Genomic DNA, 72,089 nt, shown 5'->3' on the forward strand with positions numbered 1-72,089 from the left:
TCTGTAAATCACTCAATCTATTACCATGTGTCCAAATTTCTTTGAAGAATTTTTTAAGTAGCTCTGACTTTTATTTCTTCTTTCAATGAACACATTTATGTAAGAGACTAAACTATTAATATTTTGAGAATTAATAAAATGCCAAGAGAGAGTTGGACATGTGTCCTTACAGAGATTGTCGCATTAGACTGATCTAACATGAATTGAAGAGCATGCGGATCATGTCAGGAGTAAGAATTCATGCACTCTATTAGAGAGTGGGAACCATACATGAGAAGGCTTCTGTCTATTTTAAAATTAAGCAAATAACATGAAAATCAGATGCAAAATAAAACCCAGATTAACATATAATCACATTAGCAGACTAATTGAGTCAGGAGCTCAGCACTTTGGGTAATACGGTTGCACCCTTCAAAGGGAGAATAAGACAAAGTCCAAATTGTTTATCCATCCTTCTATTTCAATGCAGAGCAGAGGGTCCTGGCACCAGATGTGGCCAGGGTCCCATCCGGGCAGTTAGCACAGTATCACTTACTCTAGGGGACCTATAAGAGGGGATTAAGGGTCATAGACTGAGCATGGAAGCCTCCTAAGGCCTGAGAGATTAGCATCTAATGCAGTCAGCTTTTCAGAAAATTGGGCTTAGATGAGGATTCACCTCCTTTATTTATCTTTGTTTCTCAAAAGCCTTAAGAGTGAGGGTTTTTTTTTTCTTTCCTTTATTTTTCACTCATTTTTTTTTTTTTTCTATCTTGAGAAGCTCTGGTGGGGACAGGGACATTGGATGCACAGGTATTTGGCAGCTCTGAAATAAAACTTATTTGCCTTATATCCACATTTCTTCTGTTCCTTCTGGGCTATTGTTCTTTCTGCTCAGTTTCCTTTTATCCATCCTCTCCTCCGAGATGACTAACCCCAAATATTTTAATTAGAACCAGTTTCTTTATCCCTGTTAGGCTGTGAAAGAACATGACAAAATAAGTTCTACATTTTGGCCACCTCAATTTCTTTGGAGCAGTTGTTACCATTGCTACTTTTGCTTTCAGTCATTCAAAGATATCTATATAGTGCTTACTATACGTACAATAGATCAAACACTTATATGCTCTGCTGCCTAAATCATTTCAATATATTGGAGAACACTAGAATAAAATAGACTAGAACTTAATGCAATCATATACTAGATTGACTGTAAGTCATCCAGTTTAATTCCTTCAAATTTACTGATGAATAAGGTGAATTTATGAGATATTTAGCAAAGTGTTCATGATCCCAGATCTAGTTATTGGATGACAAAGGCATATCCAGAATTATTCACTCCTGTAATTGTACTTCCTACATATAATTATTTCATTTTTAAGTTTCCCTTTTCTATTTTTAACATTTCACGAAGTTACAATACTTTTAACTTACCTGCACAAAATGAGTTTCACCTGAATATGGAATATTTTGTCCCCATTTGTTATCTTTCCAAATTTGCATATGTATTATCTAAGGGGGTCAGAAACATGTGTGAAATATTCATATTTCCAACCTTTTTCTATGAGGTAAAGAAAAAGTACAATAGAAGAAAAAATAACAAATTTCTTAGTAAATCTGTAAGTTAATGAGATGCATAGGAGTTCCTAGAAAAAATTTTAGAGTTAGACAGGGTTCAGAGAACATTTATATTTACTTCTTGTGTGGCATTGGGCAAACCCCTTAACTGGACTTCAGTTTTCCTCATATGTAAATTGTGAGGTGTGACTCTGTTAGGATGATTTTGAAAATAAAGAGTATTATAAATGTAAAATGGCTGGCACATGGAAAGCATCAACCAAATAGCAGTCTGTAAACAAATTTATTGATTAAGCTATCTTGTATTTTGTGGACCGGGCATAGAGGTAAAGGGAATTGAAATGAAGTAGGACACAACGCAAATTGTGCTCCAAAGACATCTATAAGCTCAAAAAATGGTCAAAATGCAAAATTCAAGTTCACAAGCGGAATTCCAATTTCCGGTTCTGTATGTAAGGAGTTTGGAAGTGGACAGTCTGACCTGTCAAGTAAAAAGCTGGACAGACTGAAAAATTAACAACTCTTCTTAGATTCATAAGAGAGAGAAGGACACAAGGCAAACCACTGTCCCCAAGATTGGACAAACAGACAGGCTAATGAAGGTCATCACGGTTTACTAGAGCAGAGACTCATGAGAGAAGCCACCCTAGGAACCAGTGCCTGTCAGGGAAGCCTGAACAGCAATTGACAAATGACTGGAGGCTTAGTGTGGACCACTCTGAGAGTTAAAAACTCCAGGGAAGGGGAACCCAATCATAAGGGAGCCACACATATCTGTAACATTTATTTCTAGATGCTCAACCAGATTCTCATAGTAAACATCGGAGAAAAATCCCCTTGTATTTCTGGCAGTGGAAGGGAAAGGAATAATTTTGAAACACTTCAGAACACCCTGTTCTTCTCAAGGGCTGTCCTCTGAAGAAATGAGTTCACCAAGAGCCTAACTGGCCTGGGGATGGGACACACCCCACTCCAGCCTTGCTCTAGCTCTTGTGTCCCGTCTAGGAGGGGAAGGAAAACTGAGAAACTCTTGTGAAGTTCACAGTCCAGATGCATAGACTCATTAAAAGACTGACACCTAATTTCAAAACTATAGAACTCTTCCCCTCTCCCCACACCTCACCACCACGTTACTAAAGGCCTGTTTACAGGAGTTCCTTTAATCCAGTATCTCATGTCTGCCTATCAGGAAAATAATCGCAAGGAATATACCAAAAGGTACAGAACACAATTTGAAGAGACAGAGCAAATAGCAGAACCAGATATAATGTGGATGTTGGAATGATTAAGTTCATAGTCACAGTCCCTTTGAAAAGTGTCACCAAAATCTTCTTAGGAGGGATCACTTGGTAAGTTATATAAATGTCTAACCACTATGCTGTACACCTGAAACTATTATAATACTGAATGTCAACTGTAATTGAAAGGTTAAAAAAGTGTCATCAGGATCTAGTCTTAGAATAAAAAGCAAATGTTGCTGCTTGATCCTTCGAGGAGTTTTATGGAGAGACATGTATTATATAACTGTAAAATATGTGCTATATGCTCAGATGAAAGTATTCACTCAAAACTGCATGGCAGAGAGAGAGGACATTTGTATAAAGGGAAGACAGATGTTTAAACTGTACCTTAAGGGCTAAAAGTAGAGCGAGGCATCCCAGACAATGCGAATGGCAAGGCAAAAGACAAGCTTGAAAGTAACGGGTGTCCTGGGGATAAGGAATATTCTAAGGGATCAGTGTAATATTGGTGGCATATACAGAGGGGGCTGGTTAAGGATGAGGTCAGATAAACAATGAGTAAGTACTGTAGTGCCAATCTAAGGTGCTTGGACTTGATCTTGCTGGCAGTAAGGAGTTACTGGTGTTTTTACATACAGAAGTGACAAGATCCAATGTCAGTGGCTGCTATTGTGCCTCAGGAAATAGCCTGTTTCTGTGAAGGTGATCTTAACAAGCCAGTATAAACTATACTGGAGGAGTTTTTGTCCAGTCTTTAAAAGATAAATATTTTCTCTGAACTGGGTTCAGGGTGACTTAGGTTACTCAGGGCCTCTCTGATGAATGGGGAGAGGGTGGGAGGCAGGGGTGGCTCATCTGTGTTCTGTCTCCAGAACTGGACTCCTTTCCTGTTCCTTCCCAGGCCCATGAGAAACTTTTCAAGGTGCCAGTCTTGATTCATACCCCATCTGTCACGATCTCAGTTGTAGTCCCAATTCTCATTAGAGTGGTGGGCAGCCCCTTGCAGGGCCACCCCCACCTCCCTCTCACCCAGCCTCCACACCCAAACAATCGGACTGAGTCCAGTTGATTGTTTCCTATGGAAATCAGTCATGTGGAGCCCCAGGGGGAACAGTTCTGCTCTCTTGTATTCATTTTCATCCAGTGAGGACTGGTATTGGGGAGGGCACTTTCTAGCCCTTCACATATGCCTGACAGAGAATGAGACAGGAAAACAGAATGGAGACCGGGAGGGACAGAGAGTCGTTTAGGGTGAAAAAAGGGTAAGAGAGTAGCAACAGAATTGCTTGCCTACGTCCCAGACAGTTCTGTTTGCCAACTTCAGATTTCTAGGGTGCTAAGAACTGAGAGGCAACTTCATATCCAACTGGCCTAAATATTAGATTGTTAATATATAAGGATATGAGTATGAAAGTAGGATAAAGAGAAACTACATTTGTTTTACTATGACATCAAGAACGCCACAAGCAAATAGAACATCATGTAATTTTGCAGCTCACTTGTTTATCTTTGTTCTGCTGGACAAATTTTTTTTTTTTTTTTCATTAAGTTGGTTAGTTACCCAGTGATGTTCGAAGAGCCAGAATGGTAGTGTTGTGCAGATAAAACTCCTTCAGGTTTGACAACTGGTTTTTTAAGACTGTCTGTTTATTTACTTCCAGCACTCCCATATTACTTTCATACTAAATGAAAATTACTTTCTAATTAACCATCTCTCTTTCTTCGCACCCACCTGTCTCTCTCCCTCCTTCTCCCCTCTCTCCCCCTCATCTGTATCTACACCTATCTCCTGAACACTTTGTTATTCTTTCAAAATTTTGCTAGATGTACCTTGTCCATAGTTTTACTTTCTACCACCCCATCCCAAGTTTTTGCAAAGAAAACAAACACAAATTACGATGTAACTATTGTCTTTTTAATCCAAAATTGATGTATTTACTAGGGGGGAATGTGATAATATGAAATCAGGGATATTTCTGTCAATCTGAGGCATCTGTGTAAATTTGAGACTGAGATAGGCCCAAGGCCCAGGTGTTCTCCCCAAGGGGCAATAGGCCTGGATAATGGGGGCTGGGAGTTGGATCAGAGAAGTGAGTGAATGGATAGACCCAGACAGCTGAGGTTTTTATTTGATTTTCATTATTTGATTTGATTTGAGACATTTGATTCTTAGACACAGAATAACTGTCTCTTTTTTTGGTCTGCTTAGTGTTTACTTTTTGACAGCATCTTATTAGAACACTTCCTTTTTAAAAAAGAAATTGTAGGGGATTCCCCAATTCTTACTGAGTTAAGTAGTGATATTGATGATAGTCTTACATTCAAAGCCTCCACAAAACAGTCTTAATCTACCATTCTAATTATTTATCCAAATACTTCCTGATAATGAACTTTATATGCTTGCCAAACCACACATTTGTTTTTCCATTAATGCAGACTCTGCTTTTGGACTTTCTTAGCACAGTGCTTTTACTCCTCTGCATCACTCTGTCCCCACACTCTGGTCATCTTTTTTCTTTCCTTTACAAACCTATCTCAAGTGTGCCTTATTTCTTTTCTTAAAAATTGAATTTATTGGGGTAATGGTTAATAAAATTATATAAGTTTCAGGTGTACAGTTCTATAATACATCACCTGTATATTGCATTTTGTGTTCACCACCCCAAGTCAAGTCTCCTTCCATCACCATTTATCCCCTCTATACCCTTTTCTATCACCCTCTATCCCCCTTTTCCTCTGGTAATCACCATGCTGTTGGCTGCACCTATGAGGTTTTTTTTTTTTAAGTATGTTTTATTGATTATGTTGTTACAGTAGTCCCAATTTTTTCCCTCTTTGCTTCCCTCTGCCCACTACCCTTCTTCCCTCCAGCAATCCCACCTCCCTTAGTTCATGTCCATGTGTTGCGCATATAAGTTCTTTGGCTTCACCTTTTCCTATATTATTCTTAACTTCTCCCTGTCTATTTTGTACCAACCAATTATGCTTCTTAGTCCCTGAACCATTTCCCCATTTCTCTCCCTTCCCCCTCCCAGCTGATAACCCTCCGAATGATTCCCATACCTATGATTCTGTTCCTATTCTGGTTTGCTTAGTTGGATTTTGGTTTTATTTTTTAGATTCAGTTGTTGATAGTTGTGAGTTTGTTGTCAATTTAGTGTTCATACTTTTGATATTCTTTTTCTTAAATAAGTCCCTTTAACATTTCATATAATAATAGCTTGGTGATGATGAACTCCTTTAGCTTTATCTTGTCTGGGAAGCACTTTATCTGCCCTTCCATTCTAAATGATAGCTTTGCTGGATAGAGCGATCTTGCTTGTAAGTCCTTGCTTTTCATCACTTTGAAAACTTCTTGCCAGTCCCTTCTTGACTACAAAGTTTCTTTTGAGAAATCAGCTGAGAGTCTTATAGGCACCCCTTTGTAGGTAACTCTTCTTTTCTCTTGCTGCTTTTAAGATTCTCTCTTTATCTTTCATCTTTGGCATTTTAATGATGATGTGTTTGGTGTGGTCCTCTTTGGGTCTAGCTTGTTTGGGACTCTGTGTGCTTCCTGGACTTGTATGTCTATTTCCTTCACCAAATTTGGGAAGTTTTCTTTCATTATTTTTTCACATAAGCCTTCAATTTCTTGCTCTTCCTCTTCTTTTTCTGGTACCCCTATGATTCAGATGTTGGAACATTTAAAGTTGTCCCAGAGGTTCCTAAGCCTCTCCTCATTTTTTCAATTATTGTTTCCTCATTCTGTACTGGTTGACTGTTTAATTCTTCCATATGTTCCAAATAATTGGTTTGAACACCGGTCTCCTTCCCTTCACCATTGGTTTTGTGTGGATTATCCTTCGTTTCATTTAGCTTAGCCTTCACTTCTTCCCTTATGCATCTGCCATACTCAAGCATATCTATCAAGCCTGTGAGCATCTTTATCACCAGTGTTTTAAACTCTGCCTCTATTAGATTGGCTATCTCCTCATCTGTTAGGTTGGCTATCTCCTCGTCTGTGAAGTTGGCTACCTCCTTGTCATTTAGTTCTCCTGCTGGAACCTTGATCCATTTCCTCTTTTGGGCCATACTTCTATGTCTCCTCATCTTGACAGGCTCCTGTGTTTGTTTGCCTCTGTGTCTTAGGTAGAGCTGTCACTCCAGTTACGTTGTAAGGGGTGGAGCCTTAGGTATTCATCAGTAGAGGGTGACCCTCTTCACCACGCTATGACACTGTATGTAGGGGAGGGGTCTGAGAGGGAACAGTGCTGCCTGCTCAGCACTCGAAACTTTTCCAGGCACTTCTCCCATTTCCGTATGGGACTGGTGCCTCTCTAGCTGTTGTCCTGGCCGTGTTCCCAGAGTGGGTGGATCTGCGAACGTTGTAGAACTGTGGGGGCCCTTTAAACAAGCAGACTGTACTGAGAGATGGGCAGTTTGAACAGTCAGAAGCAATGAGGTTTGATTTTCCCCAGAGCTGCAGTGGTCTTGTCTGGGGCTGGGAACAGTCCTCAGGTGTCCCTCCTGACTTTTTAAAACATGTGACTGTGTTTTCCACTGGCCTGCCACTGCCACCATTGCCACATCTGCCCCCTCCAACACACCACGTCCTCTCTGCCCTGGCTCCGCCCCTCCTACCTGTCTGGATGAGTATTTCTTCTTTATATTTTTGTTTGTTGGACTTTCATGCAGCTCTCTTTTCTGGAACCTCTGGTTGTCTCTAGTTTTGAGGTAGTTGTATTCCTTCTTAGTTGTGGAGGGAGATGCAGCATGTCTGTCTATGCCTCCATCTTGGTCTGAAGTCTGAGTTTTTTTTCTTAATCACTCCACCCTTTTCACCCAGTCCCACAACTCCCCTCCTCTCTTACAGTTGTCAGTCTGCTCTCTATCTATGAATCTGTTGCTATTTTGCTTGTTAGGTTATTTTGTTCCTTGGATTTCACATATGAGTGAAATCATATGGTATTTGTCTTCCTCTGACTGGCTTATTTCACTTAGCATTATGTTTTCCAGGCCTATCAATGCTGCCGCAAAGGGTAAGAGTTCCTTCTTTTTTATTGTTGAGTAGTATTCCACTGTGTAAATGTACCAGAGCTTTCTTATCTACTCATCTATTGATGAACACTTGGGCTGCTTCCATATCTTGACAACTGTAAATAACACTGCAATGAAAATAAGGGTGCATATATTCTTTTGAATTTGTGTTTTGGGTTTCTTCAGATATGTTCCCAGAAGAAGAATTGCTGGGTCATAAGGCTGCTCCATTTTTAATTTTTTGAGGTAATTCTATACTGCTTTTCACAGTGGCTGCACCAATCTGCTTTCCCACCAACAATTTACAAGGGTTCCTTTTTATCAACACTTGTAGACAATATCAAATTCAATGGATAAAAATTATAGGCATTTCCCTTAAGATCAGGAACAAGACAGGGATGTCTGCTTTTACCACTCTTATTTAACACAGTACTGGGAATCCTAGCCATAGCAATCAGACAAGAAGGAGAAATGAAAGGCATCCAAATTGCTTAGGAAGAAGTAAAACTCATTAAATTTAAAAAGTTGGAAATATTACAATACCAGATATCAAACTACAATACAAAGCCATAGTAATCAAAACATTATGATACACACATAAAAACATTTAGATCAATGGAACAGAATAGAGATCCCAGAAATAAACCCACACCTTTATGGTCAATTACTATTTGTCAAAGGAGGCAAAAACACACAATGAGATAAAGACAGTCTGTTCAATAAATGGTTTTGGGAAAACTGGACAGATACATGAAAAGAAGTGAAACTAGATCACCAACTTACACTGTACACAAGCATACACTCAAAAATAGGTTAAGAACTTAAATATTAGACTTGAAACCATAAAAATTCTATAAGAAAACATAGGCAGTAAAATCTCAGACTTTGCTTGTAGCAGTATTTTTTCAGATATATTTTCTCAGGCAAGGGAAACAAAAGAAAAAATAAATAAATGGGACTATATCAAAGTAAGAAGTTTTTTCATAGCAAAGGAAACCATTAAAAAATGAAAAGACAACCCACTTAATGGGAGAACATATTTGTCAATGATACATCTGATAAGGGGTTAATATCCAAAATTTATGAAGAACTTACACAACTCAACAGCAAAAAAAAAGAAAAGAAAAAAAATCCAATTAAAAAATGGGCAAGGGACCTGAATAGACACTTCTCCAAAGAGGACATACAGATGGCCAACAGACATGAAAAGATGCTCAATGTCACTAATCATCAGAGAAATGCAAATTAAAACCACAATGAGATTATCACCTCACACTTCTCAGAGTGGCTATCATGAATAAATCAGCAAACAACAAGTGTTGGTGTGCCTTATTTCTTGAAGTCAGCCAGATGGGATTTGCCTCCATTGTGTGAGTCTTCATGACAGACTTACCTCATTGGTGTTATTTTGAGCTTTTTATATCAACTTTTTAAAAACCACTTTTATTATTTTCCTAATTGTTGTCCAGACCCTCATTAGAGCAGTGGGTGGCTTCCTCTTATTCTTACCCCACCCCCATCCCCCAGATCTCTATGCATACCTGAAAAATATATCATATCATCTCTCCTTCAATTATGAGGAGAGGTAATAAATTTTCTATGTTTTTAAATATTATATATACATACAGTGTAAATATAGTGTGGAATTCAATACCTTTCATCTTCCAATCTTGGATCTTAATTTATTCATATGTAAAGTTAAAGGGATTTGATTCAATTATCTTTAAAATGTATTGATTGATTGGTAAATGTTACAGATTCTACATCCTTTCTAAGTCCTTCATTAAGGGCATAGTTTATGGTTCTTGGAGGGCAGGAACTAGCCTTTAAAAAGAGTGTCCTACTCAGAATCTGTCCCATAAATATTTGTTTATTTGAATTATAAACAAACGTCTAGAGTATTCTTTACTTTGTGAAGTTCAAATCAAGCCTCTTCCCTCTGCGGAAATCCTGCTGTGACTGCAGCTTGCAGTCCCAGGGCCTGGGTCACAGCTTGCTGGGAGCTCGGCTTTCCAGAGAGGGCTGTGGATGCGGGGAGGGTGACAGATGGCCCAGCAGCAGCGAAAGTTCAAGGAAGGAGTCACCGAGGGGAATCTGAGAAGGGCGTGTGTCAGTCCTTCCTAAGAGGCAGAAGAAAAGACCCAAGGGGGCTATAAATACCTGAGATTGTTTTATAGACAGGTTTTTGTGAATTTGTGCTAAGGCAATGAATGCAAAATGAAAAGCTTCTTCTTTGGGCAAAGACTCATTTTCCACTCTTCCCACCATTCTCAGGAGCCTCTGCACAGGTCACTCTGTCCCTGCTGCCTCTTTTTGTAACTTCAGACAGGGCTCTTTTCTGAGCCAGCTGGTTCTGGGAAAGGGTCAACACTTCTCTCAGACCCAGGGCAAAGGCCCTAACCTGCCATCTGAGCTCTGAGCCAAGAGTTCTAGAATGTTGAACATTACAGGTGAGAAGGATGCAAAAGGGTCCCTGAGATTTGAACACTAGAGAGTCCAAGGTCCTGAAGTGGCAGAACTGACCAGGGTGTGGACAGGAAAGGGATCTTCTATTATTTTGTTTCCAAGTCTACCTCTGGGCAAGTGATTAAATCTCAGGCTTAATCCCCTGCTGTTGAGTCTGTTCACCCAGGTGCAGTACCGGGACTAGCCCCTCCCCATGGGCCCATTAACTCGGGAAATCCTCAGCCTTCCCAGCCTGTTATACCAGCAAGGTCAGGATGAGCGTGGCTGTCCACCTAGAGGCTGTGGAGGAGATCAGCAGCTCGGAAGGCCTGTGTTCCTCAATCACCTTCTCTGCAAGATGTTGGGGAGAAACAGGAAGAAGTGTCATCCTCCCTAGTCTGAATCCAACAGTTGATAACATTTTTCATTTAGGCCAGTTCTTCTAAGCACCAATCACATCACTTTTGTAAAAAGCTAATCCTATTAATTTTATTCAGCACACTAGACATTGGTTTTAGCATCTTCCTCCGAGAGAGAGAGTGATAAAGTTTGTGATTGTGTGGTCAAAGAATCAGATTTGAGTGTGGCTTGGTGCAAGTCACTTAATTTGTTGAATATCCATTTCCACATTGGTAAAATGAAGATGATATTTTCTGCCTTACATAGTGGTTATAATTAGTGCTCAGTGTTTTCCAGTTTATGAAAGTGTTTTACAAAAGTTACAATTTATATCATATATAATGCTATGGTAGATGATCAAGAGAGATTATTAATATGAAAATGTAGATTATACTGATAGGAGGATTCATATAATTAAGGATCTTAATCTTAACATAATTCTGAGGGAGATTTAAGGTGGTTCTACCCACTTCTTAGTTGGGGAGTTTGAGGCACAGAATAAGAAATAACCCCAGAACAAGTCAGGGTCAAAATGAAATTAGGCAATGTTTCCTTCACTTTAACCTCCAGAACTTTCCTTTAGATCACACTCTTTTTCAATTATTCTAATATGTACTCATTTATCAAATGATAGGATAGCACTTATTTCTTGAACACACCTGAGCCCAAAGTGAGCTTTCAATTATCCTTTGGCCTCAGAGAAGTTGAGATGGTTTGTTCTCCCACCCCGTAACAGCCCCTCCATCAAGGGTGTTTTGTGGCTTTTAAAAGACAAACTATTCTAAATCCTAAGGGAGGTGAGGGGGGAAAGAAACATTGCACATTAAGGTGTTCTGGTCACTGAGATAATTGTGGGGTGATTTACATTTTTCGTTACAATTTAAAACCCAACAACAATTCTAAGAGAGACTGTAATAAGAGAAACTGAATTACATTACAATGGGAAAGACACGGAAGAATTTTCTGACATGAACTGTCAAATTTTGGAAGAAGTGCTGAGTGGTGCTCATGCAATTTCCTTCCCAACCATATTAGGTCCTTAAGGGCAAATGAAACATACTTAGTAATGATTACTGCTAAATATTTTATATATCTAATTAAAACTCATAACAACTGTCTGGGATAATTATAATCATCTGCATTTTATGAGTCAACTGACTCACAGAGAGATTTCAAGCAAAAAATGCTGCTTTAGGTCACACATCTGGTTCAGTGGAATAGGTAGGGATGTGAAGACAGACAGCCTGGCTCCAAGGTCTTGTCTTTATCATTATCCTATGCTGACGTGCTTTACTGTATCCACACGCCATAATACACACCCAGACCTTTGCTGTCCAGTGCAGGAGTCACTAGTCACATGCAGATATTTAATTTTGAATTAATTAAAGTGAGAAAAGATTAAAAATTTAGTTCCAATCTTACTGGTTTCCCCCGTGCAGGACTCTTTCTGCTTTCAGAACTGTTAGTCCTGCATCCTGGGAAAGCCCTAAGGACCAGGCAAACCAGGAAGGTTTGTCACCTGACGGTGCTTAGCTTGAAGGAGAATTTGATTATAAAGTCAACCTGAAGGTTTATCTAGTTCTTTAGCCTAATGTTATTTTAATATGAGTGACATCCATTCATGTTATAGTTAAAGTAAACCAACAAGGTTCAGCCCCAAATCGAATAAGCCAATTGATATCAGAATCTGTTCCCTTTCGCTATGGGGAGGTTAGAAAAAGGGAAGGTGATGAAGGGAGATGGGTAGATGAGGGAGAGCTGGGACTCCAGAAAGAGGAGAAGGACCTCTGCGTCCCCCAAAAACTTTGTGTGCCATTTGGTTTACATATCTTGTTCTATAGGACTGTTTCTTCTTAAATATAACAATCGTCTAGAGGCATGGGGTAGAGAAAGGACATGCTGAAGGTTTTTTATACTGTTAGGGAGTATACCCTGAGAGCTACAAGACAAGATTCTGATCCCAGTTTGGTCACTAACTGTCGCTTTGAATACATGCTTTAATTTTTCAGAAATTCAGTTTCCTTTTTGGGAGATAAAGGGAAAGATGTGCTAAACTGATACTAAAGTTTTTTCTAAATCTAAAAGTTATAATTTAATGAGAACATCTGACTCAATGTTTTCTTCCTGACCTTTGACAAGTTCACGTATGGTGATGTGCTGCCACCTTGTGGTATTTTGGGTGGTCTGTATGCACTAGTTTGGAAATGGATTTCTTTATTTTAATGTTATTTTCTCCGAAAGGAATATAGATACTTGTTTAACATTTGAAAACTTTAGGCTCTAATACTCTATACTTGAGCTTGTTTCTACTAAATGATTATGTAAGTGATTACACACGACATATATATATATGAACTTTAAAAACAATAATTATGAAGATTAACCCATTTCATGAATTTAGGGGATTTGAAATCAGTTATTTCTTAAACACGGGGATACAGACTATTTATATAACATACATAAGCCAACTTTTTCCTGACTAGTTTTTAGAAAATACATTGTTCCGTACCACTCACATACATTCCATTATAAAGTTTTTCTAAGCAAAACGCCTTATTGCTAGCAAACTCTCAACCAATAGTTATTGCATGAACAATAAAAAACAGAATTAACAAGTATTAATTGCTTTTTATGTGTTGGGCACTTATCTAGATGTAAAACAAATATTGTTTTAGAAATATAGCTATTAAACTATAGATCAAAGTCCTTTAGAAATATATTTAGAATATATTTATTCATATCATTTTTATTTCATCTCTTTCTTCTTCAAAGTCTCATAAAGTTGAAGTAGGGCTCTGGGGAAGACAGAACAGTGTAGCTGCCCTTTCAAGCCTGGGTCTTGGTTATTGGGGCCCCATTCAAAGGAAAAAATACTTTAGATGTTTTGCTCTGTATAAAGTCACTGTGTCTTAAAAAGTCCTCAATCTTGAGCAAAGTTGGCTGCTTCCCGTTAGTAGCAATTGACTGATTTGTGTGGGGGAGGTTTTTGAGTTTGGAAGGGCTGCTGGCCACTTAATTGTTCAATCAAATATGGTAAAATTACTCATCTAAACTATAATACAAAAAAAGAGAAATGGCTGATGTCACTTTATTCTGACTGATACTGTATGTGGGGTAGGAGCTAGAGAGAGAGGGGAAAATGTAAAGATTTTATGGAGCAGTGAGTCAAGACAGAGTAAGCCTGTGTTTATTAGTTTTTGCCAAGACAACCTCTTATTATCTGTATTTTAATTCTTAAAGCAACTAAAATACTTCAACATTACGGAAAATACTAAAAATGGCATAATCTATAGACACTATGAACTACCTCAATTTAGAAGATTTAACATTTTTCATATTAACTCCAGAGCTCTCTCTTTTAAAATTTGGTCAATAAAATGATACTTAGATCACTAAAATTTTACATTTGTCATTTCACGCTCTCTTTAATGAATAGATTTTTACTTTTGTTATTTATGTTTAGATCCATAGATAATACATAATATGTTTAGTATGATTAACAGCTTGTAATTATATTCTTTTCATCATTCAGCATTATGTTTGCAAGATGTACACATCTTAATATAATGAGGTCTGTCTGGAAAAAGTCCAGCCATTGTTAATATAATGAGAATGGTTTGTGCAACATCGGTGTAACCTGGCTGCGAAGGAGAGTGGACTGGAATGCACATGTGTGAGCAATGACAGTTTCACTGTACTAGTCTGTGGGGGTGGTAGACGCCATTGAGTGAGCACATGTACTGTGTGGCTGTCACATTCAAAGTGACTGAGTGGAGCAATGAATCTGCACCAAATTTTGCGTTAAGCCTGAACATTTCCCTGTGAAAACTATTCAGATGATTCAGAAGGCTTCTGGGGATGATGCAATGAGTGCAGCACAAATAAAGGTGTGGGGCACAAATGGTCAAAAATGTTTGAGAATCTGTTGAACTGATCCACCTTCTGGAAGGCCTGCAATAAGCAGGACACCTGAGCATGTTGAATGTGTACAGGCTATACAATCAACAAAGATTGGTGACTGACAGTGTGAGAACTGGAAGCTGATCTGGGGATTCCAAAAACTACTGTGTCCAAGATTTTGACCCTGAATCTTGGCATGAAACATGTTGTGGCAAAATTTGTTCCACAGCTTCTACCAGGGCAGAAGGAACATCGTGCTGCAGTTGCTAATGGCTTGATTCAAACTGCTACCAATGACACTGGGAGAACTGTATGAGGTTCCAAGGTGCCTACTTTGAAGGGGACTGAGGCATCACTGTCCTATGTACAATGTTTCTTGTGTCTGGTATCTCCTTCATTAAGCGTCTCTATTTTTTATATTACATAGCTGGATACCTTCTGGATATCTTCATACATAGCCCTGACCAGCGTGGCTCAGTGGGTTGGAAGTTGTCCCACAAAGCAAAACATCACTACGCACATGACGGTGTTGCAGGCCAGGTCCCTGGTTGGGGACATGTGAAAGGCAACCTATAGATGTTTCTTCTACACATGGATGTTTCTCTCCTTCTCTTCAAAAATAAATAAATAAAATTCTAAAAAAATATATTACACACATAAAAGTACACAAATTATAAGCATACAGCATAATAACATTATTCCAAGTTGGAAGGTGAGAGAGAGCAGAGTTTGCTATCCTAAAATATGCCTTTTGGGATATTCATTATTTTAAGCTGGTTACCTTTAAGAAATAAAAGACTCAGTAAGAGACCTTTACTTGTAAATTGTCTACTTTCCCTTTGAAGTCCCACACTCCTGCCTTCCTCTCCTTAGTCCAGAATGGCATATAAGCCTCAATTACTCAATGCGTGTATGTGTGTGTGTGTTGGGAGTGGGGTGGAGGTTGTCACATTCTTAGGGAACACCCCTATGCACACACATGATAAATTTGTTTACACTTTTCCTGTTGCTATGCCTCACATTAATTTGATTAGTCCAGCCAGAAGAACTTAGGAGGGTAGAAGGAAAATTTATTTCTCATCCCCCACAAGGGGATAACTCATGGTGATAACACTAGAAGATCTAAACGAAGATCCAGCACCTATTGGGTTGGCCAAAAAGCCCATAGGTTTTTTTCTGTAAAATAAAAGACAATTTTATTTTTCATTTTCACTAATAACTTTGTTGATTTGGATATTTTGAGTATGTTGACTATCTCCCATGCGATATAAGGTTGATTGTTTGCAATTAAAGTCTTGATTTGATTGCTATCAACTTCAACTGGTCTACCCAATTGTGAAGCATTGTCCAGTGAGAAATCTACAGCAGCAACGTAGCAAACCACTTAAAAAATAATAATTAATTAATTAATTAGTTTGTTTATTTATTTTATTTTTAGAGAGAGGGGAAAGGAGAAAGAGAGGGAGAGAAACATCACTGTGTGGTTGCCTCTCACTCGCGCCCCCAACCGGGGACTTGACGTGCAACCTAGTCATGTGCCCTGACTGGGGACTGAACCAGCGATAGTTGGCTTGCAGGCCGACGCTTAATCCACTAAGCCACAGCAGCCAGGGCAGCAAACCACTTTGGACCCATTCAGTCAGTCATAGCACCTTTTCCATACACTGATAATAAAGCATACCAAAAATATTGCTTATTTTCTACCATCTTCAATATTGAAGTGGTTACACAAAAATTCACCAATTTTGATGTTTTTAAAAAATGCACACTGCTATGACAGCTGTCATGATACAATTTAACAAAATTGTTTTAAATGAAGTTAAAGACAACTAAGTGCTACTAGAGCCATCTTATGGAAACAAACAAACAAACTTTTTGGCCAACCCAACATTTCAAATATTAGACATAAATTTAAGATGATTCTCTCCTGGTAAGTAGTATGTAGATTTCTTATAAAGTAGTTATCTTAAAATAATGAGTATTTTCTTCCTTTACATTTTAATTTTCATTTTACATTAATAATTTATATTTTACTTTTTTAAATTTTTAATTTGTTTCCTGCTTTTATTGGCTATAATCCTTTGGTAAACTAAATACTAGAAACATTGGTATTTTATATTGTTGATATAGGAAATATCCAAACCTGAAGAGAATTTTTTTGAGTTTATTTGAACCAAACTATAATGATTACTGGGAAACAAAATCTCAATGATTAAAAAATATGATCTGGAGGATAGCAGTTTTGCAGCTTATTTTATACATTAGAATAAAAAAAAGTAAAGTAAGGGGTGAAGGGTTACATGACATTCATCGGTGGCAGATTAGGGGGATGGGAGAAAGCAAAGCAAAGAACTCTCTGAGATTGGATAAGGAATGAAATGGAGAGACAGTTCTTTTACATTGGTTGGTATAATATAGTTAACAACTAACATTTACAGCACATATAAATTGTATTCAAGGAACAAGATTACAATATGGAGTTCTGGGGTCTTGTGTTCTGCTGGTGGGTGTGCCCTGAGGGTCTGGAAAAGAGATTACTCTGACATTCATTCCAAAGGTATATTATTTTAGATGCAAAAAGAAAATAGGTTCATTTAAAATAAAGGTTAAAGTAAAGGTCAAGGAATCTACAGGCCTAGGATGTGACTACCTGCCATGAGTCTCTTTTAGTCAGGAAGGTTTTTTTTTCAGACCCACCCTATGTGGTTACTTTCAGTTTCTTCAGTTTGTAAGACCCACCATGCTGGCCTCCTCTGAGCTTGTCAAGTTTAGTGTGTGGCCTCTTTTTTGTTCTTGTCTTAGTCTTTGTTTAGAATAGAAGATGTCCAGTGGTTCACCATTAAAAACATGATTATAGAAGTTTTTCTTTAATTTTCTTTTATGTCAACTTTTCATTTATTAATACTTCATATCATATATGAGTGTTGAATTTTATCAGATGCTTTTCTTTGTCTATTGAGATTATGTCTTTCTTCTTTAATCCATTACTGTAATGATGACACTTACTAATATTTTTTGATAAGTGCAATTTGATAATGAGGTATTATATTTTTTTGGCTTTATTGAGCTATAATTACATATAACATTGAAACAGGATAGTAAGAAGCTATGAAAATTCCTGGGCATGTATAATGGAAAAACTGAGACAAGAAAATTAAGCAAAGCTAAACATTTTGAGCAACTTACAGCCAGTTGGCTAATCGCAAGACCTTCTCTCCCCTAACCAAGGACACTTGATAGAGAATGTTTTATCCCTCTCCTCCCTAACCAGAGAGTGCATAACTTCCCTGGCCAGAGGAAGAGAGGAAAGAGAGGAATGCTAATGCAAATAGAGATAACACTGGAACAGAGGGAGCCAGCTTGGGAAGAAGCTTCAGACTTTTCTTTCTGCTCCTCTCCCCCTTACTCCCAAGAGAAACAAGTCTGTGCTCCCCCTAAGAACTTCCCCCTCCCAAATTCCTGCTTTTCCCCTATATAAACGTGCTTCTGAAAACTCAACGGAAGGTGGATGTTAGGGTTTTTACCCACCACCTTCTCAGATTGCTGACCTCTGATATTAGTAAAAGCACAATTATAATCCAATCACTGTCTCTGCTTTTTGGCTGAGTGGTGACAAACAGCATGAGCCTGGGACCAGTTGCCCTCTGGCTTCAACATTGTGTAAATTTAAGGTATAAAACATGTTGATTTGATATTTCATTATGATTACCACTATGGCATTAGCTAATAGCCTCCATCATATTGTTGATGGGTGAAACCTGGTTCTCCTTGCTGATGCAGTAAAGAATTACAGGTCAGCAAATCTATTAGAGTGCGAGCAAGATTTATTGGTGACATGTTCTCATGGAAGAGAATGGGCCTTGCTGAGGTGGGGTGGGCAGGCATAGGTTCACGGCAAAAAAGGGTAAGAGCAGCAAAAGTAAGGGTGGCCAGGCTGGGGTGGCAAGTGCATGACTGAGTGTGGGTGGCCAGGGTGGCCTGAGGCCAGGTGGCCAGAGGGCCAAGAGAGCAAGTCATTTGTTCTGAGAACTTACATAGTTGGTGGGATGGGGGTGAAAGTTACATATTGGTTGACAGGTAAATGGTGAGCCAGTTTTCCGGGTGGGGGCACAAATACCCAAAGGTACTAATGAGTTTCTTCTTTTAGGCACCATGGACCCTTTCTGGCCTTTCAGGCTTTGGGATGGAAGCACAGTTTCAAAGGCATTCTTTCCCAGATAATGGAAAAGATACATAAAATTTCAAGGACTGTTGAGTCACTGGGTGTCTCTCCTCTCTGCCTTGATTTACTATTCATCCTAAGGGCCAGAAGGTATTTTCTGGCAACTGAGACAGCAACAGCAGCACAGTCTCAGAGTTCTTCCTATGCTATCTCCTGCCTCAGTATTACATTATTACCATTTCTTTTTTTGTGGTGAGAATGTTTAAGTCTATTTTCTTAGCAACTTTCAAGTATTTAATAAATACAGTTAACTATAATCACAATGCTACTACTGTACATTTTTTGCTAATATTTTGTTAGAATTTGTGAATATATTAATGACTAATATTGGCTATAATTTTTTGTCATGCCATATTTTGTATTCTATATTCCTTGCAAGTAACATAAGTGAAAGAGAATTTGGGATACAGCACACAAAAATTTAAGAATGTGCGAATTCTGGGATCCAGTAATCTGGGTCATGTTTATTTATTCCCTACAAAGTAAAAGAAAATTTGCTGGACCATTCATACCCTTACCAGGAAGAGTTAAATACTTTTTCGAATTTTGGAAGCAATATAATGCTTCTTAAGTGGGTGTACATCCATGATGCACCCCTAAAATGTCACTGCTCTTTAGCTGATTGAGACTTTGAACTAAGCAGCATTTCACTTAGGACTTATGAACAAGAATACCCAATGATGCCCTGAGTTCTTGTGGAATATTAGATGTTTTGTGGAAACTGTGGTAAACTCTGATTGGAAAATCAGAGTGGTAGTTTCTAAGGATTTAGAAGAAAGCATGCTTTGTACAAATTCTCCTTTTGAGAAACAGCTCCTGTCTTGGGCCCTGATAAAGACTGTACTCTTTATTATGGAAATCCAGTGACTAATATCCTGAGTCAGTGGTGTCTAATTCATCAACCCTGCAGTTGGGGTTACAGAGAAACATTGTGTCATAAAGAGAAATTTGTATATTTGATGTTTGGCTTGAATGAATCTTATAGTCAATAGTAATTTTGTGGGCAATTGGCTCATATTTCCAGTGTACCTGCTCCTGCAGCATTGGCACCTTTTCTTCAGCCTCCATTTACAATCATGTAAGACACTTCCTATTCACAATTTTTGAGGAAAAATATTAATTGAGCCAGGTTTATAGATGGTGCTGCAGGTAATATGAGCAGCTGGAAGTGGACTCCTGCAACACACTAGTCTGATTCACAGTTGTCCATGCTGATGAAGAAAATATTATTAATGGACACCATTGCAAGATGCATTGCTTGATGATTTATTTTTATCACAAACAAACTGAGATATTTTTATTGGTATAGGAGAGTTTTTAAACTTATTTTTTACTGTAAAAATAAGTTTACAGTGATTGTTGAGAGATTATTAACTTAATACATGATATCTGGATAAACAACTTTCAAGCAATTAAAATTAAAAAGCGAACCTAACTTGAGAGTCAGTCAATCATTATTTACCCTTTACTTTACTAAACAAAATCCTCCAAAACCAAAAGTTGTCCTGAAAGAAAGGGTTTATTGAGATCTATGCTAGCCAGAGAAAGGACCAGGCCGAGGGGGCCTGCGTCTGATCCCCCAGGAGCAGTCCTGGACTTGACAGGGCTTTTTATTTACAATAAGGTTGGGGAAGAAAGATGTAAGTTGTTTTGTAAGAATTTGCATCAGCTATACATAAGGGGTGGTGAGGATTGGGGGCTGGGGGAGGAAAGATGAAGCAGGGAAAATTCTGGATAGGTGAATAATTCCTAAGGAATAAGTACTTTTTGCATCTGGATTGATTGTGGGCAACAGGTTCATGGCTGGTGGGCTATTTTTTGAGACAATTGCTGAACTAGCTGCCTGGAAGTTGAATCAAAGTTTGAATATACATCCAGGAATATGGACAGTCTTTCCTTGGTTTCTGCCTGGGCCTGCTAACTGATAAACTTCGCAGGTCTCTTCCTCTCACCCTCTGGCCTGCTGTAATTTAATTTAGGACATCTCAGAATTTTTCTTGTCTGCTTAAAGAATTAGAGGGCATTTTTTGGGTTTTGCCTTCTATTGTGGTCATGCTAGTCTACTTATTATCAATTATTATTGACAAAATATAGCTAAAGAAAATTATGGAGAGTTTTTGGTGAAAATTAATTGAACTTTAGGACTACAAACAAAAATTTCCCTATAAATTATATTATGGGGGACAATATTTCCCTTTATAATTATTTCTACCAAAACCTTTTGTCATGGTGAATTGAAATGCTTCTTTTTCAGTGAAGAAATTAAGATGGAAAGGTCCTTTTTGTTCCCCCTTCCCCACTCCACACACACCCAAAGGATTCACAGACCAAGGAAAGAAAAAAAGCTCTATATGTATTTTTATTTCTCTTAGGTTCTTTTTCCATTTGTTTATTTTATTTTTTAATTTAGAACCTCTGTGGTCCTCACGGACCATGGCTTTGGAGCCCAGATATCTTAATAACTCATTTATGTTTCCCTCTCTCCCAGGAGGGCTATCCTCCCAGAAGGTGAAGAAAACCTCAATGCTGCAATTATTTGAAAAAGTTCAACTGTTATGGTAATATCAAAGCCATTGTGGATAACTGCTGCTGATATTTTGGCATATTATTAAAGATTCCAGATGGCTCATGGCCTCTACTTATATACTCATACATCCAATACAATCTACTTTCCTTCTTTAAAAGCATTCAAGCATCCAAGAATACAGGAGTGAGGCAATCCTGCAGATTGAGTCCTCAGGTTCACCTTGTATAACTATATAAAATAATTCCTGGGTAAATTCCTGGGTTTATTTCAGTTTTAACAGAGCATCATTTGGAAATTTTACCTTGTATATCTTCTACAAAGAACTATAGCATTTTTCAAGAAATGAGTGCTAAAGAAAAGAGCAGTTGTTAAAGTAGAGCAATGAAGAAAAGAAGTGAAATTGTTCTGTGGGAAGAATCCATAATGAACATGCATTTGGAAATTTGAAGGGCGGACTGGTTCATTTTATCTTGATGTAATGATTTTTTAGTACTTATAGTCAGAACATAGTTATAAATTACCTTTATGCTTACTTTTTCTAGAATTAAAATGATAACAAGAGGTTAAACATCAGAGTTCTATTGCTTCATCTCACCAAATCTGACAAATTACCAAGTAACATAAGGTAAGAGTATATTTTAAAACATGTGAGTTTTTGGCAAATAATAAATCACAACTGACTACTTGTTTATTAACAATTCTAGGAAAAACTCTCTTCTAGATATAAATGTCTTTAGTCATACTTATTAATGTTAGAATAAGTTTGATAGGAATAAATTTTGAAGATTAAAATGATCTACAACCTTGCCCATAGGCATGATTAAAGGAATATACATAAAATACATCATTTTTCAAAAAAAAAATTTCAAAACTACTTCTGGCTCTCTTTTCATTGCTTGAATATTATATACCTTTTCAGACTCTGTGTATGATCTTTTATAATACAGCTATTTGCATGTTTAATTTTTTATGGAGTTGGTGAACAACTTAGAATGGCTTATCCAAAAAAGCTCACATACATGTTATTAATTTTCAACCTTATTAGCACTGATTATTTTGGTGTGTATTGTAGGATTGAACATGAACAGATATAATAAAAAATAATAATGGTTAAGATTTATTGAGTAGTTACTCTATCATAAGTGGTGCTAAGTAATTTACTTGCATCATCTCAATATATACCATCAAGAAAATTTTGAGGGTTATATGAGGGGGACCCCCCCAAACCGAAATGATCTTTTGGAGGGTGGGCCCCTTGTAGTGCAGGCTTCCTCTTCTAGGTGAGTGTTCTAGGAACCCATCTGTATCAGTGTACCAGCTGGCATTGTTATGAAAAGTTGTGTTGGGCTTTAGTGAATTATTTTTGAAGACATTCAGTGAGTTTGCCCATTTCATGATGGGTAATTTATGAGCTCACCTACCCACATTGCACTGGCTGTTCATCAGTTTTTGACCAAAATGCCATGATCCCCTGCCCCACCTTCCCTATTCACTCAATCTTGCCCTGAGCAACTTGTTTGTTTGTTTCCCTGGATGAATAAAGTCATCAAAGGCAAATGTTTTGCTGATGTGCAACAGGTGAAACAAAAAATGGCAGAAGCACCAAAAGACATCAAAATTGATGAGTTCAAAACTGTTTTGAGAAGTGAGAAAACTGTCTGGATAAGTGTATTACATCAAATGGAGAATACTTTGAAAGTGACTGAAGTTTAAATGTGTAAGAACAAATACACAATTTTTAATAAATAAATTCCAGTTTTTTGGGGGTCTGCCTTGTATTATTCTTTTTAAAGATTTTATTTATTTATTTTTAGGTAGAGGTGAAGGGAGGGAGAAAGAAAGGGAGAGAAACATTGACGTGCAGGAGATACATCAATCAGTTGTGGATGCCTCTCGTACACCCTCAACTGGGGACCTGGCCCACAACCCAAGCATGTGCTGTGACTGGGAATTGAACCAGCAACCTTTCGGTTTGAGGCTGACGCTCAATCCACTGAGCCACACCAGCCAGGGCCCTGCTTGTATCATTTTTATTCATCCTTTATATGAGGATACAGTGGTATAGTGACTTGCCAAAATTGCACCAGTCACTTAAGTAACATAAATAGGTTGTATAAGCAACATAAACACATTATGTAAGTAACTTGTCCAAAGTCCCGGTTACAAAATGAGAAAAGTAGTGCTGGAACTTAACCTTTATTTAAACCTAACCCTGTACTAACCACTGCAGTATTCCAGTCTTCAAGTTTCTCTGATTCTGCACACTCAAATATCATTCAACTTTTATATATATAATAAATATGCATTCATTAATTGCCATTTGCCAGGCATAGAATGTAATACACTATATGGAGGACAAATTGAAGTTTTGATCATAAGGAAGCTATTGTCAAGTGAAGAATTATTAATATTTAATATTAAAATGCAGTGATAATAGCTACTATCTTTGGGAGCATGTTGTATACCAAGATGTTTTAACCCAGGTTGAAAAGTTGAGAAATGTGTTTTGAAGATAAGAAACTTTAACTTAACTCTAAAGTTGAAATAGGACTAAGGTAAAGGAACAGGAAGGTGGTATCATGTGGTGATTAAAAGTATGGAGTCTGGGGTATTTAACATGGTTGGTAATATATGAAACTATTCAGAAGGGTCCCACAGAGAAGGTCCGTGCTGTTGGGAATTTACAGGAGAGGGTGGCTTCTTGAGACTGGCTCTACCAAGGCCCTAGCTTCATGGCATCCATTAGCAAAACAATAGGGCATTCATCCCTTCTGTGTGGTGCTGGAGGACAGCTCCCAGAAGTGTAAAGCCTTCTCTGGTCGTGCTTCTCTTCCTCTCAGTCTGCAAATCTACTTGGTATAAAAAAAAAAAAAAAAAAAAGCATGGAGTCTGGAGCAGGTTTCTAGGCTTATAATTCTGATTTTAATCTTAGACTTAATTTCCATTACCTCAGTTTCCTCATCTGCACACTGGGGAATATCATGCTACTTACCGCACATTATTATCATATGGATTATAAAAGCATTTAGAAAAGTGTCGAGAATATAAATGGTGCCACATAAATGTTTGCTATTATTATTACTGTCTAGGCAGACTCATGCATATAAAGCCACGAAGGGAGAGAGAGGGTATCAATATTGTGCATACAAAGGAGTTCAAATTCTTAGTTGCACTGTCTACTCAATGAGTTAATAATGGCTATGGAAGTTATGTCCAGGGTAAGTAAAAATGCAACCAATAATTCCTTTATATGTATCTTTTGTTTAGTATTTATTTTTAAAGAATTCCTTTCTATCTAGACTACCTGTAGGCCTCTTACAAAACTATGAGCCGTGGGCTGAGGAAATGCAGGGAAATTGTCTTTATGAAAAGGCTTTGGAGGCTCACCTGGGAGAGAAATCCTAGCTTGTGAGTGCTAATAATTTTTGTGTTTGGTTGTGCACAACTTTTATCTTAGTGAGTATATTAGTTACATCAGAATCCAAAGTTTCCATTACCCACAAAAAGTCATTGCACCCCTTAAGTAGTTTTTAAATTCAGTTGCTTACTTTACCTCTACTGGTACTCTACATTAAACCCTCAAGGTTAAATTTCCATAAACTAGACTACTGAAACCCCCATTATCTCCAAACCCAAACATCAAAATTACTTCCCAAATGTCATTTATTAAATTATGTGTTCTCTCTTCCAGTCAGTGCTTGGTGACATAGAATTTATTCACAAACCTTAAGTGTACAGAGAAGTGATAGTTGCAAATGTGAGAGGCATTTGGGTGGAATAAAATTGTATTAAGACTCACAGGAAAAGATCTAATTCCACTGCTTATAGGAATTAAGACATCAAACTAACCTTTTGATTCATCATCAGTTGGAAATGGTTTAAAGTTAAATCACAGTAATTTTATAAGGTTAAAATGAGTAATGATTATAAAATAGCTTTGTAAATCCTAATACTTTACGAGATGATTTGTAGCTAGGATCAAAGCCAAGGGTTCATTTATTTATTTATTTTGCCTTGTGCCTCTCAGCAGGTTTCTGCCATGGGTGACAGGGGAATAAGCAATCACTCAGAAGTGACTGACTTCATTCTTATAGGCTTCAAGGTCTGCCCAGAGCTCCACATTCTCCTCTTCCTGCTATTTCTATTTGTATATACCATGGAAAACTCTGACTCCAAAAAACCTCCGCTGCCTTGCGGCATACCTCTTCAGGGGAAAGGCTAAGGGAGTAAACCCCGACAGAAAATCCGGAGCCGGAGTCCCTAAGGCGGTTTGACGTTGTAGTCAACACCGGCAACTCCTGCGGCGCACCTGAAGCCAAGCTGTATTGACTCCGTCTTTCCCTTGGACACTTCAGCTGCGAAGAAAGGGGGGGTCTGCTGCATGGGCAACAGCAGACCCTCCATATCACCCTGCCCAGGCTCTGTAGCTTCAGCTTCACTGGAGAGGACACTTCAGCGTCATCACAAGATGTCGATTCAACACGGGAGGAGACAGATACCGTGTCACTCCCAAGTCGGACTGCACAACCATTCTCGGCGGTGCAGATAGACTCTTAAGAAGAAGCTACTGGGGGAAAAGGGGACAACTGTAATTGAAAAACCAAAATAAAAAAATTAAAAAAAAAAAAAAAGAAGAAGCTACACCATCGTCTCTCGAGATGGACGGCTGCCGACGATACCATGGTCCTTTTAGGAAATTTTGGGATGATGGCCATTATTACAACTGATCCCCGGCTGAACACACCAATGTATTTCTTCCTAGGCAACCCCTCCTTCATTGATCTCTTCTATTCATCTGTTATTGCACCTAAGGCCATGATCAACTTCTGGTCTAAGAGCAAGTCCATCTCCTTTTCAGGTTGTGTGGCCCAGTTCTTTCTCTTTGCCCTCTTCATTGTCACTGAAGGATTTCTCCTGTCAGCCATGGCTTATGACTGCTTCATTGCCATTTGCAACCCACTCCTCTACTCTGTCCAGATGTCAACACATCTCTGCACACAGTTGGTGGCTGGTTCCTATTTTTGTGGCTGTATCACCTCAGTTCTTCAGACTAGCATGACATTTACTTTATCCTTTTGTTCTTCTCGGGCCATTGACCACTTTTACTGTGATGCTCGCCCACTTCAGAGACTATCTTGTTCTGAGCTCTTTATGTATAAAACTATTTCCTTTTTCTTATCTAGCATCATTATCTTGCCTACCATGATAGTTATTATTGCTTCTTATGTGTATATTGTGTCCACAGTTCTAAAGATACACTCCACTGAGGGACGTAAGAAAGCTTTTTCTACTTGCAGCTCTCACCTTGGAGTTGTGAGTGTACTGTATGGTGCTGTCTTTTTTTTTTTTTTTTTTTAAGATTTTATTTATTTTCAGAGAGAGGGTAAGGGAAGGAGAAAGAGAGGGAGAGAAACATCGATGTGTGAGAGAACAGTTGATCAGTTGCCTGTTGTATGCCCACAACTGGGGACCTGGCCCGCAGGCATGTGTCCTGACTGGAAATCAAACCAGCGACTTCTTGGTTCTCAGGCTGCCACTCAGTCTGCTAAACCACACCAGCGAAGGCACTTTTCTCTTGGTTTTAATGGTCTTTATGTATTCTGTATTTAAAGTGATTCCAGTACATGTTGGAGCTGTTCCCATGAAGCTGAACATGATACAGCCATGGCTTCCTTGCCAACTTTCTGGTATGTCAAGTTCCTCCTCCTCATTCTCCTCAGGATCTCGGCACTTCCTCCTCATCCAGCCCTTTGCTGACTCCTCTTCCTCATCCCTGGTTTACATTCCTTCAGGCTCTGCCTTTGATGCTGGCTGGTTACTCTTTGCCCCGGTGCTGTCCTTTTTATGTATCTCACTCCTGACAGATTTCCTGGGCTCAGTAAAGTGGCCTCCTTATGTTACACGTTAGTCACTCCCATGCTGAATCCTTTGATTTACTCTCTGAGAAACAAAGATGTCAAGGAAGCTCTAAAAAAAATTCTAGAGAAGAAAAATACTATTCTTTGATTATTATTTCTCTTTCACCAGAGGTGCTATAGCTTTTTATTTCAAACTCCTTGTAGCAATTAATTAGAGTGATTCTCCTGAACATCATAAAAATGTTATCAGAAGTTTTTTCAACGGAGTACTCTTCCTATTATTACATTTTTCTTTTCTTTTGAGACATTGTTAATTTTGAACATCCTAAATACTGGACACGTTCTGGATATTAGAGAAGCATTCTTCAAGATGAATCCTCCCACTGATTTCAAATAACATTTTACTTCACAAAATTGATTTCTATTGTTTTTTTTTATGGCATACTGCTGAATACTCTTTATATTTCCTTGTAGTGTTTAAACAATATTTTGTCTGGTTTTTGTCTTTGGAATTGCTCCTCCACTTACACACAACCATTCATAATTGACAATAATGCCCAACTTATGTTTTTAAATAAAATATTTACTAATTTTATAACTTTTTTTTTACCATATTGAATTTTCACTTTGAATCAAGTATTTTTAATGTGTTATATTGCAAGGAAGAAGTAATAAGAAGAAACAAACAATAAGTAATCTTCACTTGTACATTAACTTGGAAAACTGTACATTGAGCATGTCATGTATTATGGAGTGCTCTGAGGTACTGCTAAGTGCTGAATTCTAATATAAAAGATCAAAGTGAGAAATAAAGGTATGCAAACATTTGTGAGTAATCATTCCCTCAATTTGGATCTTCATAATGTTTCCTGTGTTAATTATTGTTAAGGATACTTAATAATGTTATAGAAGCAAGGCAGTCATCAAAATAGAATATGATTGAAATTTACTCATCTATGCCTTTGAATGTTTATTTATTTAATTTTATTGACTACCTGTGTGATATGTTCTTGTCTTGTAGTAAGGTCAGGTATAAGTAACCTCATTCTTTAAGGAGTTCACAATTTATTTTGAGAGTCACATTTTTGGACAGACAGCTAAAACCCAGGAATGTGTATTGCCAAAGGTAAACACAGAGGTCAGAAGGTGGGGTGCCTGAGAGTAGGTGGTTGGTAATCAAAGAAAGTCTTTAGGAATATGTGAAAGATATATTTAAAAGGGGATAAGTCAGGGAAACTGCTGTATCAGTTTATATTATTGATGAGTGCTTGAAGTATGTCAATGTAAATGAAAAAAGACTCAATTGAAAAATATCAGGTAAAATACACAGAGCCTATTAACTGATTTGTCTGAGGAGAGTATACTGAAGGAGTTGTGTCTCACACCTTTGATCTTGAATGATGTGTGTGATGATGGTACAAATAGATAAAAAGTAAAGGAGCTCTCACCAAACTAGGAATAGGGAAGAATTTCCTCAACTTGACAAAGAACATCTACAAAAACCCTAAGATCATATTTTAAAAAGCTAAGGTCATATTTAATTGTGAGAAACTAGAGGCTTTCTTGGTAAGATTAAGAACAAGGCAAAAATGCCCCCCCCCCCCCCAACCACTACAACTTTCAACATCTTACTGGAAGTCTTAGCTAACACAATAAATGAGAAAAAGAAGGAAAGTGTTTGGGGTTGAATTATATCTTCCAAAACTCATATGTTGAAGCCCTACCCCTCAGTACTGAAGCTTGTGATCATATCTGGAGATAGAGCCATCAAAGAGATAATTAAAATAAGGCTGTTAGTGGGCTCTAGTACAATCTGGCTGGTATGTTTATAGGAAGAGGAGATTATGATATACAGGGTGACACCAGAAATGCCTGTACACTGAGATCTGCCAATGTCAAGAGAGAGCAAAAGAGTGGCTGTCTGTGAGCCAAGGAGAGAGCCCTCAGAGGAGACCAAATCTGCTGGCACCATGTTCTTGGACTTCCAGCCTCTAGAAATGTGAAAAATAAATTTGGTTTTTAAGCCACCCACTCTGTGGTATTTTGTTATGTCAGTTCTAGCAAACTCATACAAAAAAGGTATATAGAATGGGAAGAAAATAATAACACTGTCTTTGTTCATGGATAACATAATTTTCTGTGTAGGAAATCTGAAAGAATTGGCAACAATATTGCTGAAACTATTAAGAGATTATGGAATGTTTGGAGGCTATATAGTTAACATACAAACATCAGTTGCTTTCTATAAACCAGCAATGAGCAAATGGAATTTAAGATTAAAAAATGCTATATTATGCTAAGTGAAATAAGCCAGTTGGTGAAAGACAATTATCACATGATCTCACTTATATGCAGAATCTAATGAACAAAATAAACTGATCAACAAAATAGAAACAGTGCCATATACATGGAACAGACTGACAGCTGTCAAAGGAGAGGGGGAAAGAGAGGAACTAGATAAATGAAAGTAAAGGGATTAGCCAAAGAACATATATTCATAACCCATAGACATAGACAACAGTGTGGTGATGGCCAGAGGGAAGGCAGGGAAAGAACGGGGGGGTGGGGGGGCAAAGGTGGGGGATTAGGACATCTGTAATAGTGTAAACAATAAAAATAAAGTAAAAAAATTGAACTTCTTATGACCCAACAATTCCACTTCTTGGAATGTATCCAAAGAAACCTGAAACACCGATTTGAAAGAATATATGCAGCATTATTTACTATAGCCAAGATTTGGAAGCAGCCCAAGTGCCCATCAGGAGATGAGTGAATAAAAAAGCTGTGGTACATTTACACTATAGAGTACTACTCAGCTGTAAAAAAGAAGAAAATCTTAACTTTCGTGACAGCATGGATGGACTTGAAAAGTATTATGCTAAGTGAAATAAGCCAATAGAGGAAGAAAATTACCATATGACTTCAAACTAAAATAAAGAAAATAGAAACAGACTCTTAAATACAGAAAAGAGACTGACAGCTGTCAGAGTGGAGGAGGGTGGAGGAGGTGGCTGAAAAAGGTGAAGGGATTAAGCCTCAAAAAACAAAAACAAAAAAACCCACAACAACTCATGGAGACAACAGTATGGTGATTACCAGAGGAAAAAGGGGAGTGGAGGTGAGATAGAAGAGGGTAAAGGGGGATAAATGGTGACAGAAAGAGACTTGACTTTGAATGGTGAGCACACAATATACAGATGATATATTATAGATTGTACATTTGAAACCTATATAATTTTAAAACCTATATAATTTTATTAACCAATGACCCCAATAAATTAAATTAAAAACACAGTTACATTCATATTAGTACTTCTCAAAAATAAAATACTCAGGTATAAGTTCATAAAGTATGTATAAGATCTATAGGAGAAAAATGTAGAACTCTAATGGAAGAAATCTAAGAAGACCTAAATATAAATGAAGAGGTATTCTATGTTCATGAGGAGAAAGACTCAATACTGTCAAAATGTCAGTTCTTCTTAACTTGATATATACAGTCAGTGTAATGCCAATCAAAATCCCAGCAACTTGTTTTGGATGTTGACAAAAGACCCACAATAGACAAAACAATATTGAAGGAGAAGAACAGAATCAGAAGACTCACACTATACAACTTCTTGACTGGCCATACAGCTATAGTAAGACAGTGTGATATTGGTAAAAAAATAAAAAAATAGATTGATGGAGCAGAACAGAGAGACTATAAGTAGAGCCACATAAATACAGTCAACTGATCTTTGACAAAGGAGCAAAGGTAATGCAAGGGAGAAAAGATAGTCTTTCCAACGGACTACTGGAACAGCTGGACATTCACTTGCAAAAATGTGAAATAGATATAAACTTTACACCATTCACAAAAATGAACTCAAATGGATCATAGAACTTAGTGTAAAATGCAAAACTATAAAGCTTCTAGAAGCTAACAGAAGAAATCTAGATGACCTTGGGTATGACAATGCCTTTTTAGAGGCAACACCAAAGACATGACCTGTGAAAGATGTAATTAATAAGTTGGACTTCACTAACTCTGAAAACCTCTGCTCTGTGAAGACATTATCAAAGAATGATAAGGAAAGATACAGACTGGGGAAAAAAATAAGTTAAAAGATATATCTGGTAAAAGATATTGAAAATATGCAGGGAACTCTTAATATGCAACTATAAGAAAACTAACTTCCTGATTAAAAGATAGTTCAAGATAGTAATAGACACCTCACTAAAGAAGATATATAGATGGCAAATAAACATAGGAAAAAGTGTTCTACATCATATGTCATAAGGGAATGCAAATAAAACAACAATGATCCCTGACTGGTGTGCTCAGTGGTTGGAGCATTGTCTGGTAACTGAAAGGTTCTGGGTTTGATACCTGGTCAGGGCACATACCTAGGTTGTGGGTTCATTCCCATCTGGGCCCCGGGTGCATGCGATCCCTGGTCCAGACACATGTATGATCCCAGTCCAGGTGCAGATGCCTGGTCTGGGTGCATATGAAGGCAACCAATTGATGCTTCTCTCACATCGATCTTTCTCTCTCTTCTTTCCTCTCTCCCTTCCTCTCTCTTGCTAAAAAAGCAAATAAAAATATCCTCAACTGAGGATTAAAAAAAACCAAAAACCAACAATGAGATACCACTAAACACCTATCGAAATGGCCAAAATCCAGAACACTGACAACATTAAATGCTGATAAGCATGTGGAGCAACAGAAACCCTTAAATGTTGCTGGTGGGAATTCAAAATAGGACAGTCACTTTGGAAGAAAATTTGGCAGTTTCTTGCAAAACTAAACAACATACTGTTACTATATTGATTCAGCAATTACACTGCTTGGCATTTACCCAAAGGAGCTGAAAATTTATGTCCACACAAAAACCTGCACAAAGATGTTTATAGCAGCTTTATTCACAATTGTCAAATTTTGGAACTAACCAAGATTTCCTTCAGTAAGTGAATGGATAAACTGTAGTGTATTCAGACAATGGAATATTATTCAGTGCTAAAAGAAAGAGCTATCAAGCTGTAAAAAGATATAGAGGACGCTTAAATGCACATTACTAACTGAAAGAGTGAAAGAGTCTAATCTGAAAACACTACCTATTGTATGATTTCAACTATATGACATTCTGGAAAAGGCAAAACTATGGAGACAGAAAAAAGATCCATAGGGGTTGTGGGATGTAGGAAGGGTAAAACAGGCAGAGCACAGAAGATTTTTAGTGCAGCGAAAATAGTCTATATGATACCATAATTATGGATACATTTGTCCAAACCTATAGAATATACAATCCAAGGGTGAACCCAAAAGGAAACTATGGATTTTGGGTGAAAATAATGTATCAATCAGGTTCATCAATTGTAACAAGTATACCAATCTGGTGGAGGATATTTAAAATACAGAAGTTTGTGTATGTGTGGAAGTAGGGGATATGTGGGAAATCTCTGTACCTGTCTCTCTTTTGCTATGAACCTTAAACATTTCTAAAAATTAAAATCTTAATTTAAAAAACCAAAAAGAATAAATGAGATACTACTACATACACACCTACTAGAATGGCCAAAATCTAAAATGCTGACCATACCAAATGCTGACAAGTATGTGGAGCAACAGGGATTGTCATCATTGATAAGTGAACTCAAAGTGGTATAATTACTTTGGAAGACAGTTTTTCATTTCCTACAAAACTAAGCATTCTCTTACTTACTATATGATCCAGCAATTGTGCTATTTGATATTTACTGAAAGGAGTTGAAAACTTACGTCTGCACAAAAACCTGCATATAGATGTTTATAGCAGCTTCATTCCTAATTGCCAAAACTTGGAAGTAACCAAGATGTCCTTCAGTAGGTGAATGGATAAACTGTGGTACATCCGGATAATGTAATAATATTCAGCACTAAAATGAAATGAACTATCTATCAGGTTTGAAAAGATATGGAGGAACCATAAACACATATTACTAAGTGAAAGAAGCCAATCTGACAAGGCTACATACTATGTAATTTCAACTATATGATATTCTTACAGTTATTTCTATATTTTTGTTGTTGTTTTCTTTTTTCTTTTTAATGACTTTGCTGGACTATTTATGTTGACTTTTGTTTGCTCCAAGAAGCCTCTGATGTCACTTCTCAGAGGCACAGCCTTAGGCTTGTGGAATTATACTGCTGTGTCTTCCCCTGATCATTTTGTTGAGTGATGTGCCTCTGTAGGTTTCCTATCCAGCAGGTAGCCTGCACTCATTCTTCTTGTTCTCTCGTTTGGAAAACATTCTGGGACATATATTGCTCTACACTGATCCCATTAAATTTTCTTTCCTTTGCCAGGATGGTCTTTAAGGCCAGTCTTTGAGGTTTGTTTCAATCCCAGGAGGGACCTTCTTAGCTGTGTCTTTCCCTGGTCTTCTCTGGTAAACTTCTAGTTGGTCTACAGTTAAGTTTTTGCTCTCACATTGAGTAAACAGCCTCTTCTTAATTGCTTATCATCAAAATTTTAAATTATGTTTAGGAGTTCACTTATGCTTGAACTTTCCCACACTTTTGTCCAAATAAAACCAGTCCACTTTAGGAGAGCTTTGGAGCTCCCTGCTATGATGGCCTGCCTTTTATTCTGGGTAAAATCTGTGTTCACCTGTTCTGGAACTGGAGCAGAAACAGTGGCCCATGTCTCTCAATGACACCTCTTGTTTTTGAGTAGGTTTTCTGAAGGTCAGTGGCCTGTGGTCTTCTAAGCTTCTCCCCCTTGACAGAGAACCTCTATCCTTTGAGAGAATTGGGGCAAATGAAATTGTGTCCCCATTATTCTTGGCCTGTCACAGCTGGGGTAGAGTTTCTACCATACAAATGGGGGCCAGATAGAGGCAGATAACTTCAGACATTTTAGCCACCCTTTTCTTGAATAGAGCTTCTGTAACACTGAGCTGGAGGGATCAAAAATGTTTGCAGGCTGCTACTATCAAAGTGAAATGGCAGTCTTTAATGAGATATAGAGGAAAAAGAATCCGTGTATTCTTGTCTGCACTTGGCTGAGTGAAGTTTCTATCATGCTGAGCTGAGAGAGGGAAGAGAGGGAAGAGAGGGAATGAACCCTGCCTCCAATACATGTGTGTGAATATTCATATCTACTTATTCACAATATCTAAAATCTAAAAATCCCTCAAATTCTGATCAGTTTAAGAGTACATGATTCAATGGAAAAACAGAGTACTACTTAGCAATTAAAAGAATGACTTAGTTATATATATGACAAAATGAATAAATCTTAAAATCATTTTAGCCAGTGAAAGAAGCCTGACAGGAAAGAGCACATACTATGTGTGTGCATGTTTTTATGTAAATTATTCTGGGAATGACATTAAAAGCAGGCATGGAATAAAAGGGGGCATATTTAATCTTTTGGATGTAATGAAAATATTCTCTATCTTCATGTGGTAATGTATAAAATTGTTAAAACTCACAGACTTCTATAGTCTGAATGAATACAGTTTATTTCACAGCAGTTATTTCTCAATAAAAAGTTTGAGAAAAAAATAGTGAGCAGAGCTGCTATATTTTATTTTCTTTCTTTTCTTTTTATTATTGACACTATTACAGATGTTCCCCATTTACCCCCCATAATCCCTTTCCACCCAGTGTCCCCGAACCCCAGATCCAAGGATTTGCATTTTAGAGCAAAGACTCAGAAATGCCTTTTGTGGTCTGAAGATTTAATTTTGTCCTAAAAAATAGAAAACTATTCAAGGCAATGGAAGTTATTTATTATATAAAAATCTTAATGCTAAAAGTAGGTTAGAGAAATACAAGATGTCAGAAGAATAAGTGGAAGCTATACTAACCTCCTTTCAGGACCAATCTGGAATTACAACTAAATTATAGAGAAATCATCCTGAATAACCAACTGAACACTAGCTGGAGAGAAGCCTTATAACCACGAACAGAGAGAACAAACTACTTCACCACAAGACTGGTAGGGAGTGCAGAGGAGGCACAAGAGGGCTGGCTGGGCTCCCACAGGTGGCAGCTGAAGTTCTGGAGGGATATTTCAGCAGCTGGGTGGTTCCCCCAGAGAAGCGTGGTGTCTAAACCCCAAGCTCAGCTCCCCAACTACACTGCCGGAACCAGGAAAGGAACACAGATAATATTCAGTTGTGAAAAACAGAAGGGTTTATGTCTGCCAGGGAGAGACAGCTGGATACTCAGAGAGCCTCTTAAAGGACCAAAGAACAAAATTTTGTTTGCAGCCGCTTACCTTGGGCTCCAGCAGAGTGGACTAGAGGCATTTGAGGAGAGTCTGGGATTGGTGGCTCTGAGGAAGAGAACTGAAGGAACAGCTGCTAGGGTCCCTGTGCTGAGTCATTTACCATACTGCAGAAGCCATTTTTCTCAGGCAGAGCACTCTTTTCTGAATGGCATCAGCCTGAGGGGAAGCAATAGCCCCACCCATAGGAATTACTCTGCCCCATTCTGTGGAGCTTAAGCTGGGCTGCTGATTATAGCTTGATTAGTTTAACAACTGATTAGCTTAAAAGCTAAGATCTCTGAGAGCTCTATGAGACTTCAGCTGACCCTCTCCTGGGCCCAGTGCTGATAAAAGCTGGCCTTGGTGTGCAACCTGGTTCTTCATGCACACACACAGGCCCAGCAGAAGGAGCCACATGCTGTGGATTGATGATAGCTCCAAACAGGTTGACCAAGGTCAATCACAGGCAGTGTCAACAAAGGCCTGCATGAGAGTATTTGCAGATCTACCTAATACATAGAAACAAATACAAAGAAGCAGCCACTACAGGAAAACAGAAACAGACCCTAATGAAAGAGCAAGAAAATTCTCCAGAAGAAGAGCTAGGTAAAATGGAGGCAAGCAATTTATCAGACAAAGGGTTTAGAATAATGATTATAAGGATACTCAACAGCATGGAAAAAAAGGCATAGAAACCATAAAAAAGGACCAGTCAGAAATAAAGAATGCAATATCTGAAATAATAATAATTGGAAGTTGCCCTGGCTGCTGTGGCTCAGTGGATTGAGCATCAGCCTGTGAGCCAAGTGTCACTGGTTTGATTCCCAGTCAGGGCACATGACTAGGTTGCACGTCAGGTCCCCAGTTGGGGTCACGAGTAAGAGGCAACCACACAGTGATGTTTCTCTCCCTCTCTTTCTCCTTTCCCCTCTTTCTAATAAAATAAAATAAAAGAAAGAAAGAAACAAACAAACAAATAAATAATTAATTAAAAATAATAATTGGAAGGAATAAATAGTAGGTTAGATGAAACAGAGGATCGAATCAGTGATTTGGAAGACTAGGTAGAAAAAAACACCCAGGCAGAACATCAAAAAGAAAAAATTTTTAAATGAGACTTAAGAAACATTTTTAGACAACATGAAGCATAACAACATCTGCATCATGGGAATACTGGAAGGAGAAGAGAACGAGCAAGGGATTAAGAACCTATTTGAAGAAATAGTGACTGACTAAAAACTTCCTGAATCTGTTCAAGGAACTAGACACACAAGTCCAGAAAGCTCAGAGAATCATAAACAAGTTGGATCCTACACTGAGACACATCATAAAATGACAAGGCTTAAAGACAGGGAGAGAATTCTAAAAACTGCAAGAAAAAAGCATGTAGTTACATACAAGAAAGCAACAATTAAACCGCCATTTGATTTCTCAAAGAAACATTTTAGGCCAGGAGGGAATGGCATGAAATATTCAAGTTGGTGAAAAGCAAGGATCTACAACCAAGGCTACTTTACCTAGCAAGGCTATCATTTAAAACTGAAGGAGAAATGAGAATGAGGAGCTTTCCAGACAAGAAAAAGCTAAAGGAGTTTGTTAACACCAAACCAGTATGGCAACAAATAATAAAAAGCTTGCTTGAAGGAGAAGAAGGAGGAGGAGGAGGCGGCAGAGGACGAGGAAGAAGAAAAAGAAAGAGAAAGAGAAAAAACAGAGGAAAATAGTGTAACAATACAAAGGCACTAAATACATATCTGTCAATAATCACCTTAAATGTAAATGGCTTAAATGATCCAACTAAAAGACATAGGGTAGCTGAATGGATAAAAAAACAGGACCAATATATATATATATATATATATATATATACACATTAAGATATGTTGCCTCCAAGAGACCCATTTCAGATTGAAAGATACACACAGACTGAAAATAAAAGAATGGAAAAAGATATTTCACACAAATGGAAAGGGGAAAAAAAAGAAAACTAGGATAGCAGGACTTATATTTGACAAAATAGACTTTAAAACCAGGAGTATAGTAAGAGACAAAGAAGGACATTACATAATGATAAAAGGAACAATCAAACAAGAGGATATTACCCTACTAAACATTTATGCACCCGACAGAGGAGCACCTAAATATGGGAAGGAAATCTTGATGAATATAAAGGGAGAGATAGACAGAAATACAGTTATGGTCAGGGATTTTAACACCCCATTGACTTCAGTGGATAGATCTTCTGGACAGAAAATCAACAAGTAGATGGCAACCTTAAACCACACACTAGATCAAATGGCATAATTGATATCTTCAGAGCATTTCACCCCAAAGCAGCAGAATATACATACTTTTCAAGTTCACATGGAATGTTTTCTAGGATAGACCACGTGTTAGGACACAAAACAAGTCTCAATAAATTTAAGAAGATAGCTATATCAAGCATCTTCTCTGACCACAATGCTATGAAACTAGAAATCAATCACAAGGAGAACACTAAAAAACATGCAGAGTCATGGAAGCTAAATAACATGCTTTTAAACAATGAATGGATCAATAACAAGATCAAGGAAGAAATCAAAAGACACCTTGAAATAAATAAAAATTTGAAAGAACATAAGCCTCCTACGTTTATAAAAGCATTATTTACAATCACCAAGATATGGAAGCTGTCCAAGTTTCCATCAGTAGGTGAGTGGATAAAACAACTATGGGACATTTACACAATGGAATACTATTTGACTATAAAAAAGAAGAAAATTTTACCCTTTGCAACAGTATGGTGGACCTGGAGAGCATAATGCTAAGTGATATAAGCCAGTCAGAGAAAGACACACAACACAGGATTTCAGTCATATGTGGAATCTAATGGACAACCTGAAATAACAAGGAAAATGGGGACAGACTCATAGATGGAGAGCAGGATGACAGTTTAGGGGGGTGAAATTAGGGGGTGGAGCGATGGAGCAAAAAGGATCATGGACATGGACAACAATGTGGTGATTGCTGGGGGGATAGGCGTATAAGGGGACTACATGGTAATGGGAAAAATACAATAAAGATTAAATTAAAAAATAGGCTAAACCTTTGTTTTTAGTTGAGGGATCTTTGTATATTCTAGAAGTAGTGGTCATTACGTTGGGTCAAATCCAGGGACACTCATTCATTTACGTTTTGTTTATGGCTATTTTCTCCCAATAATGTAAGAACTGAGGATACATAAAGAGAGGAAATTTCTTTTTCTTTCAATATGCTTCTTGGGGTGTTTCTCTTTTTGATTCTAGCACCTAATGGGCAAACCCCACCATGGCTTTCACTCTTGAAGAAAATATCAGGCTTCTTGGATCTTTTTTAAAAAACTATTAGGGCTTCTTTATTTTATCTTTAAATTAAATTTATTGGGTGACATTGGTTAAAAAATTATATAGATTTCAAGTGTACAATTCTAGAACACATCATCTGTATATTGTATTGTATTCCGCCACTCTGGAATCTTTTAACACCACCTCTTCTTGTGCCTTGAAACCATAGGTGGAGGTATGACTGCCTGTTCTTGTTACTTTCTCTGTTTTTTCAAAATACCCCCCCAACTCTTCCACTGCCTCTTTAGATTATTATCTGTATTAATTTTCTTCTACTATAAGCATGATGTATTTATAGTAGAGATGAGAAAGAAGTGTCTAAAAGTAAGGGTCATGATCCATTCAAATAAAATATGAATATCTTTCTGTGTAAACCATAATAATAAAGAATCAAGTGCTTCTCATTCAAATGTTTTTTTATGTTACTTTGTTCTGTAAGTAGAAGTTTCATTCTTATATTTCCTAGAGAGCTCTTCTAGCTTCCTAGTAGTCTGATGAATGTACTAATTGATAACATTTTTCATTTTTCTTTTTGCATTATGATAGAAAATACATTATAGTTGAGAGAGACCCAAGTCTCTAGTTAATATCTTGCAGAGGGAATGCCCAGTGCTCTAGTGTCCCGCCCCATGAGAAAATTTCTCTCAAAATATATCCCAGTTCTATTTATTGGTTTAATCAATAAAAAAGTGCAGTAAACAAGAGAGAGAGAGGCGCTAAAATTTTTGCTAGTATTTCTTTAGCTTAGGAATTTTGAGTCATGATCTGAACAGTAAGGAAATGCAATCCATGTTGCAGCACAACTTTCTGTTAAACAAAGGTTTGATTGTTTTCATATTTTTGTTTCTTTATGAGTGTACTCTTTCATATATAGTAGAGGGTTTACTAAGATAAGAAGTAGCACCTATTCTTTAGACTATCTCTTATATTTAATTTATTTTCAACACTCTTTTCTTTTAAATAGCATTAGTTACATCATTTTCCCCCAATTTTTCTCTTGAAACCAGAAACTTGTTTATATAAAATATAAATTTAAGAAAAACGCATATTTTTGTAGTTGATAGGCTCTACCAGAGGTTATTTTTGACCATTCTTCTGCTTTCTAAAATTAATTAGTCAACATTGCTGTTAACCTTTAATTAAAAAAAAAAACAAGCTATTGAAGTAGACCAAATTGCTTCTAATATTCTTTCATAGTCCCAACCTATCTTAAAATAATGTCAAAATGAGTGAAATCATATCAATGACAACAAAAAATCACAAGACATTTTATAGTTTATATCATGTGTAGTTTTAGTATATATTTTATACAATATATACAAAATTATCAATTTTATAATTATATAATTACAAAATATTTTCATAAATTTATTATTTGTCAGTTTTCTTTTACATTGTATGACAGATTATTGAATAATAAACCACTCTGCCCCTCAATCTTATGACTATAGATAAGCCTCTTAAATCTTTCTTGTCTCAATTTTCCCACCCATAAAATTAGAATAAAAATTTTTCTTTACCTTCAATATGAGTTACTTAAGGTTATTTATTGTAATAGCAGCATAAGTTTAATTAAATATAATGCAAACTTGTTTAAATACATATTTTTCCCTTTTCTTCCTGTGTAGCTATCTTTAGATTGTCCTGTGTGACTTCTGTCCTTCATATGCACAGATATATGCATTCCTGAAAAGACAGAAAAGTCTCTGCCCAAGATCTTAGAATTCTCCACTGGCATTTCAATCTGCAAAATCCAAAGGGAAAAAAAAGAGGAAAGGAAGAAAGAAAGGAAAGAAGGAAGTTAGGTAGGGAAACAGTAAAAATGTGATTTCATTGTGTTTAGAAAATGTAAGAAAAAGATCACTTTTGTTTTTAGCAGATGAACTGTGCCACTAAGAGTGCATAGCTCCACAGGGACAAAAATAATGGAAGAAATAAGGATATGAGGTTAATGTGTAAAAGGGTGATGCTTTTGACAGGGTCTGAAGCCTTTTTCTTAATAGAAGAAACACAGATGCAATATTTGTGTACTATTTTCTATAGTAAGTAAACTAAATAATCATTAAAAAATAAAATGAGACCATCAATTGAACACATTTTCACCTTAAATAAATTCACTTTAAGTGGATTCTGATATCTGTGAGAATTATCGTCCACTAAAGGAGGCAGGTTTCAATGGCAGTAAACTGATAAAAAATCAAGAAAGAACAAGAAAAGAACTCTTGTTTTTAGATATTTCCCTAGAATCTTCCTTTTCCCAAAACACACGTAGAGGGCAAATCTGTATTATTTGTAAATAAATATATCTAAAAAGTCTAACCAATCAGATTGCACTCTTCACTGGGAAGACTTTTTCAAAACAGTAGTTCATTCTTTTTTAAAAAAATTATTTTTCAATCACAATTTGCATTCAATATTATATTGTATTAGTTTTAGGTGTACAGCATAGTAGTTAGACAATCATATACTTTACAAAGTGATCCCCCCAATATTTCAGGTTCTCACCTGGCACCATACATAGTTACTACAATATTATTGACTATTCCCTGTGCTGTACTTTACATCCCTAAGACTATTTTGTAACTGCCAATTTCTACTTAATCCTTTCAACTATTTCACCCAATCTCTCCAACCCCTAGCCCCTCTGACAACCATCAGTTTGTTCTTTGTATCTATGAGACTGTTTCCATTCTTAGTAATCCATTCTTGGTGTTCATTGGTGTTTTGTAAAGTACTGGGAACAATATGACATGAAACAAATTTTTTCCATGCTGATTCTTAGTTATTTTTACTAAAATAAGTATTCTGGTCACTGATTTCTTTCATTTTTACCATCTCTTTAGTTCCACCTATATCTCAGCTATGAAGAATGAGATTAATAGGAATTACTCAGAGGTGACTGAGTTTATTCTACTAGGGTTCAGAACCCCTCTAAAGCTACAGATCCTCTTATTTATTGTATTCTTGCTGATCTACATGGTCACTGTGGTGGGAAATACCAGCATGATAATTGTCATTAAGATAGACTCTAGACTTCAAATACCAATGTATTTCTTCCTTAAAAACTTGTCCTGTTTAGATCTCTGCTACTCTACAGTTATTGCTCCCAAAACTTTAGCCAACTTCTTGTCTGATGAAAAGAAAATTTCTTACAATGGCTGTGCAGCCCAATTTTTCTTCTTTGCCTTGTTTGTCACAACTGAAGGCTTTCTTCTGGCCATCATGGCATTTGATCGATTCTTGGCCATTTGTTCCCCTCTCCTTTACCCAGTACACATGTCCCAGAAAGTCTGTGTTCAGTTGGTAACTGGATCCTACATCTGTGGAAGCATCAACTCCATAGTCCAAACGGGTTTCACCTTCAGTTTGCATTTCTGTGGAGAAAACAGATTGGACCACTTTTTCTGTGATGTCCCAGCCCTGATCAAGATTTCTTGTGTTGACACCTTTGTAAATGAGATCGTACTGTTTATTCTCTCTACTCTTATCATCATCACCACCACAGCTGTTATTCTGGTTTCCTATGCTTATATCCTTTCCACTGTCCTGAAGATCTCCTCGACCCATGGCAGGAGTAAGACTTTCTCTACTTGTGGCTCCCATCTAGCAGCGGTGAGTTTATTCTATGGGACGGTGTTCTTTATGTATGCCCAACCTGGAGCAATCTCCTCACCAGAGCAAAACAAGATTGTAGCTGTGTTCTACACACTTGTAATACCAATGTTAAACCCATTAATATATAGTTTGAGAAACAGAGATATGAAAGACGCTGTGAAAAGAATATTATGTGGAAAATTATTTTCTCACTGATATTTGTAAATTATGTAGCAGGCATATTCTGTTTTCAAAGGATCCAAGTTATCCTTGTTCTTGTAAAATTATTTATCAAAGATATTTTTCTATATGGCAAAAATATTTTTCTGTTTTACAAAATAATATTTCTAACAATATAGGTCCGTACATCATTACTTTATTTGTTTAGAATGTATAAATCATATATGTTCATAACTTATGATGTGGTAATAATATTTTCATTTCAATTTTACTTTGATTAAGAGGTAAATAATAAAAGCTGTTATTATCTAATAATTAAAATAATATTGGTCTGTGTGAACTATTCTTTAATTTTTTCATTCTGTAAAGCAACTAAGCTGATATTTGTTTGGAAAGATAACCACTGAGTAGGTGGCAAAATAGAATGGTAATGGTTACATAGAACAGTTTTGAATGAAAGGCCTATTCTTTTTTAAAGATCCAGGTCTATATTCTGAGGATTATTATCCTTAGAGTTACAATTTCTATAAAAAGGAACCCATAATATACTTTTAGAGAAGCAATTTTTCACTTGGAAAATGTGTGTCAATAACATTTTACTAATTTTTATTTCCCCACTTTCTTCTTATAAAGGTGTTACATTTTATAATATTAAAAGGTGATATATAAAGGACAGGTACTGTGTGCCATATATAATTTTTATCACTATTTTCAAATGAGAAAATCGAGGCACTGGGAGAGAGAATACTAACTCATGTAAAAAGTACTCGTGTATTTTTTTACTCTTTAAATCAGACCTGTCATGAAGGTAACAATATGTATATATTGAATGTATAATTTAAATTAATATGGTTTATGAGTATAGAAATTGTATCCAGAACACAGAAACAGCTTTATTTTTCCATAGGTTTTAATACTGTAAAGGTACTTATTAAGTCAAATGCATTAATAATTTTATTCAAATCTCTCTAATAGCATTAACTTTTGCTTTCTGATATGTAAGAAACTGAATGTGTTATTGTTTATGTTTATTTGGTAATTTTTGATTTATTGTATTATATAATATATGCCATCTAGTTACATATTTTATTAATATAAATGCATTGCTTTGTTATACCAATAAGCACATTATCCTGAATTCTACTTTACTTGATACCAATATGGCACTTGGTTTGTTTAAAATATTTTATCTCATTAAAACTTTCATTTTTAACTTTTTTATAAAACACTTTACAGCTGTGCCTTTTTATAACTTAAGCTATTCCTCTCTCCTCCACATACACATAACAGAGACACCTTATTCTGGTTTAATACCATCTTTGTACTGGCTTCATTAAATAAACTAAGATGTATTCCCTCACTTTAATTCCCTTGGAAAAGTTTATGTACAGTTGTTCACTTTTCACTTAAATGTTTGGTAGAACTCACTAGTAAATCAAACTGTATTTTTACTTGTGGGATAATTTTTCACTACAATTTCAAGTTTTAAAATTGCTCTCAATGAAATAAATGGGAAATCATTAGGCTTTCCACTGTGAAAAGTTGGCATAAGTGGAGCCACTTTAAAATGGAGCCAGAGTAACCATTCTAGATGAAGTGCCTTGTATATCTTGCTCCCTAAAACTTTGGAATGTTTGAACTGGACAAAATAACCTTTGGACTGGGCCAAATCAACAGTCTTACAAATAACTGTTTGCAAAGCTAACAGGAAATCAGACATCCTGACTATAAGGACAAATGATTATAAACTCTCTTTCTCATGACGTGTATAGTTAAAGAGTAACTCAATTTGTAACTACAAATAGAAATTTCTTTCTTTTATTCATGTAATTCTTCCTTTCCTGATAAAAACCCTCCGTAATTGGGACACTATTTGCGTTTCTGCCTGAATCTGTGCTCTCTGAATTGCAACTCTTAAAAAAAAATTTTTTTTTAAATCCCAAATGAACACTCCTTGCCTCTCATTTTGGCTTTTTATTTTTAGGTTAATACCACATTTCCTTCCCATCTTTTAGGAATCCCTGTCCTTCATTGCATACTATCTGGGGGTGTGGGTGGGGGGAGATGCTCTTTTCTGTTGTTAATTTAGACAAGAGAGTAGTGGTTCCTATTACTTCATCTTGGCCAGATTCAGAGGTCCTATCTTCTTATTTTTCAAGCCAAATGAAACATATTTTCCAATCTGCCCATGTAACAAGAAGGCAGTTAGTTATTTGTTAGTATTTTTTGAATTATAAATTTAATCAGAGACTTCCACAGGTATGGTCCCAATTATGCCCATATGCCCATTGCTTCTTATGTAACATTGAAGAGTTACTGATGACAATTAAACCTAAATTTCCCATGCATAAAACTGTTCTACTGTTGATAAAGTTGCCTGCAAAGGTGCTATAATGTTCAAGTAAGAAAGTTACATATTGCTGTTCCTTCTTTTGAAAAATGGCCTCACTCCTTGAAAGCCAGATTCTTTTAGATACCACACTTTGATTCTTAGGATCATTTCTCTTAGTGCTCAGCATTTTCTGGTCCTTCCTCAAGAATTACCTTTGATTCTGTGTCATAATGATTTGGGTGTCTATCATTCATAGATCAAGAACAGTTCCTTGTGTCCTTTCCAGGAATCACCACAGCAAAAGTCAATTATGTATATTTCCTTATTTTTGAAAATCTGAAGTTTGATCATCTCTACATTTGAGTCTAGGAGTCTTATGTTCTTTTATCCAATAAGTGTTGTTAATCCTGTTTGAATGTTACAGAAACAGAGGAGTCCAAAAAACCCCAGAGCTTGCGGCTGGGGGATGGGGAGAAGGAAGTAGCTTTCAGGATGCCTTCACATGTCTGAGACTAGGGGCTAATGTCTTTCTTATGCAAAATGGATTTAATGCATCCAAGGCTTCAGGTAAATGGGAGGGGTCTTGGACCAGGGGATGGTATGGAGAAATCGCACAGATCCTGCGTGAGGTTCTGTGAATGGTCAGAACTGGTTACCGTACCCACTGCATCAGAGGACGCAGTCAGGGATTTAAAAATAAGTGGCAGACATTTTAGCCAGGCTGACCATGTGAATTTAACTGGGGACAGGTGGACCATGCAGATTTAACGGGGTCTGATGATGCAGTTTTAAGGAAGGAACGTACCTTGATGCTTTGAAAAGGAATAGACTGACCATGTGGATTACAAAAGGACTAATTGCAGTTTACAAGGAGGCTGAGAATCCATGAGGTTCTGGATTAAAAGCTGGTGGACCCCATAACACAGACGAGGTCTCCCCAATCAGAACTGAATGACTGGTAGCTACTGGTAAAGCTGAACTGTGTTTAGAAAGTAAGGAAACGGTATCTCTAACTTTTCTAAAACTAGCCTGATTTGGTAGGGGGGAGGCAAGGATATGTGTTTATGGGTATTTTAAGGAACATAAAACTTAACGGCAGAAATCCGCAAATAATCTAAATCTATATAACTGTTAAATAAATAATTCTTTTTCTTTTCACTGAACTCTGGTATTGAGAGTTATAATTCTGGCGACGGGCAATCGGGCCCCTAACTAAAGAGCACGCGGGTTCTGTTTCAATTGGAGCAGCCCAGGGGTTCTGTAACATGAACATTAGAGCTACACTAATCATCTCTAGGAGACTCTACTCTGCCACTCTTAACACTCTGGAAGACAGCTGCCTTCATATCCCAATAACAATCTATTATCTCCAAACTAATTGAGATTCTTTTAAATTCTGTTTTGCCACAAAGGATTACAGCCTTCCTTTTTTTGTGGGCAGACTCTTTCGGTCCTAATTTTGTTGCTATTGTTGCTTTTTAAATTTTAGTTTAGTTTTCCACAGTATATCTGAGATAAAATAATATTAGCTTACATATATAGTACTGTGTTTGATATATATTAACTTATTTAATCCACATGGCAACTCTCTGAGAAAGTACAGTGAGGAACACATATGACTGGAAAATGAAAAAAATTAGAGGAGACAGTGAAAAGTAAATGTAAAAATAGGGAACTAAAATATGTTTAAAATCTGTATTGGGGAGAAATTATAAGTGCTGGTAAAGTATATAAGTATTTAAAGATTAATAAATTTAACTAAAAAGTCAAAATGAGAACAGTTTGAGACAAAGTACTTGGTAGCCATTATAAGGTATTTTATAAAATATGTTTTGTAGAGTACACAACAGATTTATAATAGAAATAAAAAATATGCTAATTATGTACAAAGTATAATGATATTAATTGACTAGTGATACATATTAAAAGATACTTTGCAAATATGAAGGGTTAAAAAATCTCATATGCTCTTTATTTTCATTGTCTAATTATTCTTGACTTAGCAGGTGTATTACTTGTCATATATGAAATGTCCTAGACATTTCAAGTTACAAATTGTCTTTAGAGTTTGATGTAAATCATAAAACTTATCCCACATATAAATGCACAAAATTTTATTTATAATTATTGGGGTTTCATCAAACCTTAGAGGTTTCTTCAAATATTCCAGATCAATACTTCATACTGTATATAAAACATACTCTCTACTTGTATGCCATTATTTAAAAGGCCTTTAGAACCCAAGATAAAACTAATACAAAAAAATGGAAATGTAAAGATACTAAAGGTATGCCTGAGTATTGGGGGTGAACCTACTTTGTATAAGTACTGATAGCATTTAGTAATCTAGTTTTAGTATCCACTGACATAAAAAAAATGAGAAAAGGGTTAGATTTATTACATATGTGTGTTGAACAAAGACAGAAACTCCTGGAAATTATATTTGTGAAACAATGCAATGAAGAATGAAAAATTATCCTTTCAGAAGAATCTTTATAATTAATAATGACTTTGAGTGAGAATATTGCTAGTCTGCCAGGAATCAGTAAGACCAAATTCAATGGTCCTCAAATTTCTACATAGGGACTCACTTCATTAGAGTCAGTTGGGAATCTTAAAATATAAATAAATGCTTCCCCACACTCATCTCACTAATAAACAATTTTCAATATTCAGGTTAATTAAGAATGAGGTATGATCCAAGAATCAGTATAAAAGCAAAGGAAAATAAAACCTCCCCCAGGTGATTCTGAGGTATGGGGAAGTTTGGCAAACACTGACCTAATTAACAGCTAGAGCCCTTTTCCTTTTTCAAAAAGATCATACATTTGTATCAATTTTTCTAATCTACTTTCTTGGTTTTAAGAATAACTATATGACTCTGATTGGTGTGGCTCAGTTGGTTGGGCATCCTCCCATAGAACAAAGGGTTGCCACTTTGATTCCCCATCAGGGCACTTGCCTGGGTTACAGGTTTGTCCCCAGATGGAGCACAAATGAGAGGCAACCAATCAATGTTTCTCACGTCAATGTTTCTCTCCCACTCTTTTCCCCTACCTTCTCCTCTCTCTAAAAATAAATAAATAAAATATTTTTTAAAAGAATAACTGTAGGCTAGGTCAAAGGACTTAGAACTTAGGGTAGGTAGTGTGTAGGAGGAATTTTTAGTTATGCCTTTGCATAATATAAAGAGTAAGATATTCCTCAAGGTTCAAACTGAAGACCCAGTCTAAGATTCTCTATTGATTCATATAAATAGAAATAAGGTAATGGGACATAAAAATAAACAAATCTACTTATTGAGTAAACTCAGATAGCTGAATAACTCTAATATATATTCTGAGCATTTTTATAATTGCCTACACTTCCTTGACAGTTTCCTTAGAGTGTGAGCCAGTGCCCAGCCTTTGTCTTGAGGTTTTTTCTCTGTCCTTTATAGGTGAGAATCTTAAGTTTAAAGGACCAATCAGTCCTTTAAGTTATTAAAATTCTTCAGTGAAGCTTCTCCTTTTTTTTTTTTTTTTTTTTTTTACCAATTTAATTGTCTTTTTATTTCAAGTATTGGCATGTCTACCAAACACTGTAATAGCCACACATTGCTATTCATAACTTTTCACTGCTCTTATAATAAATATTGAAATGTCATGTAATTTTCCTTTATGTTATAGCCATACTGTTTTGTCCTCAGAGCGATGCTCTGATTTACCTTGGTCCATGTTTTTGAGCAGAACCAGAAAAATATCTCAGGACCTATTCTCTGCTTCCCAATGCAAAGTTTAGAGATGTTACTTTTCCTCCAAATGAACAAAGTATAATTAGATATCACTGATAACTACACTCAGAGCCAAATCATACATTGTAAACCTTCACCTGAAGCACAATCCTTTTATTCCAGAATTGGGATCTAGATACGCTGGCAGAATTCAAGTGACAGTTTAAAGCACTAACACTGACACAGATGGCTTCTTTTGGAATCTCTCAAGTAAGATAGTTGATTTTAAAAGTCATAACTTTTCTGCAGATAGTTTTCTTTAGCAAAATTTTTTCCTGTTCAATCTCTATTTATTATTTATTGAGCACTTCCTATTTCTCAGATGCCACACATTCCATTTAATTTATATACAACATTTAATTTTTATGACAATCCTGTGGAATAGATGTTCTAAGACATTTAGTGATGAGAAAACAGAGGCTCATGGAATTTGAATAATATGCCCAAGATGGGTTAACCAATGAATTGCAGGACATAGATTAAAACTCAGATTAATGAGATTAAAATGCCATACTTTTAACTAATAAGACATTTTGACTTCATAAAAATGTAATAACAGAGGTTAAATCAGTTTTACCTTTTCTAACTCTATTGCATTTTCAGTTTTATGAAAATTTCCAAATAAAGATGACTTCAAATGTGATACTACGTTCTGTGAAGGGAAGCAATATTTTTTGTTAGTTCAGAAGTTAATGCCCTGGCTGGTGTGGCTCAGTGGATTGAGCACTAACCCCCAAATGAAAGGTTGCTGGTTTGATTTCCAGTCAGGGCATATGCCTGGGTTGTGGGCCAGGTCCTCAGATGGGGAACGTGCAAGAGGCAACTGATTGATGTTTCTTTCCCTTTCTCCCTCCCTTTCCCTCTCTCTAAAAATAAATAAATAAAATCTTAAGAAATAAAAAAAATCTTAATCTGAATAAAGAAGTTAAACATAGTAATGAAACTCAGAATTATTATATAAAACTTTTCTTTCCACTTAGATTTAATTTTTCAGATATCTTATAAATTTAGATTTTATCCATGCACCTCTTTAGTGTTTGATAGTAATCATTTGTAGCTATTTTAAAAAGCAAAAACAAAACCTAGGTAAATCAGATGCTTTTGCTCTAAGTCAAATGTTTTAATGACTTATGTTTGATTAACAATATATACAAGTAAAAAACACTTCTTAGATACGTTAATCTTGTATTTCAACTATAAAGCTTCTTTCCTTATAAACAGAATAATTTATATATCTAAGATACATATCTTGACAGTAAAAGAAAAAATACATGTTGAAGTTTGTTGCAGGAAGACAGATCTCTGGGTAGGTGCATTTTCATGCCCCTCTGCCCAGGTGTCATCCCATGACTCAGGAGATGATGAGCAACTCTTGTCTCCGCCTTCAGCTTTAGGCTGTCAAGGCCACTGAGTCGTGGAATCCTGGGTAAAACAGGGTCTGTTGTGTACTCCATCTGCCTCCTTGTTAATAAAGTCTTAAAATGGAGTTGGCATTGAGGATTAGTGTGTCTACCTTGCTTCCTTGATAGGTACTAGCTAAACCAGGAGTTACCCTGGCTGTATTTTACATATTAATGACACTTTGTAAGAATTCTTTCACTTGTAAAATTCTCCTGTTGTTGGCTGGAATGTCACACCCCCTGTTCTGGTAACTTTTGAAATCCTAATAAAAAGAGGATGAGGCTTCCCGCTCTCCACTGTTGGTCTGAGCGAGCCACAGTCCTCCATTCGTTACTGGCCGATAATCCTACCTGCCGGATTTATTTCAGCGTCCGAGATCATAATTAACACTTCAGAAGTTTGACTGCCAAAAAGGAGCAGAGCTACCAGCAATCTCCTAGCAGTTACATATCAGTGGTAAATTAAGTAGGAACTAGAGACTGAACAGAGTAAGAGATAAGAATTTGATATACCATTTTCAGTGACTTTCTTTATGACTGATGCTTCATTCTGCTTCATGAAACAGTAATCCCTTGTTTCCTAATATCATTTATAAAAGCAGAATGTTTTAAAAGAGCCAAATTAACTGCATTGTGTTGTGGGGAAAGAAATTGAGCTAACTTTTCACCTAAGTTTCCATTCCTAAAGCAAAAGTGACTTTTTAATGTGTGTTTATTTATCTGACTAACATTTACAATACATTTAGATGTTCTAGTGCTTTTTGCACCCAGTTTCATGTCATCCTCACAACAATCCTATAAAGTAAGAATTATTAGTATATTATTAGTATCTCCCATTTGACAGAAGAGGACTTCAGAGCATTGAAAATGTAGGTAGTTATCTTAGATTCTTTTAGACTGACAGAAGTAAAATTTGAATTCCATTCATTTGATTCCAAAGCTCCTAACAAATGTCATAATAACATCACTGTTCCAGAAATATTTTCCCATCTGCAAATCTCTTATCATAATGACACTAAATACATTAGAAAAAATATATATAACATATTTGGGTAGTTCCAAGCATAAAGTTATTCTGTCAGATATGTTGCCAAGAAAACCTCATTTTCTATTAGCATTTTTCTCTCATTGGGAACTTCAGGAACCGAAAGTTGCCAAGACTTTCCAGAGGCTTGATAATTATACACTTACTCGCATTTTCTCAGATAGGTCTTAGTTATGAAGAGTGAGCTGTATGGGAATTACTCAGAGGTGACTGAGTTTATTCTCCTACGATTCAGAACATCTCCAAAAAAAACAGATTATCTTATTCTTACACTTCTTGCTTATCTATATGGTAATTGTGGTGGGAAATATCAGCATGTTAGTTGTCATCAAAATAGATTAGAGACTTCACACACCTATGTATTTCTTTCTCAGAAATTTGTCCTATTTAGATCTGTTACTCCACAGTCACTGCTCCAAAAACTCTGACTGCTTTCTTATCCAAGAATAATAAAATTGCTTACAATGGCTGTGCAACAGTTCTTTTTCTTTGCACTCTGTGTCAGCACTGAAGGCTTTCTCCTAGCATTAATGGCATATGATAGCTTCTAAACCATTTACTCACTTTTCCTATATACTGTACATACAAGGTCTGTCCAGAAGGTTTCCAGCCATGTACTATGAGAAATTGAGACATTTATTGAAGAAGATACAAGACACAAGAAACATTGTACATAGTACAATGATGCCTCAGTCCCCTTCAAATTAGGCATGTTGGGACCCCACACAGTTCTCCCAATAGCCATCAGCTGCCCCATTGTATTTTCCTGAATCAATGGTCAAAATCTCTAAACTTTCAAAGGTGATTTTACTTTTGGAAAAAGCCTAAAGTTGCAGGGTGCTAAATCTGGACTGTAGTGGGGCTGAGTCACCTGGGTGATTTGATGTTTTGCCAAAAACTGTGTATGAGATGTAATTGGTGCATGAATGGGTACATTGTCGTGAAGCTGCCAATCACCAGTTACCCATAACTGTGGACTTCTGAATCATCAGAATAGATTCTGTGGAGGAATATTTAAGCTTAATGCATAATTTGATGCAGATTCATTGCTCTACTCACTCAATCTTTCCAATGCAATGACCACACAGTACACATGCTCACTCAGCGTCATCTACCACCCCCAATGACTAGCACAGTGAAGTCGTTATTGTTTATGAACTCTCATTCCAGTCCACTGTCCTTGGCTGCCAGGTTATATCGATGTCGTGCAAATAATTCTTGTTATATTAATAATGGCTGGACTTTTTCTGGACGGGCCTCATATATCTCAGCAGGCTTGTGTTTGTTTGCTGAGTGGCTCCTATATCTGCAATATATAAGTTTTCACAATTTATGTATTAATTGAAAAATCCTTACTTCCATCTAGATTTAAAAAATTATTGCCATGAAATGACATGAAATGTTATCATATATTTTTTATTTTTAAACCTTGAAATTTTATTTTATTATTTATTTATTTTTTAAATAAAAGATCTAAGTTTAATATTATAATTCTAAAATCTAGACAAAGTCAATGTTAACATGTTGGTGTATCTTCATTATTCTTTTTTTATTGTTCTGTTACAGTTGTCCCAATTTTCCCCCATGCTCTCCACTGTCCCACCTACCCCCTGTTCCCACAGTCAATCCCCATCCTGTTGTTCATGTATATGGGTCATTTATACATGTTCCTTGACTAGACCCTTCCCTTTCCTTCACTTCTTCCCCCTTCCCCTCTGGTCACTGTCAGTCTGTTCCTTGTTTCCTGCCTCTGGTTCTATTTAACTTGTTTGTTTGTTTTGTTTATTAGGTTCCTGTATTAGGCAAGATCATATGGTATTTGTCTTTTGCCACCTGGCTTATTTCACTTAGTATAATACTTTTCAGCTTCATCCATGATATCATGAAAGGTAGGAGTTCCTTCTTTCTTTCTGCTGCATAGTATTCCATTGTGTAAATGAACCAGTTTTTTCATCCACTTATTTACTGATGGGCACTTAGCCATTGTAAATAATGCTGCTATGAACATAGAGGTGTATTGGTTCTTTTGAATTGGTGTTTCAGGATTCTTTGAGTATAATCCTAGCAATAGAATCACTGGATCAAAAGGCAGTTCCATTTTTAGTTTTTGAGGAAATTCCATATTGTCTTCCATAGTGTCAGCACCAGCCCGCATTTCCACCAACAGTACACTAGGGTTCCATTTTCTCCACATCCCACCAGCCCTTGCTGTTTGTTGATTTGTTTATGTTGACCATCTGACCAGTGTGAGGTAATATCTCATTGTGATTTTGATTTGCATCTCTGATTGCTAGTGATGTTGAGCACTCTTTCATATGCCTATGGGTCCTCTCTATGTCCTCCTTGGAGAAGTGTCTGTTCAGGTCCTTTGCCCATTTTTTAATTGGGTTGTCTGTCTTCCTGGTGTTTAGTCATATGAGTTCTTTACATATTTTGGAGATCAAACCCTTCTCCAAGGTATCATTAGAAAATATGTTTTCCCATACAAGTGGTTCCCTTTTCATTTTGATGATGTTTTCTTCAGCTGAGTAGAAGCTTTTTAGTTTGATGGAGCCCCATTTGTTTACTCTTTAGTTTATTTCCCTTGCCCTAGGATTATACCAATGAAAATATTGCTATGTGGGATATCTGAAATTTCCCAACCTATGTTTTCCTCTAGCACTTTTATGGTGTCACGGCTTACATTTAAGTCTTTGATCCATCTTGAGTTTATTCTTGTGTGTGGTGTAAGTTAGTGGTCTAGTTTCATTTTTTTGCACGTCCCTGTCCAGTTCTCCCAGCACCATTTGTTGAAGAGGCTCTTTTCACTCCATTTTATGTTCCTTCCTCCTTTATCAAATATTAGTTAACCGTATAATCCTGGATTTATTTCTGGGCTCTCTAGTCTATTTCATGGATGTATATGTCTGTTCTTATGCCAGTACCAGACTGTTTTGATCACAGTGACTTTGTAGTATTGTTTGATGTCTGGTATTGTGATTTCTCCTGCTGTGTTCTTCAGTCTCAAGATTGCTTTTGCTATCCGGGGTCTTTTCGGTTCCATATGAATTTTTGGAGTATTTGTTCTAGGTCTGTGAAATATGTCATTGGTATTTTAATAGGGATTGTGTTGAATCTGTAAATTGCTTTGGGTAGTATGGCCATTTTGATGATGTTGATTCTTCCCACCCATGAACATGGTATTTGCTTCCATTTATTTGTATCTTCCTTAATTTTTTCTTCAATGTTATGTAATTTTCTGAGTACAGGTCTTATATCTCTTTGGTTAAGTTTATCGCTAGGTACATTATTTGTCTTATTGCTATAGCAAATGGTATTTTCCTTTTTGTCTCTGTCTCTGATATTTTATTTTTGGTGTACAGAAATGCCTTAGATTTCTGTATATTAATTTTGTACCCTGCTATTTTGCCAAATTCACTTATTATATCGAGTAGTCTTTTAGTGGAGTTGATAGGGTTTCTATGTATACTATCATGTCATCTGCATATAATTATAGTTTTACTTCTTTGTTCCCAATTCGGGTGCTTTTTATTTCTTTTTCTTGTCTGATTGCTGTGGCTAGGACTTCCAACACTATGTTGAATAGCAGTGGAGGGAATGGGCAGCTTTGTCTTATTCCTGATTTCAGGGGGAATGCTTTCAGTTTTTGTCCATTGAGTATGATGTTGGCCTCAGGCTTCTCATATATAGCCTTAATTATGTTAAGGTATGCTCCCTCTATTCCCATTTTGCTGAGTGTTTTCATCATCAATGAGTGTTGTACTTTATCAAATGCTTTTTCTGCATCTATTGACATGATCATGTAATTTTTGTCTTTCATTTTGTTTAGGTGATATATTATATTTATTGATTTGCATATATTAAACCATCCTTGCATCCCTGGGATGAATCCCACTTGATCATGGTGTATGATCTTTTTGATGTATTGCTGGATCCTGTTTGCCAATATTTTGTTAAGGATTTTAGCATCTATGTTCATCAGTGATATTGGCCTGTAGTTTTCTTTCTTTGTTGTGTCTTGACCTGGTTTTGGAATTAGGGTAATACAGGCTTCATAGAAAGAGTTTGGGATTCTTCTCTCTTCTTGAATTTTTTGGAATAGTTTGAGGAGGGTAGGAGTTACTTTTTCCCTAAATGTTTTGTAAAATTTGCCTGTGAAGCCATCTGGTCCAGGGCTTTTGTGTGCAGGGAGATTTTTGATTACTGTTTCAATTTCCTTCTTTGTCATTGGTCTGTTGAGACTTTCTACTTCTTCTTGGTTCAGTTTTTGAAGGTTATATGTTTCTAGAAATTTGTCCATTTCTTCTAGGTTGTCAAATTTCTTGCCATACAGTTGTTTGTAATAATTTCTTACAATCCTTTGCATTTCTGTGGTATCAGTCGTGATTTCTCCTCTTTCATTTCTGATTTTGTTTATTTGGGTCTTCTCTTTTTTTCTCTTGATGAGCCTGGCTAAAGGCTTGTTGATTTTGTTTATTTTTTTCAAAGCATCAGCTCCTAGTTTTGTTGATCTTTTGAAATGTTTGTTTGGTCTCTACATCATTTAATTCTGCTCTGATCTTGATGATTTCCTTTCTTCTTCTTGCCCCAGGCTTTGTTTGTTGTTGTTGTTCTAGTTCTTCAAGCTTTAGGGCTAGATTTTTTATTTGAGAGTCTTCTATCCTTTTCAGAGATGCCTGTATTGCTATAAACTTCCCTCTTAGGACTGCTTTTGCTGTGCCCCATAGGTTTTAGGCTGTTGTGTGTTCATTATCATTAGTTTCCAGAAATTTTTTGATTTCTTCTTTGATGTCATTGTTAATCCATTCGTTATTTAACAGCATGTTCTTCATTCTCCATGAGTTTGGATGTCTTTGATTTATTTCTCTGAGGTTGATTTTAGTTTCAAGGCATTGTGGTCTGAAAAGATGCTTGATATGATTTCAATTTTCTTGAATTTGTTGAGGCTTGTTTTGTGTTCTATCATGTGGTCTATCTTTGAAAATGTCCCATGTGCATTTGAAAAGAATGTATATTTTGCTTCTTTGGGGTGAAAAGTTTTATATATATAAGTTAAGTCCATGTGGTTTAGTATGTTGTTCAATGCCTGTATATCCTTGGTGTTTCTTTGCTTCGAAGATCTGTCTTTTGTTGATAATAGAGTGTTAAAGTTTCCTACTATGAGCATGTTGCTGTTAATATCCTTCTTGTGTTCTTCTAGTATTTTCTTTATGTATTTGGGTGTTCCTATGTTGGGTGCATATATGTTTATCAGTGTTATATCTTCTTGATGGATTGTTCCCTTAAGTATTATGAAATGTCCTTCTTTGTTTCTCTTTATTGCCTTTGCTTTGAAATCCATTTTGTCTGATATGAGTACTGCTACCACAGCTTCTTTTCCATGTCCGTTTTTTTGGACTACTTTTGTATTCCTTTACTTTCAGGCTGTGTAAATCTTTTGTTTTCAGGTCTGTTTCTTGTAGGCAGCAAATATGTGTGTCCTGTTTTTTTATTCATTCCGTTACCCTATGTCTTTTAATTTGAGCATTTAATCCATTTACATTTAAGGTTACTATTAACATGTATTTATTCATTTCCCTTTGTACCTGTGTTCCTTTCCTCTTTTTTACTTCTTTTTCTTAAAATATTCCCTTTGGCATTCCTTGCAATGCTGGTTTGGTGGAGATGTGTTCTTTTAGTCTTCCTTTGTTGAGAAACTCCTTATTTCACCTTCCATTTTGAATGAGAGCCTCGCTGGGTAGAGTGTTTTTGGTTGTAGGCCTTGGTTTTTCATTGCTTGAAATATTTTTGACCATTCCCTTCTGGCTTGTAGTGTTTCTGTTGAGAAATCGGTCGATAGCCTTATCGAAGTTCCCTTGTATGTTATTTGCTGTTTTTCTCTTGCTGCTTTTAGGATTCTCTCTTTGTCTTTGAATGTTGCCATTTTAATTATGATGTGCCTTGGAGTGGGTTTTGGGAGTTCTTCTTCATTGGAACTCTCTGTGCTTCCTGAACTTACATAACTTTTTCTCTCATCAGGTTGGGAAAATTTTCTGTCATTATTCCTCCTATCAGCTTTTCTATTCCTCATTCCTCTTCTTCTCCCTCTTTTATTCTAATGACTCGAATGTTGTTTTTTCTCATGCTATCCTGTAATTCCCTTACTTCTTCTTCGTACTTTTTCCATCTTTTTTTTATTTTGTTGTATTGTCTGGGAATTTTTTTCTACGTTGTCCTCTAACTCACTAATTTGATCCTCTGCTCTGTTTTGCCTGCTTTTGATTGATTCTACTGTGTTTTTCAGTTCAGAGATTGTATTCCTCATTTCTTTCTGGTTCTTGTTAATAGTGTCTATGTTTTGTTTTTTTTTATGCTCCTGTAGTTCTCCATAAGCTCCCTGTAATTTTCTTGGAGCTGTTGGTAACTTCCTTGGAGGTTGTCGTAGTTGTTTTTGAGGTTGTTGAGTATATTGATCTTCTTCACCACCATTGTTTTGAATTCCATGTCTGACATTTGGGCTATGTCTATTCCGTCTACCTCTCTTTCTGGGGATTTCTCTTTTCTTTTCATTGAGAGGTTGTTTCTGTGTCTTACCATGTTTGATTCCTCTTGTTTGTTTTTGTTTTTTGGGTTTGTCTGCTTTGACTTCCCACCTTTGTGGTATGAGATTCTTTATAGGAGATATGGGGTTTTCAGTGGTGCAGTCTCTTTGATCTTCTGAGCCTGTTGTTCTTGGGGTCCCCTTTATGTCATTTGTTTATGCTGTCTGGTTATATTTCAGATGCTCTTTGGTGTGATCTTTCCTCTAGCTAGTTGATTGAGAGTCACTCTGTCTACTTTGTCTTGAGTTCTTTTGTGGAGATGCTGTTAAAAACATAAACAAACAGCCCCGACAGGAAACCCACACCCTCAAAAATATCCCCCACCTTCTATCCTGCTATTGTAAGCAAATGAGCCAGTATTAATATAAATGTAGAAAGGTTAGGGCTTTTATACTATAGAAAGAATAGATAAGAGTTGTTTTTAAAGAGGAAAAAGATGATTTTTGAGAGAGGGGATGATAGATTAGTAAAAGTAGCAAGTAGTGTCAAGACTGTGCAAGACAGTAGGAAATATTTACATTGTATGTTAATAATAATAAAAGAAAAAAAGGAAAGAATGCAGAATATAGTAAGAAAGTGGAATTGTATAATATTAGATTTATATAGTAGTTATATTCTATTTATTTAGTTTGAAAGAGAGGCTAAACAAAACAGACAAACAAATAAAAATTAAAGAGGAAGGATGAGAAGGAGAGATGGTATGAAACAAATTAAAGAGATAGTTTAAAATTTTTTTTTAAATTATAGTGAAAATTAAAATTAAGAAATTAAAAAAATAAAATAAAGTACAAGTAAAAAAACTAAAATAGAAATAAAAATTTAAAGAGATATATATACAAAAGGAAAGTTTTTACTCGGTTCAGCCTTTGTGTGTTGTCTTCTTTTTCTGGATCCACAACTGGTCTAATGAGGCAGGCCAGAGGTTCCTGATCTTTCCAGGTTTGTTGTCTGTTTGGAGCCAGCTGGGGTGCTTGTGTGCGAGTGTACATGCGTGCGCTACCCTCAGGTCTTCCAAGCCGCACCCCGGAAGTTGGTCTCTCGCCCTTGGGGCAAGACCCCAGACATTTGTGCACAGTGGAAGTGAGTGTCTGTGAGTCGCCACCGCCCACTGTTCCCACGCCGCCGCCGCCCACCATTCCTGCACCCGCCTGGGTGGGCCCAAGCAGAGCCTGTGCAAGTGGTCTGCACTCCAGCCTCGTGCCCACTGGGGATGGCCAGGGGTGTCTCCGCACAGTCTTCTGCGTGACCAATGGGCCCTCCCCGTGCCCGTTGGGACACTGATCTTATATCTGTTGGGGTGTGTCTGAAGGGCACCCAGATGCGCGGCCAGCAAACTGGTTGCTCACTTGGGCTAGTGTATGAGGGCACTTCCCTTGCGCACCTGCGCCACCCAGGGGGAGGGTTGGGGCGTTAGTGAGCGTACTTCTGCGCCTGCGCTCCTCAAGAATGTCCTATCACCCCCAACCTTTCCTCCCCTCTCCACAGTATACAAGAGAAAAAATTAAAGGAAAATCACGTTCTTACATGCACAGCAGTATGCTGTTTCTTGTCTTTCTGTGCCAGATGTCACCTGGTCCTCTCCTGGCTCTGCCAGCAGGCAGAGATCCACTCTCCTCCCGATTCCTCTCTGGGGAAGCCTGTGGTCACTAAAAAGTCTTTGTGTACTTCCAGCCACAGCTCAGGGAGCCACCCCAGTCAGAAGTCCCATCTCATCCCTTTTTCCTCAGCTAACCTCACCAAACAGGTCACTCCCAGATGGTTTTCTCTAATCCAGCAGTGCCAAGGCTCGACTCCTGCCAGTGTCCAGTTGCTCACCGAGATGTTCTGTCTGCAGTTAGCCCAAACTACAGACGGGTCTCAGGAGCCAGAAAGCCCAGCCTCTCCTTACTTCTCTGCCATCTTCTCCAAAATCCACCATCTTATTCTTATAGGCTCTGGAAAGGACCTTTAAAAAAAACTCAATGTATGTTCTAGAAGCAACCAGGTCAGTGGCAGAATCCTGCACCTCTCTCCTTTTTTGCTCCACCATGCCTATACTCTTTATTTTTTTTTCTTGTCTGATTTCTGTAGCTAGAATTTCCAGGACTATACTGAATAGAAGTAGAGAAAGTGGACATCCTTTTTCTTGTTCCTAATCTTAGTGCAAAAGCTTTCAGTTTTTGCCCATTGAGTATGATGTTGGCTGCAGGTTTCTCTACATGGCCTTTATTATGTTGAGGTATGCTTCCTCTATTACAACTTTGCTGAGCATTTTTATCATAAATGGGTGTTGTACTTTATAAATCCTTTTCCAACATCTATTGATATGATCATGTGATTTTTGTCTTTCATTTTGTTTATGTGGTGTATTATGTTTATTGATTTGTGAATATTATACCTGATGAATCCCACTTGATCATGGTGTATGATCTTTTTGATGTATTGCTGGATCTAGTTTGCCAATATTTTGTTAAGAATTTTAGCATCTATGTTCATCAGCAATATTGGCCTGTAGTTTTCTTTCTTTGCTGTGTCTTGACCTGGTTTTGCAATTAGGATAATACTGGCCTCATAGAAAGAGTTTGGGAGCCTTCCCTCTTCTTGGATTTTTTGGAATAGTTTAAGAAGGATAGAAGTTAGTTCTTTCATAAATGTTTGGTAAAATTCACTTATGAAGCTTCTGGTCTGGAGTTTTTGTGTGTTGAACATTTTTTTATTACTGCTTCAATTTCACTAGTTGTTATTGGTTATTTCAGGATTTCTGTTTCTTCTTGAGTCAGTTTTGAAAGATAATATGTTTTCATAAATTTTTTCATTTCACCCAGATTGTCAAATTTCTTGTCATATAGTTGTTCATAGTAATTTCTTACAATCTTTTGTATTTCTGTGGTGCCGGTTGTGATTCTTCCTCTTTCATTTTTGATTTTATTTATTTGGGTCCTCTTTTTGTTCTTGATGAGTCTGATTAAAGGCTCATCCACAATCACACTATAAACAGCAAATGAGCCGGTATTAATAAAGATATAAAGAGATTAAGACTATCATAAGAAAGGAAAAACAGATGAGATGACTATCTGAAAGAAAAATGAGTTTTGAGAGGAGAGACGGAGGAGCAATAATAGTAGCGAGTATGGACAAGGCAATGAGAAAAAGTAAAATTTACATTTTATATTTAAAAGGGAGGGAAGAAGGCAGAATGAAGTAAGAGAGGGGAAGTGTATAGTATTATGTTTAAGCAAAAGTTATTATGTTTGTGTATATATATATATATTTTTTTTCAGTGAGAGAGAACAAAAACCATTAAAAAGGTAGAAAAAATAGGAACCAAGTTAGAGAAAAAGTTTCACCACAGCACTATCAATAACCAATAAGCTAAGTTTAATGTAGGTGGGATGGAAATAAGAGGGAGAAAATAAAGAAAGAAAGAAAAGCTTAAGAGCTGTGTAGAGGTCCTGGCTGGTGTGGCTCAGTGGATTGAGCATTGGCCTGCGAACCAAGTGTTGCTTGTTCGATTCCCAGTCAGAGCACATAACTAGGTTGCACGTCAGGTCCCTAGTTGGGGCGCAAGTGAGAGGCAACCACAAAGTGATGTTTCTCTCCCTCTCTTTCTCCTTTCTCTTCTCTCTCAAAATAAATAAACGAATAAATAAATAAATTTTTTTTTAAAAAAGAGATCTATAGAGGAAAGGGATTTTAAGTTGACAGAGGGAGAAGGAATACTAAAACAATGAAGAATTCAAACTTAAAATGAAAGAAATGGCTCAAAGGAGGTATAAATGGAGTAGGAGAGGGGGACAATAATATTTGAGATTTGAAATAACAAAATAGTGAAGATCTATGAGACAAATTGCAGAAATGCCACAACTACCACCATATCCACAACCAATGAGCAAAGGTTGATCAAGGTGGAGAAAGAATAAGAATATTTCATTAATGGAAAAAAGAATGTGAGGTGACTAATGACAAGAAAAATGGTCATGATTATCTTAAATGAAATAAATTCTGAGAGGCAAAAAAAAAATGGTTTTGAGAGACTGGAGAGGGGAGAAACAGTAAGAGTGTGGAATGAAAACAAGTAACAAGAGAGAAGATAGAATTTAAAATAAAATTAAGAAGAGGGAATCAGATAGTAAAATGGAATAAGAGAAGAGAAGAGCAAAATATGAGATTTGAAATAAACTATAATATAAAAACTAGTTACTTAAAATGCACAAACCTGGAGGACAAGAAATAATGTTTAAAAACTATCTAGGAGAGAAAATAACTCATGGAGATGACCATGGTGGAATTCATTTCAGTAGTATCTGTTTTTTACTACTTTCTTTTCTTTCTGGGTCTACCCCTGGTGATGTCAGATTGTGTCCCAGTATGGGCCTAGGCAGCCTATTCAAGACTACCAGAGATCTACCTTCTGTGTCTGTCTCCTTCAGTTGTTAATCTGTTCAATCTATAATCAGCAGTCAGACTTAAGCACCCAGGATATGGAAGAGTAATTCCTTTTGGTAGGGCTATTGTTTCCCTGAGTGGTTGATGCCACTTGGAGGGGACTGCTCTGTCTGAGCTAGATGGCTCCTACAGTATGGAAAATGAGTCAGCACTGGGGTTCCATTGGCTGCTCCCTCTGTCCTCTCCCAAAGTCACCACTCCAAACTCTCTTCAAGTATCTCTAGTCCACTCTCTCCTCCCTCTGCTGGAGCCCAGGGTAAGTGGGTGCGAATGAAATATTGCGTGTTTTCCCTTTAAAAATCTCTCTGTGCATCCAACCATTCTCCCAAGCCAGCAAAAAAACAAACAAAATAACAACAAAAAAACACCACTTTTCACTTTTCTCGGCTCTGATGCTGTAGGCTGGGAGGCCCAGTGTGGGGTTTAGACACCACACTTCTCTGGGGGAACTGTCAGGGAATTAAAATATTTCTGCATATCTTCAGCTGCCACCTATGGGAACCCGGACAACCCTCTTACATCTACTCTGAAATCTGTACCAGACATGTTGTGATGAAGTGGTTTCTTCTGTCCATCTGTGGTTATAGGTCTTCTCTTCAGCTAGTATTCAGTTCATTATTCCAGATGATTTTTCGACAATTAAGTGTAATTCCAGATTGGTCCTGGGAGGAGGTTAGTGTAGCTTCCACTTACTCCTCTGCCATCTTGGATCTCTTCCACATTTTAAGAATTTATTTCACTTAGTCCTTTTAAGATCATCATAAATGGAGCTTACAGAATGGCAAGTTGCTCTGAGTTCATCAGTGAGTAAGAGGTGGTTGTCTTTGGATGGCATTTCTATGCACCAATTATGAACTATCAGAAAGAGAAACTAAGAATCCCATTCATTATTGCAACAACAACAATAAAAAATGAGGTACCTAGGAGTAAGTTTAACCAAGAGGTAAATACCTGCATTTGGAAAGCTTGGACACTGAAGGAAGAAATTGAGAAAAATACAAATTAGTGGAGGCATACACCGTGTTCATGGATTTGAAGAATTAACATCATTAAAATATACATACTACCCAAAGCAATCTATAGATTCAACACAATTCTTATTAAAATACCAATGGCATATTTCACAGATCTAGAACAAATATTCCAAAAATTTTGTATGGAACCAAAAAAGACCATATATAGCCTCAGCAATCTTGAGAAACAAAGTTGGAGTGATCACAATACCTGATGTAAAACTATACGATAAGACCACTGTAATGAAAACAGTCTGGTGCTGGCATAAGAACAGACACTTAGATCAATGTAATAGAATAGAGAGCCCAGATATAAACCCATATTAATTTGATAAAGGACACAAGAGCATACAATGGAGTAAAGACAGTCTCTTCAATAAATGGTGTTGAGAGAACTGGATTAGTACTTGCAAAAAAAAAAAAAAAGAAACTAGACCATCAACTTCCACCATACACTAGAATAAACTCAAAATGGATAATAGAGTTAAATACAAGTTGCAATACCATAAAAATCTTAGAGAGAAACATAAGCAGTAAAATTTCAGATATTTCACATAGCACTATTTTTGCCAATATATTTCCTAAGTCACTGGAAACAAAAAAGAACTTGACAATTGGGATAATGCCAAATTGGAAAACTTCTGCACAACTAAAGAAACCACCATCAAGATGAAAAGGGAACCCACTTTATGGGAGAGCATATTTGCCAATGATACATTGGACAAGGGTTTATTCTCCAAAATATATAAAGAACTCATATGACTCAACACAAGGAAGGCAAATAATCCAATTAAAAATTGGGCAAAGGACTTGAATAAACACTTCTCCAAGGAGATCGTAGACAGATGAAAAAGGCTCAACATCACTATCCATCAGAGAGATGAAAATTAAAATCACAGTGAGATATCTCCTCACATCTGCCTAAATGGCTATTATTAATTTAAAAAAAGAAAAACACAAGTGCTGATGAGGATGTGGAGAAAAGGGAGCCCCAGTGCACTGTTGATGGGAATGCAGACTTGTGCCGCCACTCTGCAAAATAATATAAAGTTTCTTCACAAATTTAAAAATGGTACTGCCTTTTGACCCAGGATTTCCACTTCAGGTAATATATCCAAAGAATCTCAAAACACTTATTTGATAGTCACTAGGATTTTGCTAGCAAATGTATTAAAACTGTAGATTGTTTTGGGTAGTATTTGCATCTTTATAATACTAACTCATATTTCATAAACATGGTATATGTTTCCATTTATTTGTCTTCTTTATTATTTCAGTAATGTTTCAGTTTCCATTTATGAATCTTTCGCCTCTCTGGGAAAATTCTAAGTATTTTATCCTTTTTCATTGTAGTTGGAGTTGTTTCTTTATTTTTTCACATTGTTCATTGTCAACTTATAGAAATGCATCTTGACTTTGTATCTTTTCTATTGAATTTATTGGAGTTACATTGGTCAATAAATTTATACAGATTTCAAGTGCAAAATTCTACAATACATAATCTGCACATTAAATTGTGCTCTCACCATCCAAAGTCTTGTCTCCTTCAGTTACCATTTATTCCCAATTTACCCTCTTCCTTTTGCCCCCAATGCCCTCTTTCCTCTGGTAATAACCGTACTGTTGTTTATGTGCATGAGCTTTTGTTTTGTTTTGTTTTGCTTAGTCCCTTCACCTATTCCATCTTGATACTTTGTATCTTGATAATTTATTAGCTCTAACAGGATGGGTTTTTTGTGTGTAAAATATTTAGGGTTTTCTACATAAAAATTCATGCCATCTGTAATCAGAGATAATGTTCCTTTTTCCTTAATAATTTGGATGTCTTTTTTTTTTTTTTTTTTTTTGCCAAAAATTTTCTAAGACTACAGTACCTTGTTGAATGGAATTGACAAAAGTGGGCATTTTTACCTTTTTTCTGATCTTAGAGGGAAAGAGTTTAGTCTTTCTCATTGTTAAGTCGTCGTCGTCGTCGGCAGCCGTCCGTCTCGAGAGACGATGGTGTAGCTTCTTAAGAGTCTATCTGCACCGCCGAGAATGACTGTGCAGTCCGACTCGGGAGTGACACAGTATCTGTCTCCTCCCGTGTTGAATCGACATCTTGCGATGACGCTGGAGTGTCCTCTCCAGTGGAGCTGAAGCTACAGAGCCTGGGCAGGGTGATATGGAGGGTCTGCTGTTGCCCATGCAGCAGACCCCGCCTCTCTTCGCAGCTGAAGGATCCAAGGGAAAGACGGAGTCAATACAGCTTGGCTTCAGGTGCGCCGCAGGAGTTGCCGGTGTTGACTACAACGTCAAACCGCCTTAGGGACTCCGGCTCCGGATTTTCTGTCGGGGTTTACTCCCTTAGCCTTTCCCCTGAAGAGGTATGCCGCAAGGCAGCGGAGGTTTTTTGGAGTCAGAGTTTTCCTTCTCTGATGTGCCCTGATGATTAAATACTTCTATTCATAGTTTATTGAGTGTTTTTATAATAAATGATATTAAATTTTGTCAAATGCTTTTTCTGCATCAATACTTCCTCCATTTTTTCTTTTAATGTTGTGTATCACATTGATCCACTTTCATATGTAGAACCATCCTTGCATTCCAGGAGAGAAACACACTTGGTCATGGTATATAATCTTTTTAATATGCAACTAACTTGTTTGCTTGTCTTTTGTTGAGAATTTTTGCATCTATTTAAGTAAATGGGTTTTTATGTGTCTTTTAAGGAATTAAAATTTTTATTTATTTCATTGAATATTTGGCACTAATCTGTTCATAATGTTATTTTAAATATCTGTGAATATGTATTGATGCCCTTATTTTTTTTGTTTTTTATTTTTAACTTTTTTGTTGTGTTTTTTTTGCCATTGCTATTTAGATCCTTATATCTCTTACCCCTTCCTGTAATCACCACATTGTTGACAATGTCCATGAGTTTTTATTCTTGATATTGGTTAATTTGTGACCATTTTTTATTTTAAGATTACTAGAGTTTTATCAATTTTTATTCATGTTTTCATCAAAACTTTTTGTAGACAATATTTTTCTTTACTCTTGTTCTCCAGATTTTTTTATTTTAATCACAGTGCTTTCTCTCATCTTTATTATTTCCTTTCTACTGTTCACTTTGCTTTTTGGTTTTTGGTAGAATCTTAAATAATTATCTTAGAGATTTTTGTTATCTTATATATACATTCATCACTATATATTTTCCTTTAAGCCCTGCTTTAGCTTCATGGAGTAATTTTGATATTTTTTCACAATCATTTAGGGCAAAAATATTCAGTTATTTTTTTCTTTTTTTCATGTTTGTTTTGACCTTGATTTTTAGATACTGTTTAATTCCAGCTATTTGGGGATTTTCTAGATGCCTTATTATTATTTTTTGATTTCTAATTACATTATTATTTCATTACTGTAGACTGAAGAAGAAATATTGTGAAGAAGAAAACATGTTAATTTGTGAAGGTACACTTAATAACTTGTGTTTGACAGAATGAGTATTTTAAAGATATTAACAAATCTCATTTTAAGTATTTTTTTTACTTTCTCTAAAATATAATAAGTACCTGATCTTTTCAGTTGAATATGGTTCAGCCTGGAGAATAGAATAGGAAATGAAGTATACATTAATTTGCATGGATTTTAAAATTTGGTCTTTAAAAGAACCTATGATATAAGGCTGACATTCTTAAAATTTTTAAATGACAAATCCCCCAAACATAAAATGATTATCCCATGTGCACACTCCTTATTATTACTAGAATTCAACTCTCCATATTCCAACTTTCATATTTTTTCACAATACTTTATCTATATTTGCATTAGATAAAAGAAAAATACTTCTAATCCTGATAGTTTCTATAATTGATGAGGAAATTTTCTGATTAACTTTTCTTTGAGAAGCATAAAATCTTAATTATGTAAAAGGGCAAAATCCCTTTAAGGTGTCCTTTTCACCTGAAGTGTTTAATACGACTTCTGGAGTTTAGAGTCAATAGGAGTTTACATCTTTAATGCAACAAACCCTGGAGACCAATCAGAAATTCACATAGCACTCCTCTATTGTCACCATTAATTATCTTTGTCCTTTGAGTGTATTTATACAAATATTTAAAATTAAAAGTGAAGTAATCCTCAGGGTAGCATGTTTGGAGCCAGTTCTATTCTTATGGTTTCCAAATAGTGTGATTCCCACTGGACATCTAAAATGATATTCCGTTTTCAGAGTTAAGTGTGCTAGCAGAGAGATACCTAAGAGAGATAGAATCATGACTTTTATGAGGATAATGAAAAGATGGTCTCAAGGTACAATTGGAGTGTAGGGTAGCTAATTTCTTATACTTCCTCAGACAATTTTATCTGGTTTTTCCATAATTAGCTATAGGTTACACCAGGGCAACCAGGAAATTCCCTTTGGTGGTATGAAACTTTTGTATCCTGTTATGAATTATCTTACATAAAGTTCACATAAAACAACTCATGACTTTAATCAGTCTCATTGGGCCCTATTAAAAACAGAATTTAGTCAAAGAACAAAATTAGAAAGAACATTAAGAAATGCCTGAATAGGATAGTATAGGGCAACTCAAGCTTGAAATAGTTTTAAATGGCATGTTAAATGTCAAAAAATGTAGATTTAGAGACAAGTGTTTCCTTAAGTTTTCATACTTGTCATATACACATACACATGCACTCACAAGAATCTCTAGGGTGAATGTCAACATTATTAGTTTCCTGAGTCCACAAGTTAAAAGTAACTTTAATATATATGCAAACACTATTTTCTGACTGCTTCATGGGAAATTATACTGCCTTGACCACATATTTAAAAATATGTATATTTGAAAGAGTAATTTGTAGCTTCCAGTTTAAACTCATATTATAGTACTTAATTATTAGAAATTAGTTTAAATTTTACTTACATTCATTATTTTTTCAGAAGAAGTAGTGATCTTATATTACTTATCAGGTTTAATAAAAATTATCCAGAATAATGAGAAAAAGTGAAGAGGTCTTTTTCTAAAATTGTTTCCCTTATGCACAGACAAATTTGAACCACAGTTTCTCTTATTTCTAGTACACACATGTAAAATGCCATTTTACCTAATTTCTTAAAATTTTAAGTATATTTTTAAAAATTAGTTTGAATGGCAAAATACAATTAAACAATTTATTTTGAGATGCTTGAAAATTTTTATTGAGAGAATTCAAAGAAGGTATTTCCATTAGTCAATCAGATAGACATGTTACAATCTTTACTTCAGTCAACATATTCATCACTTGTATTCCTTTTAAGGATATCTCTATATATTTATAATATATATCTATACACATACAAACACACACATAACTTCCAGGGCTATTGTTTTGTTGTTTAGACTGAGTAGTTGTTTTGAACTACATTAGAAACTATATTGTATGGTGAACTATTCTTAGCCAGTCATTTAACAATGGCAGCCATAGAACATAATACTGATTTAACCTCACCATTAATGCTCCTAGGACTAATATCAATTAAATATAAAAACCACATCACAAGAAAACTGTAATAATAATTAAATTTACACATGATTTTTTTTTTTTTTTTGCGGGCGCCAGGATCAACGATCACTAGCTGCCCCGATAGCAAAAAATTATGCTTCCAAAATCTCTTGATGTCGATTCCGCATGTAGAGCAATCAAGCTGCTCTACGTGTGCCACTCACGACAGAAGCCCTTTTTACACATGATTTTTTAAAAACTGTTTTTCTATTACAGCTGTCCTATTTTTTTCTCCATTGCTCCCCTCTACCCCGCCCACCCACCCTCCCACTTTTAATTCCCACCCTGTTGTCCATGTCCATGGGTCATTCATACTAGTTCCTTGACTAAACCCTTCCCTTTATTTCTCCCTTTTGCCCCCTACCCCCACCTAACTTTTGTGACAACATGGATGGAACTGGAGAGTATTATGCTTACTGAAATAAGCCAGGCAGTGAAATACAAATACCATATGATATCACCTAATATAGGAAACTAATGAACAACACAAACAAACAAGCAAAATAGAACCAGAGGCATGTAAACAAGGAAATTTATGCAGGATGTGAGTAATGGCTAACAAAATCCTTGTCAAGTCTTCTTAAAAACATCTATTATACTCAGTCATCTTAGAAGAGTTTTCCTCCTGTTACCCACCAAAAGTTAGGAATAGCTCCGGGAAGATAATTATGGGTAGAAATGCTCTGTGATGACTAAACCTGGAAAATATGAAAGAAGAGAGTGAAATGGTGAAAATAATTAATCTGTCTCTAATCTACCTAAAACAATGCAATAGGGTCTTTATACTTATACCTTCAGAAAAGGGACACAAGGCACTATATTAGCTCTTGATCAAAAATATAACATTGTACACCTAGTTGATGCTAATTTCAGACACTAAATAATTAAGCTATAATTGAAATTCAAACATCTCATTCTCAAACTTCTTCAAGCAGCTCAGCTCCTGATGAAAGCAGCAGTTATCCACTGCAAGGGACCTCAGGTCAAGGCAGATTTCATAGCTCAGCTCAGGGAAATCACAAAGCAGACACTGAGGCAAACAAAAAACAAGCCCATGCCTCTTCCATCCTCCTTACAATGCCTTCCGAGGCACCCCCTTACACAGAGGAAGAAAACCATGCCCTAGTTAAGCTTGGAGCAACCCAACAAAATTGTTGGGTCTATCTTCATAACAAAATAATTTTTCCTAATAATCATGCTCAACATATTCTCACCAGACTCCAAAACCATTTCCACATAGGCACAAGACCACTGCATGCTTTATTATCCCAAACAGTCATCACAATGGCATGCTAAGCCAGCTAGAAAAACTATCCTAAAACTGCCCTATATGCCGACAAGCCAACCCCCAGGGAAAGTTAAAACCTCTCTTTCCCACACACCAAATTCGGAGACATCTTCCAGGTCAGGATTGGCAAATAGACTTTATTCACATGCCTCCATTAAAGCACCTCTGATACCTCTTAGTCTTTTTCTTTTTCTTTTAACTTTTGCAATGTTATGTGTTTAATTGTATCTCAATAAAGCTGGAAAAAATGTCTTTTCATTACATTTTTTAAAATTATTGTTTTTCAATTACAGTTGTCCCATTTATCTCCCAGCGCCACCCCCCACCCAGCCCACCCCTTCTCCCAGTCATATCCCGCCCCGTTGTCCATGTCCATGAGTCATTTATACATGTTCTCTGACTAAACCCTTCCCTTACTTATCCCCCTTCTCTTCCTCACCACTTTCCGCTGATAACTGTTATTCTGTTCCTTGTTCAATTTAGTTCATTTGTTCGTGGTGATCCTTAGTCTCCTGTATTAGGTGATATCATATGGTATTTTTCTTTCAGTGCCTGGCTTATTTCACTAAGCATAATTCTCTCTAGTTCCCTCCATGTTGTTGCAAATGGTAGAAGTTCCTTCTTTCTTTCTGCTCCATAGTACTGCATTGTGTAAATGTACCACAATTTTTTAATCCACTCATCTACAGATGGGCACTTAGGCTGTTTCCAGCATTTAGCTATTGTAAACAGTACTGTTATGAACATAGGGGTGCATAAGTTCTTATGAATTGGGGTTTCAAGATTTTATAATCCTAGCGGTGGAATTGGTGGTTCAAAAGGCAGTTCCATTTTTAGTTTTTGGAGGTAATTTCATATTGTTTTCCATAGTGGCTGCACCAGTCTGCATTCCCACTAACAGTGCAGTAGGGTTCCCATTTCTCCACATCCTCACCAGCACTTGTTGTTTGTTGATTTGTTGATGATGGCCATTCTGACAGGTGTAAAGTGGTACCTTATTGTGGTTTTTATTTGCATCTCTCTGATGGTGCAGTGATGTTGAGCATTCTTTCATATGTCTATGAACCTTCTGTATATCCTCCTTGGAGAAGTGTTTGTTCAGGTCTTTTGTCCATTTTTTAATTGGGCTGTCTGTCTTCTTTGTGTTGAGATGTGTAAGCTCTTTATATATTTTGGAGATCAATCCCTTGTCTGAGGTATCATTGGCAAATATATTTTCCCATATGATTGCTTTCCTTTTCATTTTGATAATGTTTCCTTTTGCTGAGCAGAAACTCTTTAGTTTGATGTAGTCCCATTTGTTTATTTTTTTTCCTTTATTTCCTTTGACTTAGGAGATGTATTGGTGAAAATATTGCTACATGGGATATCGGAAATTTTCCTGCCTATGCTTTCCTCTAGGACTTTTATGGTGTCATGGCTTTCATTTAAGTCTTTGATCCATCTTAAGTTTATTCTGATGTGTGGTGTAAGTCGGTGGTTTAGTTTCATTTTTTTGCATGTCCCTGTCCAGTTCTCCCAGCACCATTTGTTGAAGAGGCTCTTCTCATTCTATTTTATGCTCCTTCCCCCTTTGTCAAATATTAGTTGACCGTAAATTCCTGAATTTATTTCTGGGCTCTCTATTCTGTTCCACTGATCTATATGTCTGTTCTTATGCCAGTACCAGACTGTTTTGATCACAATGGCTTTGTAGTATAGTTTGAAGTCTGGTATTGTGATTTCTCCTGCTGTGTTCTTCTGTCTCAAGATTGCTTTTGCTATTCGGGGTCTTTTTGGGTTCCATACAAATTTTTGAAGTATCTGTTCTGGTCTGTGAAATATGTCATTGGCCTTAATTTCTTTATTCAGTGTTACACAGTTTTCTGAGTACAGGTCTTTTATCTCTTTGGTTAAGTTTATTCCCAGGTACTTTATTTTTCTTGTTGCTATAGTAAACGGGATACCTTTTTGTTTCTATCACTGATATTTTATTGTTGGTGTACAGAAATGCCTTTAATTTCTGTATATTTACTTTGTACCCTGCTATTTTGCCAAATTTGCTTATTATGTCAAGTAGTTTTTTTAGTGGAGTTTATAGGGTTTTCTATGTATACTATCATGTCATCTGCAAATAATGACAGTTTTACTTCCTCTTTCCCAATTTGGATGCCTTTTATT

General features: G+C 36.5%; 2 protein-coding genes and 1 non-coding gene across 4 annotated transcripts; 2 read left to right on the forward strand and 1 right to left on the reverse strand.

Moving 5' to 3' along the window:
- Positions 1 to 25,346: 25,346 nt before the first annotated feature.
- LOC150011895 (olfactory receptor 9K2) lies at positions 25,347 to 27,313 on the forward strand. 2 transcript variants are annotated; one of them, XM_090275593.1, is made up of 3 exons: positions 25,347 to 25,458; positions 25,983 to 26,645; positions 27,147 to 27,313. In XM_090275593.1, exons 1-3 carry the CDS (start codon positions 25,347 to 25,349, stop codon positions 27,311 to 27,313), a joined length of 942 nt encoding a protein of 313 aa, XP_090131719.1. The 2 variants fall into 2 exon arrangements, with proteins under 2 accessions (XP_090131719.1, XP_090131720.1); XM_090275594.1 differs by having other exon boundaries at positions 25,983 to 26,634; positions 27,136 to 27,313.
- Positions 27,314 to 41,632: 14,319 nt separating this feature from the next.
- LOC150011896 (olfactory receptor 9S13-like) lies at positions 41,633 to 42,580 on the forward strand. The gene has a single exon (XM_090275133.1). The coding sequence runs from the start codon at positions 41,633 to 41,635 to the stop codon at positions 42,578 to 42,580; it is 948 nt and encodes a 315-aa protein (XP_090131259.1).
- A 26,107-nt stretch (positions 42,581 to 68,687) lies between these two features.
- LOC150011897 (U11 spliceosomal RNA) lies at positions 68,688 to 68,821 on the reverse strand. Its single transcript, XR_016511042.1, has one exon. It is a non-coding gene; the product is annotated as a U11 spliceosomal RNA (small nuclear RNA).
- Between the last annotated feature and the right edge of the window lie 3,268 nt (positions 68,822 to 72,089).

The sequence above is a fragment of the Furipterus horrens genome, unplaced genomic scaffold, assembly GCF_987537825.1.
Source record: "Furipterus horrens unplaced genomic scaffold, mFurHor1.1.pri manual_scaffold_4, whole genome shotgun sequence".
NCBI classification, from domain to species: Eukaryota; Metazoa; Chordata; class Mammalia; order Chiroptera; family Furipteridae; genus Furipterus; species Furipterus horrens.

Bases quoted from the DNA above. Each gene is read 5' to 3' on its own strand.
- LOC150011895 (XM_090275593.1), top strand. From the start codon at position 25,347: ATGGGTGACAGGGGAATAAGCAATCACTCAGAAGTGACTGACTTCATT. The intron at 25,459-25,982 runs ATACCATGGAAA...CGGCTGCCGACG, and splicing joins CCTGCTATTTCTATTTGTAT to ATACCATGGTCCTTTTAGGA. The intron at 26,646-27,146 runs TTTTTTTTTTTT...CCGGTGCTGTCC, and splicing joins TGTACTGTATGGTGCTGTCT to TTTTTATGTATCTCACTCCT.
- LOC150011896 (XM_090275133.1), top strand. From the start codon at position 41,633: ATGAAGAATGAGATTAATAGGAATTACTCAGAGGTGACTGAGTTTATT.